We start from the raw sequence: 72,089 nt of genomic DNA on the forward strand, positions 1-72,089 counted from the left end.
CACTTGTTGCTCTTTCAGAGGACCTGGATTCCATTTCTTGCACCTACACAGAAGGTTAGAACCATCTGTAACTCCTGCTTCAGGCCATCTGATGCCCTCTTCTGGCTTCATTGGGTACCCTCCTCAGGCACCAGGCACACAAGTGGTACACATTCACAAATGCAGGTAAAACCCTCCAACATTTAAAATAAATGTAAATCTTTAAAAGAAGAGTGTGCAATAGTACCCTATATGACATACAGTTAAGAATACCACAGGTGGAACCAATGTGTTTATTAACTTTATGACTGAGGGCCAGTATATTTGTCCACAGTGTTAATCCATTATGGGTCAGGGATCATGGTAGAATAGTACATCTCATCTCATGTGGGACAAGAACCACACACAGACACAGACACACATGCACATATACATACAGAGTATGAATATGAATATGCCTGCATTAGTGGGTTTTCTAATTTCTCCTCCTTTACAAAAATACTTGTTTTTACTACTTTTAGTTGTTTGTATGTGTGTCTTTATGAGTGGGATCCTGTGTTCATGCACATGTACCCACAGAGGCTGGAAAAAGGCATCAAACCCTTCTAGAGCTGGATTTACAGGTGGTTGGGAGCTATGTAATGTGGATGCTGAGAACTGAATTCAGGTCCTCTGCAAGAACAATGTGTGCTCTTAACTGCAGAACCTTTCCAGCCCCTAATTTCCCCATTTTCTTCCAGTCATGACCATTGGAAGTGTACCCTCTCAGTCAGGGTGGGTTTTACCCCCTTGCCCCTTAGTTAATTTTCTTTGGAAGTGAGCCTAGAGCCTTACTATGAATTGTGATTTGGTAATGTCTTAGGTATTTTTCAACCCAATTATTTGGACAATCAAAATTAACCATCACAAATCCAAATCCTTCTTAAATTTATACCCAAATGTGTCTCCTTAAATCATAGAATTCTACCTCTGGTTTCCAAATGGGTTGTATCCATTTTGTAAGGAGGAATACAATAAATCCATCTTCAAGTGTCCCTACTGTTTTAAGCAGGTATAACACTGATCAAAATTTCAAACACAAGTCTCCTTTGAGACTAAAGGCAAAATTTTAAGTGTCAGCCTATACTTCTCAGGTGTAATGGCATATGGCAATCATTCCCATTTCAAAATAGAGGGATAGGAGGATGGCAAGGAAAGAAGACAAAACTAGCAGGGACATTATTAAATCCTATACTAACGTATCCAGGATTCAGGGCTTCCTGTGGCATAAGTGCATTTGAGGTGCTAGACTATCACATTACTATAACCTTGCCATTTGCAGTCCACATGGGCTCTTTCTTGGGCTAGCTCTACTTGCTGCCTTTGGATTTCCTTAGTAGATGTTCCATGTTCCTGGCATCACTAATATATGGGGCTCCCATTTTATTTTCAGTTTCATTTGTATAGCTTCAAATTGTGACTTCTTAAGGATAACTTTAGGTCACCTGATCATGGTGCACATTACCTGGCTTCCCAGGCTTTGCTTTGAAGTTTGGGTAGAAAGCCCTGTAATTCCATAGCTCTTGCATTTTGATATCTGAAAAAACACTATTACATGTGCACTTCCAAAGTCTGCCAGGTCTATCAGTGTTTGAGCTCCCTTTGACTATGTGTACATGAACATGCTGAAACAAATCTTGGAGAACCAATTTCTTAGGCAGCTCTGTGCTCATGTCCCAAGAGCACGCAAAAGAGTCAGATACACCCACTTCTATTGTTAGCAGGCCCGCAAGAACAGCAAGCTACACAACCATAACATATATGTAGAGGACCAAGCTTAGACCAGGTCATCATATATATAGACTTCATATCTCTGTAAGCCCCTGTGAGCAAGCCCTGCTTAGTTGATTCTATGGGCTGTTTTCTTGTGTTGTCATTGACCCCTCTGGTTCCTACAATTTATTCTCCTCCTTTTCCATGGGGTTCCCCAAGTTCCACCTAATGCTTGGCTGCGGATTTCTGAATCAGCTCCCATCATTTGCTGGATGAAGCCTCTCTGATGACAATTGGGCTAGGCCCTGATCTATGAGTATAGTAGATTATAATTAGGAATCATTTTATTGACTTTTTTTGGCCAGTTGTGTTTAGTTCTCTTCTAGATCTTTGGACTATCCAGCCTCTAGTTCCTGGCCCTCCAGACAGTATGTCAGGAGTGGGCTACCTCTTGTGGCATGGTTCTCAAGTTGGACTAGTCATTGGCTGGCCACTCCTACAAGTTCTGCGCCACCTTTACCTCAGCACATTTCGCAGGAAGGGCAAATTATAGGTTGAAGGTTTTGTGGCTGAGTTGATGTTCCACTCCCACCACTGAAAGCCTTGCCTGGTTACAGATGATGGTGGATTCAGGCTCCATATTCCCCACTACTATGAGTCTTCACTAGTGTCACCCCCATAGATTCCAGGGAGTTTCCACTGCACTAGTTTCCATATGGCCCACCAAATGCCCTCCAATTCCAGTCACACCCTCTCCCTCCATCCATTCCCTCATATTAGTTTTAAGTTCAGCTTTCCACAAAGATTCTGGAAGAAGAAAATAGAGATATGTTCTTCACAAGAATTTAACATACACAGTATTTGTTCAAAATCCCAGTAGAATCATTATTTCTATCTAAAACCTCATGAAGCGGTGCTTACTACTCACATTCCTATCAATATTCGAGTCTTCTGAATTCACATTTGAACTGTCCATTGAGATCCTATAAAACCTAAGCTTTCTCTAGCCCCTTCCTTTATCTAATCTCTTCTTCCTACAAACCAGTTCCAAAGTCTTAGCTACCACATACTCAAGTTTAGTTGCAACAGTAGTCTCCTTCTCTGGCACCAATATTTTTATATCAATTATCCCTATCATCACTATGACCAAAATATCTGACAGAAACAACTCAAGAGAGAAAATGTTACTGATTCATGGTTTCAGAGGGTCACTCCATCATGTCAAGGAGGGCATGGTGGAACATAGAAACTCACATTATGTTTGCTGGGAAGCACAGGGAAAGAATTCCTGATGTTGAGGTCTCTCTTTTCTCCTATATTTTATTTTTGCTTAGGCCCACAGTTTGCCATCTCTGGTTCCTCATAGTGTTCTGTTTTTATTCAGTCTTGACATGCTGCACTTTATTGTCTTGTCATTTCTTCACTCAGCTGCTCAACCTTGGTCTTGCAGCTACTGTTGCTACTATTCCCACTACAACAATGTGGCTGCTGCTGTGTTCACTTGCTATCACTCCACTGCCACTTCCAGCCTTTGCTTAGCCTGCTCCACTAATCATATAGACCCAAAGTAGGCAAGAAAAGACCAAAGGGTGACAAAGGAGGATGTCTCCCTCTCATTCTTCATTTTCCCTCTTTTATTCCATCTGCTTCTCTAGCCTATACAACGGTTCCACTCACTTCAGCGGGAGCATTCCCTCTTAATTATGTGTAGAGTCCTAAGTGTTGGGGATGTTAGGAATGTAGATCAGCTGCTGAACCACAGGTGGAGCCAGCAAGTGGGAGCAGGTTGGTGGTCGGCTCATGTGAACTGCAAAGGGCATGGCAGTAGCGGTAGAGTTGCCTTCAACCTCTGGGATCCATATCATATGATAGTGTGTCCTAGATACTGGGCATGGAGCTGCAATGTTTTCTGTGTTGTCTTTTGAAACTGCTTCTCTCCCCTTCCTCTTTTGTTAATGATTTCATTCCTCCCTTTTGTCATGAGAATGTTTATTTTGTAGCATTGTATCTTGGAAATATGCAGCATGCTCTTTTATTATTTTCTAGGCACTAAAACTACACTTTGAGTCTCAGAGGACACTTTGGTTTTGAATTTTTCAACAATGTTAGAATGATTAAGACCATAGGGACTCTTAGAAATGGATTTAATGCATGTTTATCATGAGGTAAACATGGTACTTTTAGAGACTAAGGGTGGATTGTTATGAGGTTTTTTTTAGAGATTTCTTTTATTATTATTATTATTATTATTATTATTATTATTATTATTATTATTATGTGTGTGTGTGTGTCTGTGTGTGTGTGTGTGTGTGTGCAGTGCTCATGGAGGCCAGAAGAGGAAGGACATCAGATCACTCAGATTTGAAGTTACAAGTGAGCTGCCTGATATGGGTACTGGGTCCTCTGGAAGAACAGCCTGTTCTCTTTACTGAGCTCTCTGGCTCCTGGAATGTTATGGCTTAAGATTTGTTTGGTCTTCATATTGACAGATAGAAGCCATGCTGTTTTTACAGATAAACTTGAGGCAAAATCTGTTTTTAAAAAATTGTTTGGATTGGTCATAAATTTTACAACAGGTAGTTTCCCATGATTATTCTTAATTGTCAACTTGACTGGATTCAGAAATACTTAGCACACCAGTAAAGCACACCTCATGGTGTGGGTATGGGGGCATTTCCAAACTAAAGGGGGAAAGTCTGCTCTGAAAATGGATAGTACTATCCCATAGGCTGAGGGGCTCTAATACAATAAAGGGGAAAAGGAAGAAAGCCCAGCAATGCAGGCATTCTGTGTCCCTTCCAACAAACAACATAAGGTGGGGAATCCTTTTCTGGTTTTCCACGCACTTCTGCTGTTACAATGCTCTGCCCAAGCACATGGTGCTGGGTAACTATAGACTGATAATGCTGAAACTGTGAATTAAAATACATATTTACACTGGTAAATTTTTCTGGGGTGTTTTGTAAAAGCAATAGGAAGTCTAACACATGAGCAACTATTTAGGTCTTATTCTGATAAATACTATTGATATTCCAATGTTATTCTATGTTTTGTGTTTGTAATTTTTATAGTATTTACTAACACTCTGTGAAGAAAGTTGAAAAACTAAGCATGTATTTCAACTGCCACATGACTTCCATAGTGGCTCTACAAGTTTGCACTACAATCATCATTGAATAATTGTTTTCCCTTTCCCATATCCTTGCCAGCATGAGCTGTTATTTGTTTTATTGAATTTGGCTGTTCTGACCGGTATAAGATGAAATCTCAAAGGACATTTAATTCACACTTCTCTGGTGGCTAAGGGTGTTGATTGTTTCTTAGTCATTTGTATTTTAACTTTTGAGCTCCCTATGCTTAGTTCTTTACCCCATTTTAATTGTATTGTTTATTTTCTTGATGTTAAGGCTTTTTTTTAGCTCTATATGTTTTAGATAGTAAGCCTCTACTGCATGTGTGATTGCTAAAATTTTTTCCCATTCTGTAGGCTGCTGCTTTGTTCAAATGACAGTGTCCTTGGTTTTTAGCTTCATGAGGTTCCATTTATTAATTTTTGGTCTTAGTACCTCTGCTATCATTGTCCTGATCAGAGAGTTTTTTCCTCTACCAATGAGTTTAAAACAATACCCCGCATTTTCATCTGTCAGATTTAGTATTTCTGGTTTTATGTTGAGGTCTTTGAGTCATTTGGATTGAATTTTGTACAGGGTGATAACAATGGATCTATTTTGATTCTTTTACATGTAGGTGTCCAGTTTAATCAGCACCATTTGTTTAAGATGCTGTCTTTTTTTCCAGAGTGTATTTCTGGCTTCTTTATAAAAAATCAGGTGTCTGTAAGTGGGTGGATTTATGTCTTTGTCTTCAGTTTCATTGATAAACATGCCTGTTTTATGCCATACTATGAGGTTTTTGCTTGTTTGTCTGTTTGTTTGTTTTACTATAGCTCTGTAGTTCAACTTGACATCATGGGTGGTAGTAACTCCAGCAGTTCTTTTATTATTCAGAACAGTTTTTTGTTATTTATTATATTTGTGTTTTAATTTTACACATTGGCCATGGGTTCCCCTGTCCTCCCCCCTCCCGTCCCCAGTCCCCATCCCCACCTTCCCCCCCACTCCTTCCCCTCCATTCCCATCTCCTCCAGGGCCAAGACTCCCCTGGGATTCATTTAAACCTGGTGGATTCAGTACAGGCAGGTCCTGTCCCCTCCTTCCAGGCTGAGCAAAGTGTCCCTGTGTAAGCCCAAGGTTCCAAACAGTCAGCTCATGCACTAAGGACAGGTGTAGGTCCCTCAGCCTGGATGCCTCCCAAACAGTCCAAGCTATTCAATTGTCTCACTTATCCAGAGGGCCTGCTCCTGCTGGGGCTCCACAGCCTTTGGTTCATAATTCATGTGCTTCCATTCATTTGGCTGTTTGTCCCTGTGCTTTTCCAATCTTGATCTCAACAATTCACGCTCTTACACTCCCTCCTTTTTCTTGACAATTGGACTCCTGGAGCTCCACCTGGGGCCTGGCCGAGGATCTCTGCATCCACTTTCATCAGTTATTGGATGAGAGTTCCAGCATGATCGTTAGGGTGTTTGGCCATCTGATCACCAGACTAGGTCAGATCAGGCTTTCTCTCAACCATTGCCAGCAGTCTACAGAGGATATATCATTGTGGATTTCTGGGGACCTCTCCAGCACTCTGCCTATTCCTGTTCTCATGTGGTCATCATTTATCATGGTCTGTTATTCCTTGTTCTACCTTTCTGTTCTTGATCCCTCAAACCTTGCCCTTTATTACTCCCACTGTCATCCAGGTTGTTCATGTAGATCTCATCCATTTCTCTGTTATTGGGTGATCCCTGGGTCTTTCCTAGGGTCCCGTTTTCTAGGTAGCCTCCCTGGAGTTGTGAGTAGCAGTCTAGTCGTCTTTGTTTTACATCTAGTATCCTACTATGAGTGAGTACATACCATTTTGTCCTTCTGAGTCTGAGTTACCTCACTCAGGATGATTTTTTTCTAGATCCATCCATTTGCCTGCAAACCTCATGATGTCATTGTTTTTCTCTGTTGAGTAGTACTTCATTGTGTATATGTACCATATACTCTTTATCCATTCTTCAGTTGAAGGGCATCTAGGTTGTTTCCAGGTTCTGGCTACTACAAACAATGCTGATATGAACATATCTGAGCAAATGCCCTTGTGGTATGATTGAGCATTCCTTGGGTATATGCCCAAGAGTGCTGCTACAGCTGGGTCTTGGAGGAGATGGATTCCCAATTTTCTAAGGAAGCGCCATATTGATTTCCAAAGTGGCTGTATAAAGTTGCATTCCCACCAGCAGTGGAGGAAAGTTTCCCTTGCTCCACATCCTCTCCATCATAAGCTGTCTTCTGTGTTTTTGATCTTAGCCATTCTGACAGGTGTAAGGTGGTATCTCAGAGTCATTTTGATTTGCATTTCCCAGATAATTAGGGTTGTTGAGCAATTCCTTAAATGTTTTTCAGCCATTTGAACTTCCTCTGCTGATAATTCTCTGTTTAGTTCTACAGCCCATTTCTTAATTGGACTGTTGGGCATTTTGATGTCTAATTTCTTGAGTTCTTTATATATTCTGGATATCAGCCCTCTGTCAGATGTGGGGTTGGTGAAGACCTTTTCCCATTGTGTAGGCTATTGCTTTGTCTTGTTGACCATGTCCTTTGCTCTACAAAAGCTTCTCAGTTTCAACAGGTCCCATTGATTGATTGTGTCTCTCAGTGTCTGTGCTACTGGTATTATATTTAGGAAGTGATCTCTGGTGCCAATGCATTCAAGACAACTTCCTACTTTCTCTTCTATCAGGTTCAGAGTAACTGGATTTATGTTGAGGTCTTTGATCCACTTGGATTTAAGTTTTGTGCATGGTGACAGATATGGATCTATTTGCAGCCTTCTACACGTTGACAACCAGTTATGCCAGCACCATTTGTTGAAGATGCTTTCTTTTTTCTATTGTACATTTTTGGCTTCTTTGTCAAAAATTATATGTTCATAGGTGTGCAGGTTAATGTCAGGGTCTTCAATTCAATTCCATTGGTCCACATGTCAGTTTTTATGCGAGTACCAAACTGTTTTTTATTACAGTAGCTCTATAGTAGAGCTTGAGGTCGGGGATTGTGATGCCTCCAGAGGTTGTTTTATTGTACAGGATTCTTTTTGGCTATCCTGGGTTTTTTGTTTTTCCACATGAAGTTGAGTATTATTCTTTACAGATCTGTGAAGAATTCTGTTGGTAATTTGATGGGGATTGCGCTGAATCCGTAGATTGCTTTTGCTAAGATCGCCATTTTTACTATGTTAATCCTGCCTGTCCATGAGCTTGGGAGATCTTTCCATTTTCTGACATCTTCTTCAATTTCTTTTTTCAGGGACTTAAAGTTCTTGTCATATAGGTCCTTCACATGCTTAGGTAGAGTAATCCCAAGGTATTTTATATCATTTGTGGCTATTGTAAAGGGTGATGTATCTCTGATTTCCTTCTCAGCCTGTTTGTCTATTGTATATAAGAGGGCTACTGATTTTTTTGAGTTGATCTTGTATCCTGCTATGTTGCTGAAGGTTTTTATTAGCTGTATCAGTTCCTTGGTTGAATTTTTGGGGTCACTCATGTATACTATCATGTCATCTGCAAATAGGGAAAGTTTGACTTCTTCCTTTCCAATTTGTATCCCCTTAATCTCCTTATGTTTTCTTATAGCTCTGGCTAGAAGTTGAAGTACTATATTGAATAAGTATGGGGAGAGAGGACAGCCTTGCCTTGTTCCTGATTTTAGTGGTATTGCTTTGAGTTTCTCTCCATTTAATTTGATGTTGGCTGTTGGCTTGCTGTAGATTGCCTTCATTATGTTTAGGTATGTTTCCTGTATTCCTGATCGCTCCAAGACCTTTATCATAAAAGAGTGTTGGATTTTGCCAAATGCCTTTTCTGCATCTAGTGAGATGATCATGTGGTTTTTTTCTTTGAGTTTGTTTATATGGTGTATTTCATTGATGGACTTTCATATGTTGAACCACCCTTGCATCCCTGGGATGAAGCCTACTTGATCATGGTGGATAATTGTTTTGATGTGTTCTTGGAGTCTGTTTGCCAGTGTTTTATTGAGTATTTTTGCATCAATGTTCATGAGGGAGATTAGTATGTAGTTCTCTTTCTTTGTTGCTTCTTTGTTTGGATTAGGAATCAGGGCAATTGTAGCCTCATAGAAGGAGTTTGGTAATGTACCTTCTGCTTCTATTGTGTTGAACAATTTAAAGAGTATTGGTATTAAGTCTTCTTTGAAGACCTGGTAGAATTCTGCCCTGAAACCATCTGGTCCTGGCCTTTTTTTGGTTGGGAGACTTTTAATGACTGATTCTATTTCCTTAGGGGTTGTTGGACTATTTAGATGGTTTATCTGGTCTTGATTTAACTTAGGTATGTGGTAACTATCCAGAAAATTATCCATTTCTTTTAGATTTTCCAGTTTTGTGGAGTAGAGGTTTTTGAAGTATGACCTGATGATTCTCTGGATTTCCTCATTGTCTGTTGTTATGTCCCCCTTTTCATTTCTGATTTTGTTAATTTGGATGCTCTCTCTCTGTCTTTTGGTTAGTTTGGATAAGGGCTTGTCTATCTTGTTGATCTTCTCAAAGAACCAACTCTTTGTTACATTGATTCTTTGTATTGTTCTCTTTATTTCTATTTTTTTCTATTTTCCTGTTCAGGTCTTGGACTGATTCCCTAGTCTGTTTTGTTGCCTTTTCATGATTTTCTTTCAAGGGCTCATTGTTTTCTTCTGCTTTATTTGTCCTTTCCTCTAGTTTTTTTTTTTTATAGCGTTCTTCCCATTTTTTGTTTGTCTGTTCCTCCACTTCATTTTTTTATTTCTTCTGTATAAGACTCTATCCTCTTCATGATGTTACTTATAAGGTTGTTTTCTTCTGCTTCTTCCATTCTGTGATGTTCAGGTTTAGCTGTTGGAGAAGGGCTAGGTTCTGGTGATGCTGTATTGTTCTTTATTTTGTTATATGTACTTCTGTCTTGACGTCTGCCCATCTCCTTGTGGGTTCGTTCTTGATCTTATCAGTGTACTTGGTCAGACAGTGCTGACAGATTTAGGGAGCCTCTCTCTGGTCCAGATGGAAGCTCTGGGCCGGATGGGAGCTCTGGTCCAGATGAGAGTGTTTGCCGGATAGGAGCTGGGTGCTGGACTCTGAGTCTCAGGAAGTCCCTGGGGTCTCCTTATCTTGTCCAAATGGGAGCTCCTCTTGTGCAGATGGGAGTTCCGGGGCAGGATGGAAGCTCTGGTCCAGATGGGAGTTCTGGGGCAGGATGGAAGTTGGGGGCTGTTTTCTAAGTCTCAGGAAGTGGCTGGGGTCTCTGGCATATGGGTGTGGGGGCAGGGTCCGTGGAGGTTGTAGGGTTCACCAGAGGGTCTTGGAGAGGGGGAACCTTCCCAGTGGGGATGTGGGGGTCCTGCCCTATGGCCAGAGCCTGGGGTCCAGTTGGGCAGGTCTTCCCCGGAGTGGCTGGTGCCCAGGGCTGGGACCCACGCGCAGGCGTCTCTGGGTGTGACCCAAGGCATTCACCTCTGGTCCAGGTGGGAGTTCCAGGGTAGGAAGGAAGCTGGGGGTTGGTCTCTGAGTCTCAGGAAGTGGCTGGGGTCTTGGGCAAATGGGTGTGGGGGCAGTGTGTGGAGACTGTAGGGTCTGCCTGCAGCCTTCCTGAAGGGCCCTCCAAATGGCTGGAAACTGGGGCCAAGTTGAGCAGATACTCCAGGGATGGCTGGTGCCCAGGGGTGGGACCCAGGGGCCGTTGCCTCTCTGACTATAACCCCAGGCACTCACCTCTGGTCCAGATGGGAGTTCTGGGGCAGATGGGAGCTGAGTATCAGGAAGTGGCTGAGGTCTCTGGCAGATGGGTGTGGGGGCAGGGTGTGGAGGTTGTAGCGTTCACTGGAGGGTCTTGGAGAGGGGGACCTTCCTGGTGGGGATTGCGGGGGGGGGGGGTCCTGCCCTATGGCCTGAAACTGGGGCCAAGTCGGGCAGGTCCTCCAGAGATGGCTGGTGCCCAGGGGTGGGACCCAGGGGCGGTTGCATTTCTGACTATAACCCTAGGCACTCACCTCTGCTCCAGATGGGAGTTCTGGGGCAGATGGGAGCTGGGGGCTGGTCTCTGAGTCTCAGGAAGTGGCTAGGGTCTCAGGCAGATGGGTGTGGGGGTAGGGCGTGGAGACTGCAGGGTCTGCATGCAATCTTGGAAAAGGGGAGCCTTCCTGCAGGGCCCTCTGAATGGCCAGAAACTGGGGCCAAGTTGGGCAGGTCCTCCCAGGATGGTGCCCAGGGGTGGGACCCAGGGGCAGTTGCCTCTCTGACTATAACCCCAGGCACTCACCTCTGCTCCAGATGGGAGTTCTGGGGTGGATGGGAGCTGGGGGCTGGTCTCTGAGTCTCAGGAAGTGGCTGGAGTCTCGAGCAGATGGGTGTGGTGGCAGGGCGGGTTCACTGGAGGGTCTTGGAGAGAGGGAACCTTCCTGATGGAGATGGGAGGTCCTGCCCTATGCCAGAATTGTTTTAACTACCTTGTCTTTTTGATATGTGTATGTTTCCATATGAAGTTGAAGATTGTTTTTTTTTTCCAATTTCTGTGAAGAACTGTTTTTGAATTTTGATAGAAATTGCTTTGAATCTATGGATTGCTTTTAGTAGGATAGCCATTTTCACCTTATTAATCCTCCTGGTCCATGAGCATAGGAGATCATTCCAACTTCTGGTGTCATCTTTATCGTCTTTCTTTAATAACTTTAAGGGGTTTTTTTTGTTTTCTTTTGTTTTGTTTTGTTTTTCCCTGGAGCTGAGGACTGAACCTAGGGCCTTGTGCTTGCTAGGCAAGCACTCTATCACTGAGCTAAATCCCCAACCCTTAAGTTTTTAATTATACAAGTCTTTCACTTGCTTTGCTAGAGTTATTCTAAGCCCTATCTTAAGGTATTGTGAAAGGTGCTGTTTCCCTTCTCAGTTCATTTTAAATTTGTGTATAAGAAGGCTACTGATTTTTGTGTGTTAATTTTGTAATCCTGCTACTTTGCTGAAAAAGTTCATTATATGTCGAAGTTTCTTGGTGGAATTTTATGGTCTTTTATGTGTAAAATCATATCATCTGCAAATAAAGATACTTTGACTTCTTCTTTTCTTATTTGTATCCTCTTGATCTCATTTAGTTGTCTTATTGCTCTAGCTGAGACTTCAAGTACTGTGGTGATTTGAGTAAGAATGGCCCCTTAGGCTCATATATTTGAATACTTGGTCACTAGGGAGTGGCACTACTTGATGAGGATTGGGAGATTTGGCCTTGTTTGGAGGAAGTGTTCAAAGGGGGTGGGTTTTGAGTTTCAAAAGCCCAAAGCCCATGCCAAATCCAGAGTGTCTCTCTCTTTTCCTGCTGCCTAAGGATTCAGATGTAGAACTCTTGGCTCCTTCTCCAGCACCTGTCTGTCTGAATCCTGCCATGATGATAATGAACTAAACCTCTGAAACTGTAAGCAAGTCCAATTAAATGCTTTCTTTTCTGAGAGTTGTTGTGTTCCTTGTGTCTCTTCAGAGCAATAGAATAGAGACTAAGACAAGTACTATATTAAATATATATGGAGAGAGTGGACAACCTTGTCTTGTTCCTGATTTTAGTTGGATTACTTTGATTTTTCTCTCCATTTAGGTTGATATTAGCTGTGGACTTCCTATAAATTGCCTATATTATGTTTAGATATGTTCCTTATGGATATCCCAGTCTTTCCAGGACTTTTATCATGAAGAGGTGCTGTAGTTTTGTTCAAAGAACATTTCTGCATTTAATGAGATAATCATGTGGTTTTTGTCCTTCCCATAAGTTGAACTGTTGTTGCATCTCAGGGATGAAGCATACTTGATTATGCTGGATGATCATTTTGATGTGTTTTGGTATTTTGCAAGTTTTGTATTGAGAAATTTTTACATCTATGTTCATAAAGGAAATTGATATGTAATTTCCTTTCTTTGTCAGGCCTTTGTGTGGTTTTAGTAATCAGGGTAATAGTGGCTTCATAAAAAAGAAGGAAATTTTAGGAAATATTCCTTCTGTTTCATTTTGCAAATAATATGAGGAGTATTGGCATTAGTTCTTCTTTGAAGCCCTGGTAGAATTTTGTGTTAAATTCATCTAGCCCTGGGCTTTTTTGGTTGGGAGACTTTTTTAGTTAATGCTTCTATTTGACTAGGGGTTGTGGATCTATTTAACTTGCTTATCTGATCTTATTTAACTTTGATAGATTATATCATCCAGTTTGGTGGAATACAGATTTTTAAAGTACATCGTTATAATTCTCTGAATTTCCTCAGAGTCTGTTATTATGTGCTCCTTTTCATCTCTAATTTTATTAATTGGATCACTCCTTTGTGATTTATAGTTAATTTGGCGAAGGGTTTATGAATCTGTTTTTCTCCAAGAACTAACTCTTTGTTTCATTGATTCTTTGTACTATTTTTCTTTCATTGGTTTCAGCCCTCAGTTTGATTATTTCGTCCTGGATATTCTGTGTGGGTATTATTTCTCCTTGTTGTTCTAGTGCTTTCAAGTGCTCATTAAGTTACTAACATGAAATCTTTCTAGTTGTTTTAGGGAGGCACTTACTGCTATGCACTTGCCTCTTATAACTGTCTTCACCGTGTTTCATAGCTTTGGGTATGTTGTGTTTTCATTTTCTCTCGATTCTCAAAAGTTTTTAATTTCCTTCTTGAATTCTGTCTTGACCTAATTTTCATTGAGTAGTTAGTTGCTCAGTTTCCTTGAGTGTGTATACTTTCTGCTGTTTCTGTTGTTGATATCCAGCTTTAATCAATGGTGGTTAGATTGGATGCAAGTTGTTATTTCAGTTTTCTTATATCTGTTGAGACTGGCTTTGTGTACTAATATGTGTTCAGTTTTAGAGAAAGTTCCATGAGATGCACGAGTATATTCTTTCATGTTTGGGTGAAATGTTCTGTAGATGTCTGTTAGGTCCATTTAACTTATGGTGTTATTTAATGCCAGCATTTCTCTGTTCAGTGTTTGTCTTGATGGCCTGTGTATTAGCCAGGTATTGAAGTCAACCACTATCAGTGTTGACCACTATCCTCTTGGTGAATTTTTCCTTTAATGCGTTTGTAGTATCCTTTCCTATCTGATTAGTATTGGTTTAAAGTCTGTTTTGTCAGATTTTAAAAATGTCCATACCTGCTTGCTTCTTGTATCTATTTTCTTGGAATACCTTTTCCCATCCTTTTATCCTGAGTTGATGTGTATTACTGATGGTGAGGTGTGTTTCTTAGATACAGCAGAAAGATGGATCCAGTTTTCTAATCCAGTATGCTAGTTTGTGTCCTTTTATTGGGAAATTGAAACCATTAATATCAAGAGTTATTAATAATCAGTGCTTTTATTTATTCCTCTTATTTTACTATTGGGATGCGTGTATTTTCCCCCATTTTTTCATTTATTTTCTGGACTTATTTATTTCTTGGGATTTTTTTTGTATAGTTAACTTCTTCAGACTGAAATTTTCCACCTAATGCCTTCTTGAGAGGGGCATTGCTAGATAGAATTTGCTTAAATTTCTTATCTTGGAATATTTTTCTTTCTCCATTGATTATGGTTGATAGTTTTGCTGGAGGCAGTAGTATGGGCTGATATCTGTGTTCTCTTAGTCCAGGCCTTCTGGATTTCAGGGCCTCCAATAAAAATCCAGGTGTCACTTTAATGAGCTTGCCTGTATATGTTACTTGATATTTTTCCTTTGAAGCTTTTAATATCCTTTCTTTGTTCTGTGCCTTTATTATTTTCATTATTATGTGTTATGGAGACTATCTTCACTGGTCCTGTCTGTTTGGTGTTCAGTATACTTCTTATATCTTGGTAGGAATCTCTGTTTTTATATTGGGGACATTTTCTTCTGTGATTTTTTTGAAAATATTTTTTCTACCTTTGACCTGGATTTCTTCTCCTCACTCTATACCCATTATACATAGGTTTGGTCTTTTCCCAGTATTCAAGATTTTCTGGATGTTTTGTGCTTGGATTCCTTTAAAATTAATATTTTCTTTGAGTGAGGTATCCATTTCTTCTACTTTGTCTTCAAGACCTGAAACTTTTTATTCCATGTCTTGTAATCTATTGGTGAGTCTTACCTCTGATGTTTCATTAATATCCTTTCATTTTTTAGTTTTATTTCAATTTGGGTTTGTTTAGCGATTCTATTTCTTTGTTAAATTCTATTTTCATGCTTTGAAGTGTTTTGATTTTTTTTTAAATCTAACCTATGGTTTCACATTCTTCATTAAGACGTTTCCAAATAGTCCCTGCTTGCTTCTGGACAAGACAGATTGTCTAGGCTCTTCATGTTTGTGTTATTGTGCTGGAGTCTAGACATCTGGATTTATTCTGTTTAAGGCATTTCTTGGTGTATCTAGTCTTGTCTTTGTTGGGTGGGTGTTCTGTTCTTTGATTGCTGTTGCCCATTATGTGTCCTTGGCAACTATGGTGGCTATGGTCTCCTTTATAGAGAGTGTTTCTGTGGGTTGTAAGGTGACGCAAAGGAATGGAGATGGGCTAGAAGAGAAGTCTGAGAGGGACAATGGGAAAGATCTCAGAGACCCTGAGGCAGGACCAAGAGGTGGATCTCCAGGGAGTGGATGTAGAGTAGAAAAAAAGGCTCCTACAGGCAGGCTGTAGTTTTATAAGGTGTTTTTGCTGGGGTAAAATGTCCATAAGATTTTTCAGAATGCCCTATTATTTGAACATTGTAGCACGAATCTTAAAAGGTCTTATTAATAAAAACAAATCTGGAGCCAAGTATTGGGGTGAATTCTGGAAGATCAGAGAAGCAGAACAAGCCACAGCCACCTCACCTTGCCAATTCTTCAGCTGATTCTGTTTCCTCAGACTGGAAGCTTCTGAGTTCTCATCCAGAATGAATCTCAGCTGAACTGTTTGTTGCTCAAAAGCCTAAAAGCTTAACCAACCTAGTTCCTGGTCCTCACGCCTTATCTACCTTTCTGCTTTCTGCCATCACTTCCTGGGATTAAAAGCATGAGTCATCATGCCTGGCTGTTTCCAGTGTGGCCTTGAACTCATAGAGATCCAGATGGATCTCTCCCTCTGGAATGCTAGGATTAAAGGTGCTTGTGTCACCATTTTCTGGCCTCTGTATCCAGTGGCTGTTCTGTTCTCTGATCCCAGATAAGTTTATTAGGATGCACAATATTTTGGGGGAACACAATATCACCACGAACATGAGTCCATAATTACTTCTAAATTAAAAGCTTAATTTAAAATTAAATAAATAAGCAGCACTTTCAAAAATGGGTTCCTTATAAATATCATTTACACAAGGCCAAATAATGTGATTAGACACAAAAAAATGTATAGTTATAAGTCAGTCAAGGGGTGCTGTTGGGAGGATATTTCTTGTAGCAAAATAAAATAGATTTTCTTTTTCCTTGTTTGAGAAATTCGTACATGCATATAATGTGTTTTGATCAGATCCATCCTTTTTTCTGCCCTTGCAATTCCCTTCCCTACAGCCTCTATTATTTCCTCTCAATTTCATGTACTCTTTGTTTTAGATCCACTGAGTCTGCGAATTATTAAAAGTATGTGTATGTGTGTAGCCCCATATAACTGGAGCACTGCTTGCATTTCAGGTAGTATATCACTTCAAAAAAAAAAAAAGGCTCTCCCTCACTTGACAGTCAGCAGCTGCCTATAGTTCCTTAGCTAGGTGTGGGATTTTGTCTGGCTTGAATTTGTGTAAGTCTTGTGCACAAAGTCACAGCTGCAGTGAGTTTATCTGTAAAACTGCCCTATCCTATCCAGAAATGGCTTCACTCTAGTCACCTACTTCCTTTGGCTTTTTTTTTTTTTTTTACAATTTTTTACCTTGCATAATGATGATTCCTATATCTTTGGAGGAGAGGGTTTAATCTAGATGTTCCATTTAGTGCTCAAATGTATTTTCCACAACTCTACATTTTTAGATTTTCCATTTATGTATTTTGTCCATTCTGTGCTGACTTTTGTACTCGGTGAGAGATAAGGTTGTAGTCTTCGTCTTTTGTACATACATATCGAGTTTTTCCATTAGTATTTGTTGAAGTGGCTGGCTTATCCCCAACATACATTTCCCTTTCTTGTCTCAAGATTTATAAGGCTATAGTTTTATAGGTTTACTTCTGGACCCTCTATTCTATTCAATTTTTTTCTACATTTGTTTTTGTATTGGTACCATACTGAATTTTGTTACTATGACATTGTAGTATAGTTTGAAGCCAGAAATTGGAAACTGCTAGAAGAAAACACAAGGAAAACATCTTAAGATACTGTATAGATGATAATATTCTAAGTTGGACTCTAGTAACTCAGGAAATAAGAACAATGATTGATGAGTGAGATTGCATTCAATTCAAAAGTTTCTACAGAGTAAATAACTGAGTGAAGAAATAGCCTATAGAATGGGAGAAAACTATTGCCAGCTATTTGTTAGACAAGGGATGATATCTAGAATAAAAATAATATAATCAATAAAATGGTCGAATAGCCTCTCCCTGTCCCTCCCCCTTCCCCAAGCTCTCTCTCTCCAACAGTGTCTTTCCATGAGTCCAGGACTGCCTTATCTCATGACTCTCTTGTCTCAGATTTCTTAGAACTGGTACTACAAGTATATACTACAACTCCCAGACAGATATTTCCAATATTAAAAAAAATCCATACACATGAAAAAATACCAATGTCTTTATTCATCAGGGGGATGCAAATTAAAGCTGCTTTCAGGTTCTCTCTCATGAGATTCAGAATGGCTACCAAGAAAACAAACAAAAATGCTTAGGAGGGTAGAGGGGACAAAGAACCCATACACACTGTGGCAAGTAACAGAATAGAAGTGAATGCAGCTACTATGGAAATCAATTTGGAGATTCCTCCAAAGGTTAAAGCTAGTACCATCATAGATCCAGCTATACTACTCCTGAGTGTATAACTAAAGCTTACAGTAGATATACCCGCCTGCCTACGTTCATTGCAGTACTAGTTATAAATATGTACCTCACATGAGGCAATGGATAAAGAATATGTGTCATATGCATGCAATGGAAATCATTTCAATAAACAAGCAAATGAACTTAACAAACAGTTCAAAGGAAGAAACACAAATGTCCAATAAATACTTGGAAAGACTATTCAGCATTCATAGGCACTAAGGAAATGTAAACTAAACTGCTCTGATGTTAAATCTCAGCCCTGTCATAATGGCTATCATTAAGAAAACAAATGACAGCAAATGTGATGAGAAGGAGAGGAAAAGGAAGCTGTTAGACACTACGGGCAGAAATACAAATTGTTCCTCAATATGGAAATTACTAAAAAGGTAAAAAAAAAAAAACCTAAAAATAGAATCACCACATGATTCACCTTTACTGCTCTTGGGCATATCTGTGAAGAATTTCAAGTTGGCATACCATAGAGATGCTTACATATCCATATTTATTGAGTCACTGTTCACTATAGCCAAGATAGAGATGGGTGAACAGATGAACAGATAAAGAAAATGTGCTATACATACACAATGGAATTTTATTCATCTGTAAAAAAAGAGTGAAATTATGATGTTTGCGAGAGAATGAATGGAACTAGAGATCATTATGTTAAGCAAAGTAAACCATGATCAGAGACATAAACATATCATGTTGCTTCTCATATGTAGAATCTATCTATCCATGTGTCTATGTATCTATCTTTAATATATAATATGTATTATGTATTTAATTTATTATTAAATTATATATTTCATACATATGAAATGAAAATACAAATGGGACTATGGCAGAGGAGAAAGAGGTCTTAAGGAAAGAGAGGGAGGGTGGGACAAGAAAAGTCACAATATATGTGGCATGACAGCAGGAGGGATTTGGGGAGGTCAGAAGGAGACCAGCAAGAGATGGGAGTGGTATGACAGAGGAGTAAATGAAAACAAAGGAGAACAGTATATATGTATCAAATGTCATAGCAAAATCCATTAGTTTGAATGCTAACGAAAAAGAGATAGATTTAGTATCACAGAAAATTTTCATAAGTCAAAGAGCTCGTTGCTGGATCGTAGTCAAAAGGATTGTTATTTTCATCTAATTCTACAGCTAAAACCTGGGGTCTTTTAGCCAGTTAAGTGAGTTAAACAAGGTCATTTCTGTAAATCTTAGAAATATGAATAACAGACCACAGCTACATTGAAAAGCCTTAGCAATTTCTTTTGAAGTCTAGATATTTGTGATGCCATAGAGTTTACAAATTGTACCAATAAGTAAATGTCAAACTGTTTTCAATTTTTCAAGACAAATTGTTTTCAAGATATGCACTTGTAACAAAGGGCATATCTGTGTGTTATCTGTGACTTTCTTCTTCATATTCTCTCTGATGCACATTTAAATGGATAATTAAAGTTAGATTTACTAATTTCTGAAATTCCCAATGCAACAATTATTAATAGAAAGCGGAGTAGCTTCCAAGTGTCTTGATCTTTTTGACAGCTAAACAACAGAATGGACAACCCAATTGTCTATTTTTCCCATACTTGGACTTGAGTCTTAATTTTTATAAATACTAACTGACTCAAAGCTAATCATATTTAACAATTATGTCCTACAAGTTTTTAATGTTCTGATATTGACTAATCTCTCCTACCAGGCTAACAAAATGATGTATCCTACCCTTTATACAAAGAAGAGGAGGGTTTCATATATCTAGTTGGTGATAAATGCATAAATCCCTCTGAAAGGATACATGAGAAAAATAATGCCACTATAATGATAATGTTTAAAATTTAAATTTAAATTATTAGTGAAATATGAAAAATAGTACATATTTATAAAAATAGTGTGTTTTGTGCTACATTAGACCACTGTGTGCTTTCATAGCATATTGGTTGTTTTTCTTATGTACTTAAAAAAAAAACAAACCTCAAACCAATTCTGCTAATTAAGCTCTCCTTGGCCAGGAGCTCACTTGGATCTCTGACAGTTCCTAGTTAAAGCCCAGTTTGTGGTTTTTGACGGCAAACCAAGACCCTCTTGTCTGCTTCAGGAAAACTGGCTGGTTTTCATCCCTGGCATTATTCTGTGGGTATCCTCATCCCAACAAGTCACCAATTGTCTTTACCATGACTTATAGTTGTGCCAGATTTTTTTTTTTGGGGTCACTTTTGCTTGAGACAGTAATACCAGTGATAAAATTTTTCTTAATTTGGCTTTAGTTTATGACAAATGATCTTGAGAATAGGAATAGGTTGTATAGTGAAATGATCATATGGGGCAAAAGCAAGTAAATCAAAATGTCTGGATGAATATGTGTATGTGTTTTGGTATATGTTTTAATTTTTCTGTTTATTTCTTGTTAATTAGTCTATATAGAAGCTAAAGGTAACATAGAAAAATAATATTTTAGGAAATCAAATGTCTAATGTGTCCTTTTAAAGAAATAATGGTACTTGATATGGATTGAATTTAGCATTTCTTGCAATTTTGTTCACTAACATGTCTAGAAACAGGAAATGAGGCTGAGTCAAAGATGTCCAGTATTGGTATTAGTAAATCTATCTCATTTCCCTATTCCTATCTCCTTATCAGAAAAGAAATGGTCTAAATATTTTACATTTGTTTCATACAGAATTAGAAGACTTTTCATAGTATTTTGATTTTGAAGATGTATTACCCAAAGTAGCTGCTTGTTATACCCTTACCTCTTATAGAACCTCAAACAAAGATGGAAAGGACATGACAAACCTTGTAAACCTTAGAATTATTCCTCTTTCTCTGTGTATGGTCTCTAGTAGTGGCCCTGAACTAAAACTTTCAGTCTGTGACCTTGAGAAACCCAGGAGGTCATCCTCTCTACCACTGTCCAAAACAGGGTATCAAATATTCACCCTCACAGGTACCTGTCTTCATAATTAAGGCAGATGGGGACTAAAGCAAAAGCAATTCAAAATGGGGTGGGGACACACGAAAGCAATAATTTTGAATGTTTGACATTTGTTTTGAAACTACCTTACTACCCTATACCCTTTACCATCTGTCTGTTATCCCTCCCAACACCCACCTCTGTCTTCCCACAGGGCTCCATTGTCTGCAGTTCCTGTTTCTCAGGGGCGGAGCTGTGGGAGGCAGCCATGGGTGCCATAATAGGCACCTGCGGCCAGCACAATGGGCTGTGGGTGCTTGTGGGAGAGACAGATTGATGTATTGTGCATGGGGGAGGAGGGCTGTCACTTGAATCCATGTGAACCCAGGCTTTAGGGGCAAGGGAGATTGACAGCTTTTGTAGGTTGCATTTCTTTTTCAAAGCTTGGCTTTAATAGACAGTAAGTTTGGGGCCCCAGGCTTTCACTCCCATAATTCTAACAGGGCAATCACGAGCATTCAGCATTTCTTTTTACCCCCCTTGTTCCGCATTAAATGATTTCAGTAAAGGAATGTGCAGCATTAATTAGAATTTGTTAGCAGATACCAAGGGGAAAAGTTTCTTCACAACAACTATAGGAGGTGTCATTTGTACAAAGACTTTTTTGTTTTCTTTCCCCATTACATTATCACTGCAATATGTAAGGTAGTGATTCTTTTCATTTAAATTAAGTGGAAAGCTACTAAATCTTGTTTTATTCTCCAAAAAGAATAAGGTCCTTAACACTTATCTTTTAACTTCTTTCATTTCCTAAGGTTGATGTTTACTTTTGCTTTCAGTCCAACCCATTTACTGGTCTGTGAGGTTGTGTATCCAGTTTTGTGTACCATTTAGCTCTTACAATTGCAGGCAACCTGACTGTACTGATATATAAGGATTGTTTCCAGGTAAAAATAGCCACAAAAAAATATTGGAAATCATTGATATACCAGTCCCCTTTCAGTAATGGTACATTGAGAAGTGCCAAAAATTAGAGTCTGTTAGGTTTGTATCCTAATGTTTCCAGTTGCTATTTAACCTTATATGGAAGGATGGGGCAGTGGCCAAGGAATGTTTTTTCCCATAGAAAACTCATTCCTTAGCTATGTGAATTTTTTAAACATCAGTATCACACACACATAGATAGCATCATTTTCTTACAGTTAGTTAAAATGAGCTCTTTGTTTTGTATCAGTTTTTTTTTTTATTCTCTGACATTTCAGGTTATCTGGATAAAATCTGATCTCAGATATATATGTCCTGTGAGCATGCTCTTTGGTATGTGAGAAACTGATAAAACATTAACATTTTTGATGTGACTCTTCTAACACCTCCCCCATATAAAACCATTTTTCCCCCAAAGGAAGGAGTTGAAAGCTAATTGAATTAGAATTTTTCATTTGTTTTATTTAAATGTGTAAGGATCAACAGTGAAAAATATTGATTAGTTGTATCCTTAATTCCCAGAGAGAACATATTCCCACACAGTTACCTAATTCTGTCTATAATAATAATTTGGTGCAATGGTTTTAAAAATAGTGGGGTGATAATAATTAGGGTGTGTGACAGAAATTTCAGTGCTGGATTCAACATTTCACCATGCAGGGCATGAAAATTGCCAAATGGGGGCTAGTCAGTTCTAAGTACTAATTAACTAATTAATCAGGTGCTGAAACCAAGTGAATGGAGGATACCAGCCAGACAACTCAAGCCCAAGGAGAGGGCTGCAGTCTTTAAAAGACACTGCACTCTTTCTTCTTGGTGTTTAACCCAATCAGAAATGGGGAGGGGGGTGTTATGGTCAAAGCTTTTCACTTAGACAAAATAAAATAAAAGCATGTGCCTCTGATAATAGCTGTAAGGCACCCTGAGTAGGGCTGTGGCCGATTCTTCAGCCAAGAAGTGTTCTTAGGTCTGGTGGGGGCTGGAGGTAAAGAGAATTCTGCCTTCCTGGGGCTTACTTCTATAATACATAGATAATTTTTTTAACATAAGAGAATGAGAAACATGTCTCTTTGGGGGAACTGATCTTAGGTCTTTTGCCTCATCCTTCGTTTATGTAAATGAGAAGAGTCCAATTACACATATGGAAAAAAGGTTTAATGAATCGTGAAAAGCCCGGTTTGCAGAGAAAGGGCACAATCTCTCCTCCTTTTTTCCACCCTCCTCGTCTGCCCCTCCCCCTTGTCTTTTACATTTAATTTAGAAACATGTATTTCTTTTAAGGGTGATGATAAAGCCTAATGATTTGATCATTTTATTTTACATACTAATTTTAATACTTCAGAATTATCAAATATTTCTTAGAAAATTGAAATTGATATCTGTAAGGCTTTCTGGATACTTGACAAATACTCTAAAGCAGAAACTACAAAATTATGACTTTCTTTCCCTAAATTTGAAAAAAATTGACTACCTGTCAGTTCTTCCACTTTTTGATGTTACTCTTGGCTCAGTTTTAATTTCTTTTGTTTGTTCTGGAATTGTCTGTAGTGAAAACGGATTGCAACATTATATGGAAATTTATATTGAATGCAAAGAAAAGACAATAGTTTCCCATACCTTTGTAGCTTAATTTGGTATTGCATTTTAACTAGCTCAAATTTTAGGGGTTTGGAAATTAGGCAGTTCTTATTTTACTTTCTTTCCAAAAGGAATATGAATTTTGCGCTACAGTAGAAAATTCTGTTTAAGCTTTCTATTTTTCTTCTCCGTTTCTTAATGTTGGGTATTGAGTAGTTAAAAGTGGACCACACAGAACCCCTCCTCCTCCCCAAATTTTTAATGATGTAAACTTTTATTAGAAGACTAAGGAAATCAGTGCCATGTCTGGTCATCATTCTTAGAATTTGGTTAAGTATGCAATAGCCCCAAAGAAGTATTGTGCAAGGACAGCAGGGGGCTTCTCAATCAGTTCAAGTGCTTCGCACAGACCTTTAAGGTACTCTAACAGACACCTGGTCCAAGCACCTCACTGGGCACTTGAGGAAACCGAGGCCGAGGAGGGGGTACTTTTCTAGTGTGACCTTTTTCTCCCTCTACAAAATACAGTCTGATTCATGCCACACATGTTTTTTCCAACTGTGGAAGACATTGCCAAAGTCCACATCACCTCTCTAGTCCACGGATGTGACTCTCAGCCTCCCTGGATGTGATAGACACCATGAAGTTGCCCTATAATCACCTATGGCAACACGGGATGTAAAATTTCATCAGCTCATTTGGATGAAGCCGACAAGTCGTCCCCCACCAAAAAAAAAAAAAATGTGTGCAAAGGGAGCCCCCGCATTAGGCGAGTTCGGCGTGGAGGCAGCGCTGCAGCGGGCCACCTCTGAGCCTTCAGTGCGGCAGGCGCGGCGCTAGCGAGTGCTGGGGCGGAGCGGCCAGCCCAGGCCTGTACCGGGGAGGCTGTGAGGCCGTGGCGCAGGGAGCAGCCGGCCGGGGCAAGCCGCGAGCCCGGAAGCGGGGAGCGCAGCGGCGCCTGCGGCGGCGGCGGGGTTATCTCCCAGGCTGCAGAGGCTGCAAGCACCGCGTCGCCGTCGCCCGGGGGCCGGGCCGGCGGGGCGGGGCGGGGCGGGGCGTGGACCAGGGCCCCGGGCGGCGCTCGCTGGAGCACTTGGCCTCTGGGCCCCCGCCGCCCGCGCGCCCGCCCAGCGGCGCCCGCGAAGGCGGCGGTGGCCGCGGAAGGCAGAGGGCGGCCCCCGAGCCTGAGGTGAGCTGCGGTGGAGGTGGAGGTGGAGGTGGAGGTGAAGGAGCAGCAGCCACAGTCAGCAGCTGAGACTGTAGTGGAGGAAGGCGCGGGGCCTGGAGGAAGAGAAGGATGGAGGAGCAGCAGAAGGACTGTGAGGCCGAGGTCGCTGAGCCCTGGTTTTCTAAGTGGGAGCGCCAGTGCCTTGCCGAGGCAGAGCAGGAAGAGCAGCTGTCCCCCGAGCTGCAGGAGGAGGCGGCTGCTGATGCGGCTGGGCTCAAGATCGAGCGGCAGAGGCTCTGGCACCTCTTCCAGATCTCAGCCACTGCGGTGGCCCAGCTCTACAAAGATTCCGGGTGCCAACAGCCAGGACTCTCTATGTGGGACCCCTTCCAGAATGCGGCCATGGCCGTGACCAGCCTCTACAAAGAGAGCGGGGATGCCTACCAGCGAAGTTTTGAGCTGGGCGTCCAGGTTGGCTACCAGCGTCGCGTTAGAGATGTGTTGGAGTGGGTGAAGAAGGGTAGGAGCATCATTCGCCGGGAAGACCTCATAAGCTTCCTCTGTGGCAAAGTACCCCCAACCCCACCCCCGCCACGCACCTCCAGGACGTCCCCTAGGCCGCCTGCAGCTGCCTCCAGTCAGGCTGCTGCCACTGAGTCCAGCGCAACTGTGGACGTCGACCTGCAGCCCTTCCACGAGGCCATCGCCCTCCATGGCCTCAATGGCGCCATGGCAAGCATCAGCATGCGATCTGGCGCTCCTGGCTCCCCATCTCAAGATGGAGGTATTGCCAGCAGTGGGCGTCGGAAAAGTAGCTTCCTTGAAGATGATCCGAACCCCTTGGGCTCAGAAGAACTGGCTCTCCGCCTGGAGTGTGGGGGAATCCGCAAGCGTACCTCGGCTCAGTTTGGTGATGCCACCACAGACTCTCCATCCCACAAGCGCAACCGAATGGTCTAAACTGCCTCCTTGGTTGGCCATCATCCACCACTTTATTGCTTGACAGTCAACTTGACCATCAACATGCTTGTTGAAACCATGCCTGAGACTGCTGATCTTCCTTCTCTTAAGTTAAAGATTTCTATAATTTACCATAAAGAAATTTTAAAAGTATTCCAGAAGAGGCCTCCTATGACTCTGACTTTCAAAAAAAAGTAATTCTATTGCAGAACATCAAATATCACATAGTTAGCAAGATCATTTAAACTTTAAAGCAAAACGTATCCAGTGAGGGCGGGAGCCTGGTTTATCTTATTCAAGTTGTATTTCTTAGCACCTAGTACAATTGTTGGTGCTCAATAAATGTTTGTTGAATGAATAAATGTGACCTTACTTTAAATTCTTAAAGGGGAAATATATAGATGTTTATTTGATGGTGGAATAATTTTATCCTTTCTTGTTTAGGTTGTTTGCTTTGACAGTCATTTCTAATTCATTTACCAAATGTTTTTTTGGGTTTGGTGTGATTTTTCAAGACAGGGTTTCTCTGTGTAGCCCTGGCTGTCCTGGAACTTGCTCTGTAGCCCAGGCTGGCCTCGACCTCACAGAGATCTGCCTGGCTCTGCCTCCCAAGTGCTGGGATTAAAGGTGTGCACCATCACTGCCTGGAATAGTGTACCAAAATGTAAGATTAGACATATTTATGAAATCTGGAGTCATCTGTTTTACCCCACTCTACCATGCACTCAATTTCTAGAAAGAAACTGGAATTAATATATTTTGGCCTGTTATTTGCTTTGAAACTCGGTTGATTTTGTTGATGGTGGTGTAAGTAGATGCTGTAATGACTGGATTAGTAATAAGTGATGGATGGGTTAAGTCAGTGCTCACTTTAAGAAAAGGAAAACAAGTAAGATAGTGTCCTTGGTAGCCTTTTGCTATAACAAGTTTCTTTCTCTGAGGTTATATGTTAGTGGGTTCTGTTTCAGAGTGGCAGACTAACTAGAAGAAACTGGGTTTTCTTGAAGGGGATACTATGGCATAACTAACGGAATATATGCTATGTACTGAAAGGAACAACGGTAGAAGGCCAGCTCCACAAAATAACTGGATGATTTGGGGCAAGTCAGTATTCACTGAACTTAGTTTTTCTTCTGTAAATGTAACTATGTATCTGCTAGAGTCATTTCAGATAACACATGAAGTTCATATTTCTAGTGACAACAGCAATGCTTAGCTCACTGGGTGTTTTCCCTCTACAAATACAAGTCAGTCAAATGTTGAAGTTCATAATATTTTAGCAAAATAGGAATTAGCAAATAAAAACCTGGTATTCTACTTGAGCTAAAAATTACTTCATGTAATTAAAACTTCCCTAAATGTCATAGTCTGTGTATTACTTGTAAATATGTTGAGCTCATGACTTAGGATCAACACTCTCAATAAATACTAGGGCATCCTTAGAGTTTCTGAAATTTCCTGGGAAACCCACTTTGCAATCGGGGTAATGTCCTACAGGAATTTGGAGAGGGAGATAAGTACAGAAAGAATATGGAAGTAAAGGTCCTAGGATACCTAAAAGGCTAAAGTGTTTTTTTTTAAATAAGAGTAGGGTGCTGAGGAAGTACAGCTGGTGGGGTGGAGGTGGTGGAAGTGAGGTTATGGAAGGAGTGGAAGGACACAGAAAAGCCCACATCTCCAGAGTCTTCCAAAGTCCATGCATAAACATTACAGGTTTGTTAAAGGCACTCTGCCTCTAATTTTACATCAGAGTTGTTCTTGCTTCATTAACATGACTGTGGAGAAAATGTGTAGTTGACCAATATGTTAAAAGAATATGAGATTATAAGTGAATTCCCAGTTAGAAAAGAAAGAATTTGGTGTTGCATTCAATAAACACCAAGGCTCTGTCTTAGGACTTGAGAAGAGATATCAACCATAAAACAGTCCTTATCCTCAAAGAGTTCACACTGCCTTGGAAGATAAAATATGTAGCCAAGCAGGGACTTTTAGCTGTGGGCAAAGCACTGGAGAGCTGTGTAGAACTCAAAAGAGGTTTTCCTTGCTGATAGTGTCACAGCTTCTGGTAAAGGTGGCATTTAAACTGGGTCCAGAAAAGTGAGTAGCAGGGGAACCATCTTTGGAAGATTATCTAGTATCATTTGAGTAGGAAACAATATAATGGTTAGGAGGGCTAGGGCCAAAGTTTAGAGGGTCTCAAATGACTCCCCACAGATTGCTCTCTGGGTCCAAAGGTGATACCTCCATCCAAATAGGACTTTGGGAAGATTGGCTTTGGCAAGAGTCCTGCTGTCCGGAAACAAGACACTGGAGCGGGGGCAGGTGAACATCTCACAGGGTGTTCTTCTCTGGGGCCGGTGCCTTCTGGTTAACCCAGGGTGTGGTGATGGACACTCAGATAAGAATTTCTTTAGGAAGCCTTTGTTCATACCACCCTTTTAAGCCACAAACCATACGAGATACAAAGCACATCAGGTAAGTTCTGTGGTTCTTCTTCAAGCCTGAGAATGCGTTCAGTTTCAGCTGCAGCCTCTTTCTGAATATTTGCTGTTTTTCTTTCTCTTTGTTTCTACTACTTGAGGGCACTCTTCTGGTGGAATAATCTGGGGCATTCTGGGCATAAATTTAACCAAGAAACAACTGTGATTTTAACAGGAGAGTGTTGGAATAAGGTATGCCATTATGAAAGTAGGCATTTTGTTTGTCTTGTTTCCTTCCATAATCCCCAATGACCAGCCAGTGTCTAATCATTGTGGACATATAATGCATATATTTTAAGAGGGCAGGTGGATAGAGCCGTCAGCTAGATTCAGGTATGGCCATAGGCCTTTCCCTGTTCCATATACTTAGGATCCCAGAAAGGTACTTGATGATTCCTAGATGATTACCCCTGAATGGTATTACCTTCATTTCCCATAAAAGAGAGAGGTATCTTGTGAATTTGACAATTTCAGAGCCACCCTCCAGCTGACTTAAAAATCTCAGTGAGGGAGTCCCCAAAACTACCTATCTGTAAGTATAAGGCATGAAGTCTGAATGTGGTCCTGATTCTGAGATATGTGATTGATTCAAGGAGTTCATTTTAAATTGATCATTGGAGAATTTCCTGTGTGGGTCTAAAGAGAATCTACCTATTTATAGATAGTATCTTTCTCATCTTGTATTGTATTTTGTATATTTTCTTTCTTAAGTTCAAGTAAAAATTTAATGTGTGAACCATGTGTAGTGGCACATGCCTTTAATCCCAGCACTCAGGAGGCAGAGACAGGTGGATCTCTGTGAGTTTAAGTTTGAGGCCAGCCTGCTCTACACTCCAGACCACTTAGGACTACATTGTAAGACTGTCTCACAAAACAACAACCCTTAACATGTGAAATTTCCCAGTTTTTCTCTGTATAGGAGCCTGAGAAAGACTTGTTTCTTAACCTCTAGCTTAATGTTTTATCCACTAAACAACTGCTTTCTAATAAAATGTACAAATCAACAGATAGATTGCTCTGGCTCTTATGAAATAGCAGAGCAGGGACAGTAGTGAAGGATTGTTTACTTGGTATCCCAGGCTTTTGTTTGGCAGACTATACAGGCATATATATTTGGTCTTCCAATGACAATGTGTGGTGGAATTTTCACAAATGATAAGATCCCATCCATGTCAGGATCAACTATTCATTTCACAACTGGGTAGTTGATCTCATCTAGAGGCCCACAATTACTACAAATTCTGTTGCTCCCTTCACTGTGCCTGCCTTAGTTACTTTGTGTATGAGCTTTTAAATCCATATGTTGATGGTGGCATGCAGATGATGAGCTTGCATTATGAAGTCATGGCTTCTAGCTTGGCACTATGTTGTATTTATTTAGGGGATACTGTTTGATGTTTTTCACTCATGGAGCATGTCACCACCTTGTCACTTCTGTGACAATGTAGCTACCAACCAAGACGGACAACTTGAAGTTTCCTATCTACTCTATTTTTTTAATCATCACTGCATCTGGGCCCTTTTACCTGCTCTGGAATGCTCCCATCCCTGTCTACCCAACTGATCCTTGTCCTAGAGGGTCAGCCCACTCCAAGCTTTAACTTTTTCTTGGATACCTTTTTTGCCCTTCCATGTCAGGATAAAATGTTCTCTCTCCCCAAAGTCCTCACTTTGGGGGGGTAATCATTATAATTGTCAGTTTGCAGTTTTATGTGCTGCATTGGACTGTAAATTGTTCACTCTCATTCCAAGGTGCTCAGTTTCCAGGGAAGTATGAGAGAATCTTTATGATTTCATATGTAGGTTGAAAACAAATTCAGTATTATGCTATAATTTTATGTTTTTAATGAAAAAGGTTTGCCATAAACTTTTATTAGAGAAAAGAAAGCTCAAAACATACTTTCAGAGGAATAGTTTTATTCTGTGGAACACTAAATATGGCTCTCCAAAGAACAAGAACAAATAATTTACTGACCTTCTTTCTAATTTGACATAAGATTACCATGTGTTGGGCACTGATGCAAGAACAGGGTACCTACATTAAGCCTCAGCTTTCTCTGTAACTAGCTGACCTTGAGTAAGCCCTTTGTTTGTTTGGTTGGTTTTTTGTTGTTTGCTATATGAAATAGTCACTGGTTGTGCTAGGTCATCTTTTAGGTACCCCTAAGCTCTGCACTCTAACCTATGATGTCATTAGGTAGGCAGTGGTATATAACCAGTTGAACTTTACAAGCTTTTTGCAGTAAGGATTGCCAAAGTGGAATTATTCCAAACTAAAAAGTTGCCTAGGCAACTGTGGTATGTCTACTTATGGGATGGGAACATGTGTATGTAGCACAGCCCTCTATTTTGCTCCATTTTCCATGGTAGGTCAAGAATAAGGAGAAAAATCACAGGCATGTCCAACTTTTAGACACTGTTACATAACATTGTTACCTATAAAACACAATCTAGTTGCTAAAAATAATCTTACAATGTTTTAAGAAAGTTTATGATTTTCTGCTGGGCCAAATATCTACCTTGGGGTGCATACTGCCCTCAGGCACAGGTTAGACATAGCTGCTGAGGATAGTACAGCCAAATGACCTATGGTTTGGGCATTTTCTTTTCCAAAAATGCTATGTCAGAGTATATTTTTTAGCCAGATAGATTTCTTTATTCAGTGCACTACAGGGAGAATTAGAGGGTTGGCAGTTCCACAGGCTCCAACTCTGGGAAGAACTAGAATGAAAACCACCCTGATACAAAAGCTACATTTTTCATTTAAGGAGCTTTGAGATGAATCCAAAGTCTTCTTCAGTAGCTACTAGGCAGGGCTTTCTGCAGACGGCTGCAGATTCCTCAGAATGCAGTGGGGTTGCTGCTCTCCTCCTATCATAGCCTAATTAGAAGCAAATTGGCTGTCCAGCTCAGAAGAATAATCCTCCTGCTGCTTCCAAAGCCCTCACCTCCAAATCCTGGCTGCAGAAAATTTTAAAAGGTCTTATTTTTTAAATAAAGATTATTTTTGAACATTGCATAGTGTTTTTGCATGGTGCTGGGAATAGAATCCAGGGCCTCTCATATGATAGGCAAGTGCACTTGTAGCCCTTTTTTAAAAATTCAGCCTCTTGGTTAATGTCATACTTTCTGTATTTATGCTTTGTAATACCCTGCTATGAAATCCCACATATGGCATGTGTTATGTGTATTATGTCTTACATTTTCCCTCCTACATGGGCTGCAAATTTTCTCATTCTTCTTGAAATCCCTGGCTTTCTTGACACCTGAACCCAATTTTGTATTTAAGTGTGACTATCTTAAATTGGAAGCTTATAGGAACATTGAGGGACATGTTAAATTGTTAAGAAAATCATGTGCCAAACCACATGGGAGCCTCTTAAATACAACTTTGGTGGTCATGACCCTGACCAGAGGGGAAAGTCTGTGATGTCACCTCTTCCCAAGACCCAGTTTCACGGATAGTATGTCTGAATGGAATTGTCTGAGGGAGATTGTTCCTTGTGAGAAGTTCACATGATGGAGTTTGAAGAGATTGTTTTACTCTGAGCCCAGCAGGACAGAGTGGTTTGGAATGCAGCATTCAGTGTGTCCTGTTTGGCTGAAAGCTCTCACAGAGAACAAGTACTTAGCAAACAGCATGAACAAGGATTTGAACTAGAGAATGGGAAGGGCCTTGACAACACTGTAATAGTGGCTTCTGTCATCAGAAATTGTTTAATGCTACACAAGGAGGTGATAAAGAAGACTAAGAAAAGACAAAGAAATAGATTTGGGTATATATTCAAAACAATCTAACGGAAGAGCATTTCAGTATGGGTAAAGTTTAGCAGACGTTCCTGAGTCAGTGTGACTATGTCCACTTTGCACTATGTGATAGAATGTTTGCCTCTTTTAAGGCAATAGTCCATAGACAAAATCTGTGGCTACAGGATGTCCACAAAAGTTACTGAAAATAGATCAATTAGTCAACTATTTAGTCTGTTTTTTGCAATGCTAAATACCTGGGTTGAATGTTTTTCTTTTTATAATTACCCAAGTAACTAAACAGAGTTTGTGATACTACTTTTAATTTTCATGCTTTAAGCAGAATTAAATACCGTTTAAGAGGGCTATTCTTTCACTATTTACATTCTGTTTGTTTTTAGTTGTTTGCTTTATTGTTTATATAGTCATAACATGGTACCATTTTCAATATGGAAATTTCCATACAAATATGTTTTTTTTTTTGTACAATGGGCATATTCCTTCACTCCCCATCCTCCCTTTTCTCATCCTCCCATTAGTGCCCTCTGTTCACCTAGACAGCTTTGATCCTACTTTCATGTCATGTGTACAGATTATTTTATGTAGCTATATAAAATCTAGGAACTGAAAATTAGACAAAATATACATTTATCTTTCTGAGACTGACTTACTTTATTTAGTATGGTCATGTCCAGTTGCATCTATTTTCCTTCAAATAATATAACTTCAGTCTTTTTACGTCTGAAAAAGATTCTGTCGTGTGTGTGCGTGTGTGTGTGTGTGTGTGTGTGTGTGTGTGTATGTGTGTGTGTGTATCACTTCTTTTCTATCCACGCCTGTACTTTAGATCCCTGGATTGGTTACACAACTTAACTATGGTGAACCATGCTGCAGTACACATGGATGTATATGTGTCTCTGTGACATTTGACTTGAAGCCCTTTGCATAAATACTCAGGTGTGATATAGCTGGGCCATATGATAATCTACTTTTAGCATTTTGAGGAGCCCCCATACTTATTTCCACAATGGCTGGACTAATATACATTCCCACAAGCAGAATATAAGGATTCCCTTCTGTCAACATTATCACCAGCTCTTATTATTACTTATTTTCTTCATGACTTTCATTCTGACTGTGGTATGATGGGATCTCAATATAGTTTTAATTTGTATTTCTCAGATGACTAGTGAGGTTGAACATTTTTTAAATATTTATTTATTTTCAAATGTGTGTGTGTGTGTGTGTGTGTATGTGTGTGTGTGTGTGTGTGTGTGTGTGTGTGTGTGTGTGTGTTTATAGCTGCACATGTAAAAGCAAGTGTCCTCAGAAGTCAGAGGCATTGGATCCCCTTGGAGTTGGAGTTATAGGCAGTTGTGAGCTGCCTGCTGTGGGTGCTGAGACCTAAACTTGTGTCCTCTACAAGGATAGTACATGCTCATAACCACTGACTATCTCTCCAACTCCTCATTTTGAACTTTTTAAATGTTTATTAGACATTTGCACTTCTTTTGAGAAGTATATTTTCATTTAATTAACGTACTTATTGATAGGATTGATTCTTATTGTTTAGTTTTTGCTTTCTTTGTATAATTTATCCTTTGCCAGTTGTATATCTTTCACTTTGTAGGCTATATGTTCATGTGATTAACTGCTTCCTTTTTTTTTTCTTTTGGTTTTTTGAGACAGGGTTTCTCTGTGTAGCTTTGCGCCTTTCCTAGAACTCACTTGGTAGCCCAGGCTGGCCTCTAACTCACAAAGATCCACCTGGCTCTGCCTCCTGAGTGCTGGGATTAAAGGCATGTGCCACCACGGCTCGGCCGCATTTTAATTTCATTAGTCTTGTTAATTGTTGGTTTTATTCCATGAGTATCCGAAGTTTTATTTAGTGTTCTGGCTACCTTTTCCTCTATTTCAAAGTTTCAGGTCATATATTAAGATAATATTTATCCATTTGTAGTTTAATGTCAGGTATCTTTCCTAACTGCTCTCTAATTTATTCTTTATAATTTAATTTAATTTTAATTAATATCTTCCATGGGTTCCACTGTCCTGCCCCTGCCTTCACCCCAGCCCACCCCCTATTCCCATCTCCTCCAGGGCAAAGACTCTCCTGGGGATTCAGCTCAACCTTGTAGATTCAGTCCAGGCAGGTCCAGTCCCCTCCTCCCAGGCTGAGCAAAATGTCCCTGCATAAGCCCCAGGTTCCAAACAGTCAGCTCATGTAGTAAGGGCAGGTCCTGGTCCCACTGCCTGGGTGCCTCCCAAACAGTTCAAGCTAATCAACTGTCTCACTTATCCAGAGGGCCTGATCCAGTTGGTGGCTCCTCAGCTTTTGGTTCATAGTTCATGTGTTTCTATTAGTTTGGCTATTTGTCCCTGTGCTTTTTCCTATCTTGGTCTCAACGGTTTTCGCTCATATAATCCCTCCTCTTTCTTGCCAATTGGACTCCTAAAGCTCCACCTGGGGCCTGGCCGAGGATCTCTGCATCCACTTCCATCAGTTATTGGATGAGAGTTCTAGCACGACAGTTAGGGTGTTTGGCCATCCAATCACCAGACTAGGTCAGTTCGGGCTTTCTCTCAACCATTGCCAGTAGTCTACAGTGGAGGTATCTTTGTGGATTTCTGGGGACCTCTCTAGCACTTTGCTTCTTCCTATTCTTATGTGGTCTTCATTTATCATGGTCTGTTATTCCTTGTTCTCCCTTTCTGTTCTTGATCCAGCTGGGATCTCCTGCTCCCCTAAGCTCTCTTTCCCTTGAACCTTGTCCTTCTTAACCCCCCCACCCCCGTGCATCACGTCCGGTTTGCTCATGTAGATCTCATCCATTTCTGTCACTGGATGATCCCTGTGTCTTTTTTAGGGTTCTGTTTTCTAGGTAGCCTCCCTGGAGTTGTGAGTAGCAGTCTAGTCATCTTTGTTTTATATCTAGTATCCTCCTATGAGTGATTAAATACCATGATTGTCTTTCTGAGTCTTGGTTACCTCACTCAGGATGATTTTTTTTCTAGATCCATCCATTTGCCTGCAAACCTCATGATGTTATTGTTTTTCTCTGCTAAGTAGTACTCCATTGTGTATGTGTGCCACATTTTCTTTATCCATTCTTCAGTTGAAGGGCATCTAGGTTGTTTCCAGGTTCTGACTATTATAAACAATGCTGCTATGAACACAGCTGAGCAAATGCCCTTGTGGTATGATTGAGCATTCCTTGGGTATATGCCCAAAAGTGGTATAGCTGGGTCTTGGGGGAGATGGATTTCCAATTTTCTAAGAAAGTGCCATATTGATTTTCAAAGTGGCTGTACAAACTTGCATTCCCACCGGCAGTGGAGGAGAGTTCCCCTTGCTCCACATCCTCTCCAGCATAAGCTGCCTTTAGTGTTTTTGATCTTAGCCATTCTGACGGGTGTAAGGTGGTATCTCAGAGTCATTTTGATTTGCATTTCCTGGATAAGTAGGGATGTTGAGCAATTCCTTAAATGTCTTTCAGCCATTTGAGATTCTTCTGTTGAGAATTCTCTGTTTAGATATGTAGCCCATTTTTTAATTGGATTGTTTGGTATTTTGATGTCTAATTTATTTTTATTTTAGTAATAAAATTAGATACCATTTATTAAGACACGCAGAAGGGTTGAAGTAGCCTAGAGAGCTAGGAAAACAGGCTGAAAGGTGCTCATGACCTGTATAGATCATGTGCATAGCACTTACCTTCTCTTGCATTTGTATATTGTAAGCTTTTTTTCATGCATGCTCTATTTGTTGCATGACACCCAACCCCCTTTTTTTTTTTTTGAGATGAGGTTTTTGACTGAACCCAAAGCTCACCAATTCAGCTAGACTGGCTGTGCAGGAACCTTTCTGCCTCTGCCTCAGGAGTGCTGAAATTATAACTTCATGCCACTGTGTCCTGCAAGGGCAAATTTTATTATGCCAATTTCAGATGACAGCAGTGCCTTCTGTATGGAACCCAACATCTTCCTGGAAGATAAAACTAACCACTGTAAGTGAGTGTGGGATGTGAAGTTCTTTTGTGCTGCTGCTCTAGGATCATGCTACAGCAATGTTTTAGCTTCAGGAGAAACAAATGCAAGAAGGTATTTACCATAGTAATTCCCTAGTGCATAGCTAAGTCTACCATGAAGTAACTAGTTTGCTAGTAATGGTGGAATTATTGTGATACAAAGGACAGATATGGGCAGGTGAGTTGGGTAAATTAGTAAAGGCACTTGCCACCAAGCCATCTGTGTTCACTGTCCAGGACCCACATGGTGGAAGGAGAGAACTAACTCATACAAGATGTCCTCTGACCTCCACGTGCACACTGTGGCATGCATGTGACACCCCTGTGAATATATGTAAAAAGAATAAAAATTAAACAAAAAGTGACAAGAGCAGCACAACATCCAGTCACAAGTTTTAGAGTTGTGTATGAACACACATTACTTACACTGACTCTAGTTTAAAAAGAAATGAAATTTAATCAGGCAACTTATTCCCAATTCAGTTCAAATGAACAATTAGTGCTGCAGTTTCTCAAGTTCTTTCACAGGGATGGCTCATTCAGTTTGGTTTGACTGACTTGTATCTTCTTTCCTTCCCCCATTCCAAAAAAAATTTTTTTTCAGTTCTAAGGATAGAACCTAGGGTCTTGGGCATGGGAGGCAAGAGCTGTACCACTGAGTGACATCCCCAGCCCTTTGATTCTCATAGAATCTTTCTTTGGCAGTATTACAAGTAAAGAAACTTGGGCCCAGAAAAATATTCAGTAGTTGAGCCTTATTCAGATGGGAACAATCCCAAGACTCCTAGGATATCTGAGACTAGAGGCAGCACTTAACTCCACATATAACTCTCTCTACATATAATTCCTATATGTACATACCTATGACAATTTACCTTTTACTTTTATCAGTTGTATGTTTCCATTGCCGTTGCCATTCTGATACCTGTGATGGTTACTAAGTGATTTAATGACTATCATATAGAGTGTGGATACTAAGAAAGTAGGGATGATTTATGTCAGAAAAGTATATAACCTAAAACAAACTGTTGTGGATTTTCCACTTACTACTTTCTGATAGGTTCACTGTGGATAAGGGTGACTACTATACTGAGTTGCCTGTGGCCATTGCCCAGGGAATGAGAGATTTCCTGGCTTGTTTCCTTGTCTTGCCTCTGCCATTTTCGCTTCTTCCAAGTCGTATCAAGTGCTAAGAAAGAAAGATACCTAGGCTAGCTCTTTGTTAAGAAATTTAATGAAAATCAAAGCACTAATTGTGGAGAGGAATTATTAACATTGTGAAAAAATTCTGTTAGTTTAAAAACCTCTGGCAAACAATCTTATACTCAACAGAAAGATAACAGTTATTATGTGAAATAAAGTACACATAACTCCACAGAGCAGGCCATTACTTGAAGTTGTGAAGAGTAATTTCGTCACAATATTCAGTTTTCTATTTCTAAAAATGTGTTCTAACCCCAAGCCTTTGAAATCAGTGCAGAATTGCAAATCTAGTAGTTCTTCTTTACTTTTCTTTTCCTATCAAAACACGTTTCATACTCATGTTTCATAGAATGGACTGTATTTTATTATCAGATCTATAAAATGAAAAGCATCTTTTTTCCTTTGGGAAATTTTTGTTGTTTCCTTGTTTTGGTGAGACCCCTTCAAACTGTTTTCCTGCCGGTAATGTTCTGATGAATCATCAGCATTAACAATGGTGTGGAAGGATCAGATGTGACATAACATACAACCAATTAACCAAAATCCCCTAGAGACAGCAAAACCTACTAGCATGGGTCAAACTTCCATATTCTATATCTTATTATCATTCGAATATATATCTAGATGAGGCAAATAAGCAATTTTAGTGGGAGAGAAATGAAAGTTCACGTGCATGAACTATTGACCTATAACATAGCAAGAAATATTATTCACATTCATTCAGAACACTGTGTTAAGGTATGGGTTTCATTGACAAATGAAGACTAATAAATAATAAAGTTATGGAAGGAAATACATTCTCAAATGTTCTATGATTGAATTTCTTTAAATCAAGTGTGGTTAAGCTATGAAGACCCCTATGTTCTTTATATTTACAGACAGGGTCTCACTATGTGGCTCTGGCTAGCCTGGAACTTGCCCTGTAGACTACAATGACCTTGAATACACAAAGATCCACCTACTTCTGCCTCCTGGATGCTGGTACTAAAGGTGGGTACCACCACACCTAGCCAGGAGCCCTACTCTATTTATTTTATATCCTGGCTTCAGTTTCCCCTCTGTCCTCTTCTCTGAGTCCCTCCTCACCCCCCTCTATCCTCACCTTAAAATTTACTCCTCATCTCTGTTCAGGAAAAGGTAGGTCTCCCATGGATAGCACCAAAACATGGCATATCTAGTTATAGTAAGACTAAGCACCTCCCCATGTGTCAAGGCTGGGTAAGGTATGAAGAGTAGGGTCCTAAACACTAGAAAAAGAGTCAGAGACAGTCCCTGGGAGAAACCTACTCTTAATTCAATTCAAATCAAGCATTATGAAATGATAGCAGGTAGAGTGCCCCTAGGAGGTTTCTTTTGACATAAAATTAACGTTCATGAGCAGCATCCATTTTCCATACTTGGAATTCCTGAAACAGTTTTAACTCAAATTACAGCTCATTTTTTTATCCACAAAAAAAAAGAAAGCAGCATGCTTAATACAGAGAGGCTGTAAATTTAAGTTAGACTAAGTCCATTCATATGCACTGAGACAAGATGATTCACCTACATCTCAAGCCTTATATTGGTGATCAAATAAATTTCACATAAATGGAAACTTACAGACTGTGCAAAAGAAAGAACAAAGGACCAGGAGTCAGGAGACCTGCACTCTAAATCTTGGTCTAGCCTGGAATAATTCTGTGACTTGCCTACCCTGGACTTGCGTTTCTTTAGATATAAACTGAGAGGTAAGTTTGAACTCAGAAAGCCCCTTTTTATCTCTAAATTCTATCTGTTCTTTTCTTCCACTCTACTAGTATGTTGTGATACTTTTTTTTAAGATTTATTTTATTTATTATGTATACAACATTCTGCCTCCATGTAACCTTGCATGCCAGAAGAGGGCACCAGATCTCATTATAGATGGTTGTGAGCCACCATGTGGGTGCCAGGAATTGAACTCAGGACCTCTGGAAGAACAGTCTGTGCTCTTAACCTCTGAAACATCTCCCCAGCCCCAATACTTTTAAATATTCTTTTAAAAACAGATTTATCTGCCATACACATACGAGTGTTTTGCCAGCATGTATACCACAAGCATGCCTGGTGCCCACTGATGCTAGAAGAGGGCACCAGATCCCTTGGAACTGGACTTACGGATGTGTGATTGTTTGTTAGGTTCATAGTTGGGGTAGAAATTCTACTTTGAGCAATCTTGCTCTAGTAACTGAATTGCCATAAAAAGACTAATGAAGACTAATAGATAGCTAATAAAATTATGGGAAGAAATAAGTTGGTGAAATATTTTCAAAGAGAAAACCCAGCCATGAAAGGGTAGCATTTCCTACTTAGTTTTACCCCTCAGATGCCCTTACACTCTAATTCTTGTATGCAAATCTGGGCATGGGGCAGTGAGGAGACCAAGATGTACTACTGATCAGGACATTCAATTTGTATTGGAATGTCCCATGCAAACAGCACATCAGAAATCATGAAGTGGCATTTGGCTTAAACTCCTGGAAGGCATGCCAGTCTACAAAGAATACAAATGGTAAATGTTGAGATGAGAACAGTCCACCATTCTTTTCCTAATGCAACTTTATGTTGAGTCTAAAGATATTGGGAGAACACGACTTTAACCATTTTACTAAAGTCACTTACCCCATCTGTGGTTATGTGACCTCACAATAGTCAGAAGGCATAAAGCTTAGAAACAGACCTTCCAACTCTCACATTCTGTTTCATCTAAATTATTTTGCTTTTAGTTTTTAATTTTTATTTCATATGTATGGTTTTTTTCTGCACTTATAGCTGTGAACCACAAGAATGCCTAGTGCCCACAAATATCAGAATAAGGTATTTATCCCCTGGATCTGGCTGGAGTTACAGATGGCTGTGAGCCCTCATATGGGTGCTGAGAATTAAACCTGGGTCCTCTGAAAGAGCGGCCAGTGCTCTTAACCACTGGGCCATATCTCTAGCTCCTGGATCATTTTAAAGGAGAGAGTGTGTATTTTGTGTCTCATAGAAAAAGGAGAGTTGAAGAGGGCTCTGAAAGACAGACTTCACAGCCTTTCCAATTTTGTTCAATGGTTGACTGGTCCTTGCCCCTTTCCTCATGGGTTAAAAGGTTAATAATGGTGATAAATACCTGTGTCTGTCTGTTACCATGTGTCTGTGGCATAGTGGATTAGGAAACCAGAAAAGTAAGATAAGTGTAAGTTTTCTTTTATTTTTACTTTCTTTTTTATTTATTCTTTGTGTCTTTCACGTCATGCCTCCGGATTCCAACTACTTCCCTCCCCAGCAGAATAAACAAAACAAAATTGAAGGGAAAAAGGAGAAAGAAAAAAATCTCATCATAGAACTTGCAGTGTGACACAGTGAGTCATGTAGTAAACCCCTTTATCCATACATTTGTACATGCAGGCATTCATTGCAAAAAATCATTGATCTGGTTTGAGACCCCTGGTCTCTGCTATACCATTAACGCTGGACCATCACTGGGACTCTCCCTGAACATCCTGTTGCTGCCTTGGGTCATGAAGGTCCTGCAGCCTTGGGTCCACAGAACTGAGACCCTACCCTTCTACTCGAATGCTCCAGCAGATCACAGATGGGGTGGATATTGGGGTGGCCCAACATATAACCCTGGTTCTGGGCCTGGGTAGCTGCTGGGTTAGTCAGTCTGCCAACTCTCCCCTGTCTTCACCACCAGGGTGAGCTCTCCAGCATTGCCCTGGCTAGTTCACCCCTTGCAGTGATGAGGAAGGGGTGGGGCCAATTCCCCCTCTTTCACATCCTCGGTGTCAGTTCTCCTACACCTACACCTTCAGGGCCAGCTCTACTGTGTTGCCCAGGCAAGGTGTGGGGGCCACTCTCCTGAGTGTAGCTGGTGAGGGACTGGGCCAACTCTCCCACCTGCCTCAAGTGTTGATGGGATGGTGGGGGTGGGGGGGGAAAATAAGGGGGTGGGAGGGAGAGGGAGGGGGTATCTCTCCCCTGCCCATGCTGCCACATGACAGATGAGTATCAGGGACTGCTCTCCTGTATTCACAACTTCCAGGCTAGCTCACCCACACCTCTGCCAACAGGCTCATTTCTACTGTGCTGCCAGGCAAGGTGCAAGGTCTACTTTCCTGAGTGCTCTAGCTGCTAAGGGAGAGGGTCAGTTTACTAGTCTGTCACAGGCTGTAAGGGGCGAGGTGTAAGGGGGTGTATCTCTCCCTCACCCAAATCACCACATGATAAATGAGTAGTGGGGACAGTTTCCCCATGCTCACAACTTCGGGGCTGGCTCACCCCCACCTCTACCAATAGGTTTGGCTCTATTGTGCTGCCAAGGTGAGGTGCAGGGCCTGTTTTCCAAAGGGTTGCAGCTGGTGGGGCAGGAACAGCTTTCCTGCTCTTGTAACCTCAGAGCCAACTCTCCCACCAGCCTCAGGCATTGATAGGCAGGAGGGGGGCATCCCCCCACCATGCTGCCACAAGACAGATGAGTAATGGGGACAGCTCTCCCCTACTCACAACTTCAGGGATGACTCACCCACACCTCCACCAATAGGGTTGGCTCTATTGTGTGGCCCAGGAGAGGTGCAGAGCCTGCTCTCCCAAGGATCAAGTACAAGTTTGTTTTTACTGCTGGTTCCTTAACTGTTTTACATTTTGTCTTCTAGGCCCTACTGTCATCTTACAAACCTCATACAAAGTTCATCATTTGGAGAAAGGGTGTCAGTAACAGAAGGACAAGTTGAACACTATTAAGGATCTTGTGAGTTTAGAACTTATCATTTTGTTCTACAGGAAGAGAAATTGAGGAATAGAGAGGATTGATGGTTAATTTTGTTTGTCAGCTGGACTGGGTTAAGAAAAAGCTAGAGCACTGATGAGGTATATTCTTGGATGTGTCTGTGAGGGATTTTTCAGAGTGGGTTAACTGAAAGGGGAAAACATTGATCTGTATATGGGAGATACCATGTCACAGAGAGGAGTCAAGACTGAATAAGAATGGGAAAATGAGAAATCCTTTGCTTTACTCCTTCCAATCTGTCAAGATGTAAGAAATCAGCCTCACCTTCCTGCAGCCACACTTAGAAGCAACTTCTGATGCCATGCCTTCCTGGCTATAAAATAATGTATTCTCAAACCCTGGGGCCACATAAATCCTTCCTCCCATGAGGTGCTTGTTGCCAGGAATTTGATCATAGCAACAGAATTAACTAATACAAGAGGTTAACTATACTACTTAATGTCAAATAGCTAGTAGCAGCAGAGATTGAAATCCACAAAGTCATCTCTTTAGTCCATTCTTTTCACCTCTGTGTTCAGGAGATGCCAAGTTGTCTCATATAATTCTTATGTTTTACTATTATTAAGATTTTTCATCAAGACATGTGCTAGTGAAAATTAGCTAGTACCTTTAATATCCCAAACTGTAGCAGCTTTTGTGAATATATTGTTGTTGAGCAGACCTCAAATCCTTCTGAGTCCTGATAACTTGACATCGCCCCAGATCCCTAAATGAAACATTTCCTAACCATGGGTTTACTGTGATCAAATTTATTTTTTTCCCTTTCTAAGCTGAAATTATGTTTTCTGATCTCTATCCTCTGTATTTTTCCATGTTCTTATGCTATGTATGATGTTAAGTATGCTAGTTTACTCAATCAAATAGCACATTGAATGAGAAAAGCTGTGTATGCCAGTAATAGTGGTTGCTTATTGATCATTTACTATGTGCCAAGTCTGAGAAAAAAAGGGCTTTGATATTGTTTCTTTATTTTTTCCTTCAGCCTATGAGGTGAGTTCTGTTATTATTGCCATTTCATATGTAAAACAACATGACTTCTTGTGCCTTTGGGACCTGCTGGCTGTGGTAGTCTTTCTTCCTAGCTGTTGAAGAGCATGTCCTTGTTTATTGGCAATGCTATATTAGATTCTGTCTTGCACAAGTAACATTCTTACCTATTAAGATGTTGTGAGATGCCAGTTATTGGACATACTTTTCTAAATTATTATTAAAATGTTTCTAGAAAAAAATGAAAAATCCTGAGGGCTCACATAAGCTTAGACCAACTCAAAGTTAGACTTTTAAGTACATGTAAGAGTCAGGAGTTTTACTTGGGCTATATCTGATCCAAAGTCTAGGGTGTAGACGATACTTTACATTGCCTTTACCATTTCCCTGGCATTTCTTCCTCTCAGTACTACATTCATAGTTAGTATTGATTCTATAGTTGTGTATCCAAGTCATTTTAATATGATGCACCATCCTCTTATAATTGCACAAACTGTTTGGAATACAAGAGTACATTTGCTTTGCCCATAACTGGCCATCCTGTACAATGGCTTTTCATAAGTGCCAACTTTTCTTAGACACGTTATAGAAAGAGGGTGTGAGAGGATTTACATAGGCTAGAGGGATTAGGGCATATCACAAATCATATTCTTGTGGGTTTGTTTAATGAGGAACTTGGGTCTTCTATTGGGATGGTCCTGAAAGAAAGGAAATGGAATATTGTGACTAAAGTATAAGAAGCATCAGTTTAGCAGGTGAAGATATCTTTATAGCTTTTGACTACTTCATATCTTCACAATATTATTATATGTACTTTTTTCTTGTTTTTAAAAGATAAATGATTGCTGTTCTGGAATTAATTCAGTTTAGATAATATTAGCATGATGGATGTTGCTAAAATATCTATATAGAAGATTAACTAAACCAGATCTTAAAGCTCATTTGACTTTATTAATCTTTATAACCTAAGTGACACCCCCAATCAGGAGGATCTTCTATGCCTCAGGGTCTGACTCTAATTGCCAGTTAATAAAAATGCCAGGGTATCCTTAATCAGCCAATTAACTGACCTAACAATTATAATAGGGAAGGAAGGTGGGAGGGGCGGAGACTGGGAACAGCAAGTCCATCAAGGTGCAGTGTAAATTCTTTAAGGGGTTAACAGTAGACACTCTTTAAAGTGAAGTGATTTTGTTCTACCTTGACTACTTTCCCATTCCTTTCTCCTCTCTCCCTCCCCTGACATTTAGAATTGTTGGAATCCCTAATTGGCTGATTAGCAAATTTCAAGAAAGCAAAAGAAGATAGAGGAGGGAGAGCGGGGGAGGGAGAGCGACAGGGAGAGAAAGGAGGTTAAGATGTGAAGATTTAAAGAAACCTGGTTATTTACTTTCTGAAAGGACATATATCCAGAAATAGTTCTCTGTAGCTAAGAGTTTATATGAAATTAAAGCACCTTTTCCTTTTTGTACTGGAACAGTTAGTTTCCTAGTTTATGAAACCCACATTAGCATACAAATTAAATTATGATATGAAAAGTCTGATATTAAAGAAGCTAGCTAATTTTCACTAGAACATGTCTTCATGAAAAAACCCTCAATAATAAGTGAAACAGAAGCTGTCTTTACTGAAAGCATACTTTTGATAGAGTCAGATTTTTCTTTGCTTAATGAAAATTGTAATATACTAACAGTATTTAAAAAGCATGCATATAGATAAGATTCCTTCAGTTATTATTTGCCATTTTTAAATAGTATGAGAAGTTGGTTATTTTAAAATAATCAAAATATTTTAAAAGCATAGAATTTGGGATGGAGGTGGACCTTAGTGGTAGACCAGTTGCTCAGCATGTTGGAGGACTAGATTCAGCCCTCTCCATATTTGCCACCAGAGAATGGGGGTCGAGATAGAATAAATTGTCAAAAACTCTCTGTGTTCTAAAGAACTCTCAGTTGCTGGGATTTTCTTTTACAAATGCAAGCATGTACACACAAGCACACACACACACACAATGCTGTTAGAGAAGTGAGAAGTTCAGTTTTACCAACCCAAATCTCAGAGTTCTAAGTTTTCTTTAGAGATTATAAATTACACAATGCTCTTGTAGCCTTATTACTACTCATTTGGACTTTTGTCACAAGTTTATGAAATATCACCTACTTCTCCTTTCTTGATGAAAAGAAGAATCAGAAACTTACATGGGAAAGGATACTTGTCTAGGGTCAAATAGGCAATTTTCAGGCTGAGCTTGGAGCAGGTCTCTGGATTCCCAGTTTTGTGTTCCTTTCTTCCTTGCAGTCTTCCCACTATATAAATGACATCAAAGGCCAGAGGACAAATGCCAAGTACCATATTCTGTTAGAGACTGTTGGAATGCAAAAGCTGTATACTCCAAGCCTGGTTGCATTCATTTTTAAATCATTCTTCATTGGCCAACTCAGAAGGCATATGTCTTAGTTTTATTTTTATGAGCCCCATCTTTCTTTCATGAATGTATTATTAACATGTCTTTTTTCTGATCTGAGACATTCTCAGGGGAATAATGGTGTCCTGAATTTGGAAATGGAAATGACTATAGATCTATTGCTTTTAAATCTGATGGCTGCTCTTTTAGTTCTCCAAGATTTCTGCTTCAAAGAATTGTTTCAAATTAGATCTATTGCTGTTATAAACACCTGAGCCCTAGCCAGTATATGCACCTTGGTTTTTGTTGGTCTCATTTTGGAAGGATTAGATATTTCCTTTTGCTCTCCTTTTTGCTTTGTTTTGTTTTCAATCCACATGCTTTAAAATTTGTGTGTGTAGAAAATTGTTAGTTTTCTTACTAGAGATGGTTTGTCTTGAATGCAGAGGGTTCATCACAAATTGCTTGTAAATCAGGATCTGATTAGGAAGTAATATATTCATCTGTAACTTCTGCATAAAAGTTATTCAAGTATTGTGACAAAATAAGTGTTGTTTACTTTATACATTTTGTGCAAATTCTAAAGATTTCATCTAACTTCAAGGCTCTCATGGAATCTCAGGGATTGTGGCTTGCCCACTGAGAGTATAAAGGCTGACTAAATTAAGTTGATTTGCCTGTGAAAGAAATGCTTCCATTATTCATGTCAGAAGCCTGTCACATCAAATTGAGGGAGTGGAGAAAACCCTTTTTTATCAACATTTAGAACCAAGAAAAACCAACCATTGAGGGCCTGAATTTCAATTGGGGAAAAAGTCAAGCTGAAAGCAGAGTTCAAAAAGAGGGGGTGGGTGGGTATTTGTCTAATGTTGAAAATCAGCAGAGGAGATTGATTTAACTTTGGCTGAAACTTTTTTTATATAGACAGACAGAATGAAACTTCTTAAAGCAGCAAGTAGTACATACAATCTTGGTGTCTTTCATGTGTAAAGTTGTCAAAAGTAGTTAAGCTAATTCAAATTTAAATCTCCTTGAATTCCTATTCTTGGACTCTTAATTTGTTTATTTTAAAGGATTTAGGAATGCATTTCTTGGAGGTTACTTTTCAAACATTGATGAATGTATTTTGTTTTTCAGAGTTTAAGATTATAGGTTTTATTGTGGGATTACTCCTTGTATTAATAAGAGAAGGGAGAAGGGAGACAGGCTGCTCAAGTACCAGCTCCATGTTTATATCAGGTATGCAAGCATTTGTCTCAGTGTGATCTATTGTATACAAGCACACACACACATACACACACACACACACACACACACACACACACACACACACACACACACTTAAGAGAATAACATGACTTAGAACTATAAAGGAAAGGTCATTCTCCAAGACAAAACATCCTCATACAGTGCTAGTTTATTTTAGGAAGTTTTTTTTTGTTTGTTTTTGTTTTTTTGTTTTTTGGTTTTTTTTTTTTTGCCAGGATGTTGAATTTTGGTAAATGTTTACTATTGGAAAGGTATTATAACGTTGGAAGTTTTATTTTATTGCAATTTTTGTAAGAAACTTAATGTTTACATTTTTGCAATGTTTAATTTATGTCAGCATAGATATTTTAAATGCTTGTTTGCCTCATTGCAATCTCATGCAATTTAATATAATTATTTGACTAGATTTCTGTCATCGTTATGTAAGTTCAAGCCTTTGGCCTAATTTTTGAAAAAAATCTTTGGGGCAAAACCATCACAAATATAGAATATAACTTTTTTTAGATTTAGATTTCTTAGATATATTTTGTCTAAGGTTTGCTCAGAATAAGTATTCCAAAGAAATGTTAAAGAATAATTTAGGTTGCTTTAAGGAATTTCTGGTCCTTTAAAAAATAAGAACTGAAATTCTGTTAAAGCATAGCAGCAGATATCTCCCATGGTGAGAGCTTCTGCAGCTCCTTCCCCTACAATGAGGAACAGGATATTTCCTCCATAATTGTGTATAGTGGAAAGAACGGTTGGTTTGCACAAAACTACCTGCTTCTCTGAGAGACTTCAGATATGTGCAGGTTGTAGATGGTGGGGGCAAAGAATGAAATAGAGAGACGATTGTACTGTGGAGGGTAGGGGAAGACAAGGATTAATGGTGAGCAGAATTGTATTTTGGTGAATGCTCCTAACAACAGAGCTATGGAGCAAGAGGGTGAAAGAGGGGTGGGAGAAGGGAATGTGGAGGGCTGTGAATGGGTAAACTAGAGCTCTATGTCAAGGCAGGGAGTGAATAGCTAATTTATGTATATTTACAAAAGTACAAGCAAACAAAATAACAAAAACAACATACCAGTTTGACCAGTGCTATTTTTAGACCATGAACCCACTAGAGGTCATTCCTTTTGTTTATTACTCCCATCTCTATTTTCTGGCTGTTTGTATCCAACTATGAGAATATGGACTAATGTCTGGTGAAACAATTCATATAGGCAAACAACACAGCAGAGGGTGGCAATTGTGATTTCAAGGTTTTCATTTTCTTTCATATGAGATGTTATCATTTAGAGACATTTTGCAAGTTCTGGTAATATTATTTTGAGTATTTATATCTGACACAGGTCTTGCTCTGCTCTGCAGTTTTGCCCTGTAACTCTGGGCTGATGAGTGCCTCTGGCTTCAGATGCCTCAATGGTGGGGAGTGGAGCACTGTAGGTGATCACACTAACTCTTATAATGGTGTAATTATTATCATAGGAAAACTTATCCCTAGCATCTGTAATGAGGCAATGAAATTTGACCCCAAAATGCCTGTGTATACAGTGGACTACAATCTACCTTGCTGTTCTAGGAAACTGGAACTTAACTAAAAACAACAGAACCTCAGCCAATTATAGCAACCAAACTCTCAGCCAATCTCATACTGCAATACTAACTTATGTCCAAATAAGGCAAACACCCAGCTGTACCAATCCAGTAGTTTGTTCATTAATACAGCTCACTAAGTTTGAGTTGGGGCCCTTTGAAGTTTTTTTTGCTCAGAATGTTGTCTGTATTTAAAATTCTTTCTTTTCTCTTTTCTTTTTTTCCTTAGGGTAGGGAACAAACCCAGGTCTTTTGTGGTAGACAAGAATAGTACAAGGAATTTTTATGGCTTAAATAGACTTTGTTAAATTTAAACAGTTTCATTAAAAACAAAAGCAAGCATTCTTTCTTTTTTTTTTAAAAAAAAAGATTTATTTATTATGTATACAGTGTTCTGCCTGCATGTGTCCTTGCAGGCCAGAAGAGGGCACCAGATCTCATTACAGATGGTTGTGAGACACCATGTGGTTGCTGGGAATTGAACTCAGGATCTCTGGAAGAACAACCACTGCTCTTAACTGCTGATCCATCTCTCCAGCCCAGCATTACTTTTATAAATGGTGAGATTAAGACCCAGAAAGAGTGACGTCCTAACTACAAAAGACATTGGTGGAACAATAACTCCAACATTCCCCTGTCTTCTCCAGCATCCATGCTATTAATCTTTGTGCTTTGCAAATTGAAATGTAAAATATTAAAACCATAAAAATATCAGAAAAGTTATAGAAGAGTGAGTTGGGGGGGATGTAGCTCAGTTGCTAAGTGTTTACCTAGTATTCATGAAATCCCTGTTTGATTCCCAGCGCTGTATAAACTGGACACAGTGGCATGCATCTGTAATATCAGCCCTAAGGTAGTAGAGGCTTGGGAAGAGGGAATCTTAATTGAGGAATTGCCTTCATCAGATTGACTTGTGAGCAAGTCTTTGATTGCTAATTCAAGTAAGAGGGCCCAGTCCACTGTGAATGGCTCCCTCCTTAGATAGGTGGGCCTTGGCTGTATAGGACAGGTATTTAAGAAAGCCAGAAGGCAGCATTCTTCCACGGTCTTTGCTTCAGTTCTTGCCTCCAGGTTCCTGCCTTGGGTTCTTGCTTTGGCTTCCTGTTAGCCAAGTAAATCCCTTCCTCCCCATATTGCTTTTTGACCACTGCAAGGATAAGCAAACTAGAACAAGGCTTTACTAATATCTTACTTTGTGCTACACATTTTATATATTTATTTTCCTTTATTTAAATTAATTTCTGCACTATATATTATTTCAGCTTCACATTTTGTTTTGTTTGTTTTTTTTAATTTAGCATTTTAAGCTAAATGTCCACTTATTTTGGGTGTTCTTTGGGTAATGACTAGAATTAAAACATTTAAATTTTTATTTTTAATTAGTGTAGTCTGAGAGGTTTTGTTTAACAAGGATAATCAGTCATTTGCAATTGTCCCCATTTTATCTCCTGTTTATTCCTCCCATCTCCATTGTTATCCTCTTTTTACTCTTTCTTTTTTGTTTTTTGTTTTGTTTTGTTTTGAGACAGGGTTTCTTTGTGTAGCCTTGGCTGTCCTGGAAATAGCTCTGTAGACCAAGCTGGCCTCAATTCATACTTACGGTGCTGAGTGTTAAGCATGCTAGGATGCCCTCAGTCCTCTGCCACCAAGCTATATCCCAAATCTTATGCATTTATTCACTTACTTATCTTTGAGACTAAGTCTATGGCCAGGCTGGTCTCAAATTCCAGCTGAAGTAGTTATCCTGCATCTACCTTCTAAGTTCTGGGATTACAGGTATGTGTTACTATGCTTAATGAATGTGGTGCTGGTGATTGAACCCAGGGCTCATACATGCTAGGCAAGTACTCTACCAACTGAGCTTTATTTCCAGGTCTCTTGCCATAATTATTATATTTTCAGTTTATCTCTTCTTTTGTCTCACAGTTATCGATAAATTATTTTGAAAGATGAGCTCTAGGTTATTATTACACTTTCTTTTTTAAAAAGATATTTTTATTTTATGTATATGAGTATTTGCATGTATGTATGAATGTGTATCATGTATATGCCTGATGCCCATGGAGGCCAGAAAAGGAGGTCATATCTTAGGAGGTTCTATCTCCTGAAACTCAGAGTTACAGATGGCTATGAATCACTATGTGTGAGTGCTGTGAACAGAACCCAGACTGTGCAAGAGCAACAAACACTCTTATCCTCTGAGCCATCTCTCTAGCCACCTACTTCTTATTATGATTTCTTTCTTATTTCATGAAATATTTCTTGAGGCCAGTGCGATGGCACAGTGGATAAAGGCATTTGCTGTCAAGTACAGTGACGAGAGTTTGATTTCCCAGAAGAACTGACTCATCAGTTGTCATCTGACCTCCATATGCACTGCTTCCCCTCCCAAACAAATAAAACTATAAAAAAAAAATTTTTTTTTGAGAAATGTTTCTTGATTGAGGCAAATTTTCTTAACACATAGTAACAAGTGTTTTGTGTTTAACTAAAAGGCTACTTGTTTTATTGCTTATCATTCTTTTTGCTTTATTTTTACTCTTACATGTTTATTCAGATTTAATATCAGGTTGGTAGAATATATCAGTGTATATTTTTAACATATTGGCAAACATTTGGGTAGTAAGTTTGCCAATTTTGCTTTATCTCTTTTGATATTTAAAAATAAACTACATATATAATGATATTTAATTTTATATGCATTGTTAACAAAATGGAAATTTTTTTGTACATGACTACAAAAATACCACTGAGTTTTAGCTGTTGAGAATGAGACCGTCATGAACATTCCCATTACAACTTTTTGTGTGAACATGTGCTTTCAGTTCTGTTGGATATATACTTAGGAGTGGCATTTTGGGGTCATCTAGTAGTTCTGTGTTTAACCCTTTGGCATCTCGCCAGACTGTTTGCCAAAGTGACTGCTCTATTTCCCAGTTTCACCAGCAGTGAGTGAGTGCTGCAACTTCTTAACATGCTCCGCCACACTTGCAGTTGTTGCCCTTTTATTAAATTCATTCTAGTGGCTGCAAAGTATCACTATGGTTTTGATTTGTATTTTGTTGATGGATAATGGTGTTTAGCATCTTTTAGTTTGATTTGTTTTGTAATGTTTTATTTTTGAGAAAGGTCTGACTTGGAATTCACTTTGAATCTGAGGTTGGACTTGAACTCATGATCTTCCTGATTATGACCACAGGTATATCTCTAATACTTTTAATGTGTTTGTTGTTCATTTGTGTATCTTTTATGGAAGAATGGTTGCTTAGATTCTTTGTCAATTAAAAATTGTATCTCCATTACTGAGTTCTAATCATTCTTTTCTAGATCAGATATCTGATTTGCAAATGTTTTTCACATTCTCTGGGTTTCTCTTAGTTTTCTTATTGTTTTCTTTTTTCTTTTATTGTTTATCATATTGGTGTTCAGCTAAACAAGTTATTCCCTAATCCAAGACCATGAAGACTTGCACTTAGTTTTTCTTCGAAGAGTTTTATGGTTTGGGCTTTTATACTTAGATCTTTGACCAATTGTGCTAATTTCTATATATGCTGTCTGGAAGGGACTGCATTTCCTTGCATATCCAGTTCTCACAGCACCATTTACTGAAGGGATTTTGCTTTCACTTGAACTGCCTTGGAACCCTTAGAACTCAGTTAACCCAAAAGCCCCTTGACTAGACCTAGGGATGTTACGCACTGATAGAACATTTGTCTCCTGTGCATGAGGTTCTGTGTTTCTTCTCCAATATTCTTTTACAAAATGTCATTTGACTATAGATGGAATGGTTTGATTTTGGACTCAGTCAGTTCCATTAATCTATATGCTTGTCCTATGCCAGCATCCATCATGTACGTCAGGTTTCTGAAATTAGGAAGTGTGGCTCCACAACTTCTTTCCTCTTCAAGATTGTTGTGGTTGTACTGGATTCCTTGCATTCCCATATTAATTTTAGGGCCAGTTTGCAATTTTTGGAAAAAGCCACCTGGAACTTGATGGAGATTGTATTGAATCTATAGATCAATATAGGGGAATATGGACATTTAAAGAGTATTAGATCTTAGCTATGTGTAATGGTGCATGCCTTTGATCCCGGCACTGGGGAGACAGAAGCAAGTGAATCTCTTTATATAGCCTGGCCTACAAAGAGACTTGTAGGGCAGCCAGGGCTGCATAGAGACCCTGTCTCAAAAAATGGATCTTTTTATTTATTTAAGTCTCTTTTGTTAAAATATATTAAAAATTAACAACATTTTATAGATTTCAATCTATAGCTCTTCTATAGCTTTTGTTGAATATATTTTTAATTTTTTACTCTAGAATTTTCTTAATTTTATTGCTAGATTGTTCACTGAACTTGCATAGAAATTCAGTTTTGGGGTTTGGTGTTACCTGGGATAAAATCCAGCATCTTGTACATGCTAGACAAGCAATCAACCACTGAGCTACAGCACCAACCCCAAATGACTTTTATTATTGATCTATTCCTTGTAAGATTTCTAAACTCACTCATTAGCTCTAGTGGTTTTTTGATGGATTTTAATATTTTTTTCCTACCTATCAATAAAGATTATTTTAACCTCTTTCCTTCTGATTGGGATGCCTTACCCATGATTTTTAACCCTATTTTCCCATCTATAATGTCAAATAGAACTGATAAGTGCTGATTATCTTGTCTTTTATCTGATCATAGAAGGACAGCATTCCTTCTTTTACCAGTTAAGGGTACTGTTACTGGGGGTACTTCCCCTTCATTTAAAATTCTGTCCTAGTTAAGCACAGTAATCTTCCTTTTTTCCTAGCTCTGCAAGTGTAGACCACAGGGAATGGGAAACACTTTCACTGTATGACTCTCTCATGATGAGACTGAAGCGGTGGGACAAGGATCAAATACTCAGGAGATGTTGAGCACCCCTGAAAGGATTCCCCTCATATCACCCAAATGCATAAAAAGAATAGCCCAGAAATGAGGTATTCTGAGCATTTATTTTCAAAGAAATAAAAGTATCATTTCCTCCCCTAATCTAAGCTTTAAAGATATTCTTAGTTTTTATGACCATTACACTGATTAGCAAATTTCAAAATTTGAAAAAAAGGGGGGCGGGGAGAAGGAAGGTAACTGTTATACACCCACCCCACCTTCTAAGTCTTCCTAGGAAGCTTTTCAAGAACGACCTACAGCTGGACTGGGAATGTTACTCAGTAATTACAGCACTTGCCTGAGGTCCTATGTTCAGTCTCCAGAAGAGCCTCCCACATATACACACTTCTGAATAGAAGTCTTCAGTTAACTGTTAAACATCCTCATCAATTAAGAGATTATTTCCATATCTGATTGGATGAGTTCAAAATATCCAGTTCGTTCTAATCATCAGGTAGAAGAACAGTCCCAAGGAGAAAAGAGCAGATAAACATGTAAATGATCTCACAAATCTTGCATAAAAACTCTGTCTGGAATGACTGAGTATTTTTTTCTTTTCATTTTTCTTTATTAAGAAATTTTCTACTCATTCTACATACCACCCACAGATGCTCCCTCCTCCCTCCTCCTACGCTCCAGCCCTCCCTCCTAAGCCACCCCACATCCCCACATCCCCCAAATCAAGGTCTCCCATGGGGGATTAACAGAGCCCGGCACACTGAGCCCAGGCAGGTCCAAGCCCCTTCCCACTGCACCAAGGCTGCACAGGGCTTCACACCACAGGTACCAGGCTCCCAAAAGCCTGCCCATGCACCAGGGACAGATTCTGATCCCCCTGCCTGGGTGCCCCCCAAACAGTTTGAGCCAAACAAACATCTTCCATATCCAGATGACCTAGTCCAGTCCCATGGGGGCTCCACAGCCACTAGTCCACAGTTCACGAGCTTCCACTAGTGTGGCTGGTCATCTCTGCATGTCTTCCCATCATGATCTTGACATCCCCTGCCTGCAGGGGATGCCTCCTCTCTAATCGATTGGATTCAGCCTGGAACCTGGCCATGGATCTCTGCATCTGCCTCTATCAGTCACTGGACAAAGGCTCTGTGATGATGGTTAGGGTATTCACTAGACTGGTCACCAGAGTAGACCAGTCCAGGCACCCTCTGGACCACTGCCAGCACTCCAAGGTGGGGGTCATCCTTGTGGATTTCTGAGAGCCTCCCCAGCACCCTGCCTCTTCCTATTCCCATGATGTCCTCATCTATCATGGTAACTTCCTCCCTGCCCTCCCACTCTGTCCCTGTTCTAGCTCGACCCTCCCATTTCCCTATGTTCTCATCTCCCACTCCTCACCCTCCACCACTCCCACACTCCCCTTCAGCTCATGTAGATCTCATCCATTTCTTCTTTACTGGGCCACCTGAATGTCCCTCCTAGAGTCTTTCCTTGCTAGGTAGCCTCTCTGGAGCTGTGGGTTGCAGTCTGGTCGTCCCTTCCCTCATATCTAGTATCCACTTATGAGTGAGTACATACTATGTTTGTCCTTCTGAGTCTGGGTTACCTCACTCAGGATATTTTCTAGTTCCATCCATTTGCCTGCAAACCTCATGATGTCATTGTTTTTCTCTGCTGAGTAATACTCCGTTGTGTACATGTACCACATTTTCTTTATCCATTCTTCAGTTGAGGGGCATCTAGGTTGTTTCCAGGTTCTGGCTATTACAAACAAAGCTGATATGAACATAGTTGAGGAATAACTTAATATTAACATAAAAAGTTTTCCATGCATTAATGAGCGCATTAGAGCAACACAACGGTCAGTGGTAACCTAAGTGTAATCTCTTCTGTAATGTTTCTAATAAGTACTAGAGCATAAGAGTAAGAATGGAAAACATAGGCAAGTCAGGAAGTGTTTTGTTGGACGTGACAAAGATTTTAAGTCCTTGTAGATACCACAGTCACTTATCTATTCTTCTCCCACATGACATTAATTTCCTTCTTTATACTGGCTCTATTTACTAGGAGATTATAATCTTAGAATCCAGGTCAAGGATCAACAGTGCTAGAAAGTGGTCCCTGTCATTTACCTCCCTTGTGGTGTGCTTTGAAGCCCCAGTAATTATAGGAAGCATAACAGAGTCCCAGGTTCTGGCTTCTGAAGTTCACCTCTATGCTTGCTTCAAGGCCTTGCATCTCACTGGGTACTCCCCAACAGGTTTGTTGAGGCAGGCTTGTTCCTGGGAGACATGGCTCTTCACTAGTGACTTTTAAAAAGTCCCCAGTGGCTTCTCAATGTTTTCCTAGGCTTCATGACAATATAAGGTGTTACCCAACCCTTTCTCTTCCTCTCCATCATCGACATCAATCTTGCAGTATGATGTAGTGACTCTCCTAGCTTTTGTCTGGGTCTATTATTTCCTCTCAGAGTGGCATTTCCTCTATTAAAATCGCTATCTCCTTAACCCTTTCTTGGCATTGACTTTCCAGAAAGTCTGAAATAAGACAACATTCTTCTCTCTGATTGCCTCAATTCCCAGTCTTTAGCCATACTTTTTCCCCTCTCATTTACATCTTCCACATTCATATATACTATGGGTTCTTAGAAGGCACATTGTGGTGTATGTTCCTCCCTGTGGTGCTTAGCATGAATTAAATGCATAATCCATGTTTATTGAGTGAATGATGAGTTCATGAAGACAGAGAAGTTAGTGTCCACTAGATATGAAAGAAGGGAAGAGTTTTCAAATCCAGACCCTGACATTATAGTAGTCTTGTGTCTTGGAAAAAATGTGAATGGAAATTCCCAGAAAAAAGAAGCATATTTGTGTTAAATATTCTGTATACTAATTTGCAGATTAGAACTTTGTGATTTGTGGAGTGCTGGAATGTTACAAATTCAGAGGCAAGTTATCTTGAGCAATATGTTTAGCTGCTTTACTAGCCATTCATTGCTCACCTCCATGTCTGACCTAATGTCCTTTCAACTATCAGATAAAACCTTTTGGAATATATTAACAGATCACTAGCTTCCACCAACTCCAAAGCTAAGAATGTTATCTATCAGATAGCATCTGAAACAGATAGCAAAGACTTCCCTATTTTGCCTTAGCCTGCCTAACTGACCACAAGAGTATTTGGAAAATACTTTTGTTTATGAGGATTTTTTGTTCTGATACTATAAAAACATAACAGAAACCATTTTCATATTATTTGGGGCTACTTAAATCTATATTCCTAGGCTATGGCCAATCATATTTGGCTCAAGAATTAACTGTCTCTTAGTCCCTTTGATTTGAGAGCTGTCTCTTATGCCAACATTGTTTGACCTCAATGTGCCTCTTTTCTGGTCTGTGAGGTAGGAATATTGATAATTGTTAGATTTAACTATATGAAATAAACAATATTTAACCTTTTTGAGCATCCAAATTAGCAATTTCATGTGGTTTAACCTAACATATGTATGTATATATGTGTGTGTGTATATGTTTGTTTGAGAATGGAAATGGAAGGGTATATAATTTTGTTTTTGTTTTTGTTTTGTTTTTTGAGACAGGGTTTCCCTGTGTAGTTTTGCGCCTTTCCTGGAACTCACTTTGTAGACCAGGCTGGCCTCAAACTCACAGAGATCCTCCTGCCTCTGCCTCCTGAGTGCTGGGATTACAGGCGTGTGCCACCACTGCCCAGCTGGGTTTATAATTTTAAAAACAGTAGAAATAGGCCTTATTAAAGGTCAATAGTTGTGATAGTTACCATTATTATTGTTAGCTCTTAGGTGGTATAAATGTTCTATTTCAATGAACTGTCACGCAGTTCTATAGGGAGAAGTGTGGATTTGAATCACCCCTCATCCTCTAGGGTTATACAGTAGTGGGATATAATGCTCTTCATCTCACAGACATTTTTAAAAATTATTTTTATGTGTATGTGTATATGTGTATGCCTGAGTGCCTACAGAAGTCAGAAGAATACATAGAAAGGATCCCTTGGAACTGAAGTTATAGACAGCTGAGAGCCACCATGTGGATGGTGGGAACCAAACTGAGGTCCTCTGCAAGAGCAGCAAGTACTCTTAATCACTGAGTCATTTCTCCAGTCTCTCATATACTTTCTTAAAGGAAAAATATTATTCCCAATGAAGTGAATATTATTTTATTTTATTGTTTGGAGATAGAGTTTAGAACACATACATAGTTTCACAATTTTAACTGTTTTAAAATAAATGATTCTGTGATTTTTTTAGCCTATTCATGGTGTTACACAACTATCGCAAGTATATACACTTAAGAATGCTTTCACACACATACCCCAAGAACCTCCATTCCTATCCTCTTCATTTTTCTTTGTACTTAGTCTCCTGCACTCAACTTCCCATGGACTTTCCAGTCTGAGCATTTCATATAAGTGAAATCACACCACATATAGCCTTATGTATTGAGCTTTTGTCATTTGGCATCCTTGTTTCAAGGTTCACACATCTTGTAGAGTGTATCATTACATTATTTTCACAGCTGAAAGGAATTTATTTCACAGGTGGATCACGGTTTGATTACTTGTCAGTTGATGGAGATTTGGATTCCTTCCACTTTGGGATGTTATAAATAGTGCAGATACAAGCTTTTGTGTACATCTTTCCCTATGAACACATGCTTTCAGTTTTCTTGTATATATACCTAGGAATAGAATTGATGGTTCATATGGCAACTTTTTGTTTAACTTAGAAGAAGTGCCAACCTTTATCCAAAGGAGCCATAGCATGTAACATTCCATTAACAATGTATAAGGGCTCCAGATTTTTCACACCCTTGACAGTACTTGTTTTCAGCTTCCAATTGTTTGAAAAGCTTACTTTTTACATTGTTATTTTTTAATACCATTATCTAGGCTAGCCTTGAAATAACAGGCATAAAGTTACTCTTTTTTTTTCAGCCTGTTCTCACTGCCCCAACTGCATGCATCCTCCCCCACCTCTCCCTCTCTCTCCCTCTCTCTCTCTCTCTCTCTCTCTCCCCCTCTCTCTCTCTCTCTCCCTCTCCCTCTCTCTCTCTCTCCCTCTCTCTCTCTCTCCCTCTCTCTCTCCCTCTCTCTCCCTCTCTCTCCCTCTCCCTCTCTCTCTCTCTCCCTCTCTCTCTCCCTCTCTCTCCCTCTCCCTCTCTCTCTCTCTCTCTCTCTTCCTCTCCCCCTCTCTCTCTCTCTCCCTCTCTCTCTCTCTCCCTCTCTCTCTCTCTTCCTCTCCCTCTCTCTCTGCTTCCTTTCTTCCCTCTTTTCCTCTTCCACTCTTCCACTTTCACATCCTAAGGACTGTTTCGGGATTTGTATTACTTAGAAACTCAGGGCTTTGTAGACACTAGGCAAGTATTCTACCACTAGGCTATTGCTTCAACCTGACCACAATTTTTTGTAAAGAGTACTATTATAAATTAGCATATAAAGGAATGGATTTCATTCTTGTGTTCTCATATATAATTTACTTTGTTCTGATTCATCTTCTCTTCCACTGCCTTCCCACACTCCCATATTTTAATTATAAGATTCTTAATGGACATAAATTTGCATTTCCTTTGGTTTTGAGTGATATTTCCATATTAACTAAGGATGGTTAGCACATTGTCATGCATTTATTGGGCTATTGTGAATCTATTTTTGGAGAAAGGTTCATTCAAATATTTTCCCCATATATTTCCTTTTATTGTTGAAGCATGTTGCTTATAATCTATGTGCTAGTTTTCTAAAATAAAAAATACTATTATACAAATATTTTCTAGGAGATAGTCTTTTTATTTGTTTTGTTTTGTTTTGTTTTTCAAGACAGGGTTTCTCTGTGTAGCCTTTCCTGGAACTCACTCTGTAGCCGAGGCTGGCCTTGAACTCACAGAGATATGCCTGCCTCTGCCTCCCAAGTGCTTGATATCCTTGTATGCACACAAATTTTTATTTTGGTGAAGTCTACTGCATATAGTTTTTCTTTATTGATTGTTTTTTAAATTGTGTTCTTTCCTTTTTGAAACAGTATCCTTATGTAATCCTAGGTGTCCTTGAACTCACTATGTAGCACAGGCTGGCCCTAGAATTAAAATCTTCTTGCTTCTACCTGTAGGGTTATATAACCATTTCTAGCTTTATTGACCTTGTTGCATGCTTTATGTGTCATTCATATATATAATATATATAATAAATAAGGTCATGAAGACTTATGCCTATGTTTTATAGAATGAGATCTTTTTTGTGTGTTCGCTAGGTATATTTTTTAAAATTTTTTTCTTTATTGTTATGTGTTTTAAATTTTATACATCAGCCATGTGTTCCCCTGTCCCCCCGCCTCCCGCCCTAAATCCGACCTTCCCCCAGCCCCTCCCCTCCATTCCCATGTCCTCCAGGATCAAGAAACCCCTGGGGATTCATTTAAACCTGGTGGGTTCAGTATAGGCAGGTCCTGTCCCCTCCTTCCAGACTGAGCAAAGTGTCCCTGTGTAAGCCCAAGGTTTCAAACAGCCAGCTCATGCACTAAGGACAGGTCCTGGTCCCACAGTCTGGGTGCCTCCCAAACAGATCAAGCTATTCAATGGTCTCACTTATCCAGAGGGCCTGATCCAGCTGGGGGCTCCACAGCCTTTGGTTCATAATTCATGTGCTTCCATTCGTTTGGCTATTTGTCCCTGTGCTTTTTGCAATCTTGGATTCAACAATTCACGCTCTTGCAGACCTTCCTCTTTCTCAACAGTTGGACACCTGGAGCTCCATCTGGGGCCTGGCTGAGGATCTCTGCATCCACTTCCATCAGTTATTGGATGAGAGTACCAAGACAACTGTTAGGGTGTTTAGTCATCTGATCACCAGACTAGGTCAGATCAGGCTTTCTCTCAACCATTGCCAGCAGACTACAGAGGATATATCATTGTGGATTTCTGGGGAGCTCTCGAGCACTCTGCCTATTCCTGTTCTCACGTGGTCTTCATTTATCATGATCTGTTATTCCTCATTCTCCCTTTCTGTTCTAGATCCAGCTGGGGTCTCCTGCTCCCCTAAGCTTTCTTTCCCTCAAATCTTGCCCTTCATTACTCCCAATGTCATCCAGGTTGTTCATGTAGATCTCATCCATTTCTCTGTCATTGGGTGATCCTTGGGTCTTTCCTAGGGTCCTGTTTTCTAGGTAGCCTCCCTGGAATTGTGTAGCAGTCTAGTCATCTTTGTTTTACATCTAGTATCCTCCTATGAGTGAGTACATACCATGTTTGTCCTTCTGAGTCTGGGTTACCTCACTCAGGATGATTTTTTTCTAGTTCCATCCAGTTGCCTGCAAACCTCATGATGTCATTGTTTTTCTCTGCTGAGTAGTACTCCATTGTGTATATGTACCATATTTTCTTTATCCATTCTTCAATTGAAGGGCATCTAGATTATTTCCAGGTTCTGGCTATTACAAAAAAAAAGCTGATACAAACATAGCTGAGCAAATGCCCTTGTGGTATGATTGAGCATTCCTTGGGTATATGCCCAAGAGTGCTATAGCTGGGTCTTGGGGGAGATGGATTCCCAGTTTTCTAAGGAAGCACCATATTGATTTCCAAAGTGGCTGTACAAGCTTGCATTCCCACCAGCAGTGGAGGAGAGTTCCCCTTGCTCCACATCCTCTCCAGCATAAGCTGTCTTCTGTGCTTTTGATCTTAAGCCATTCTGACAGGTGTAAGGTGGTATCTCAGAGTTGTTTTGATTTGCATTTACCAGATAATTAGGGATGTTGAGCAATTCCTTAAATGTCTTTCAGCCATTTGAACTTCCTCTGTGGAGAATTCTCTGTTTAGTTCTACAGCCCATTTCTTAATTGGACTGTTGGGCATTTTGATGTCTAATTTCTTGAGTTCTTTATATATTCTGGATATCAGCCCTCTGTCAGATGTGGGGTTGGTGAAGACGTTTTCCCATTCTGTAGGCTGTCACTTTGTCTTGTTGACCATGTCCTTTGTTCTACAAAAGCTTCGCAGTTTCAACAGGTCCCATTGATTGATTGTTTCTCTCAGTGTCTGTGCTACTGGTGTTATATTTAGGAAGTGATCTCCAGTGCCAATGTGTTCAAGAGTATTTCCTACTTTCTCTTCTATCAGGTTCAGAGTAGCTGGATTTATGTTGAGGTCTTTGATCCACTTGGACTTAAGTTTTGTGCATGGTGACAGATATGGATCTATTTGCAGCCTTCTACACATTGACATCCAGTTATGCCAGCACCATTTGTTGAAGATGCTTTCTTTTTTCCATTGTACATTTTTGGCTTCTCTGTCAAAAATTATATGTTCATAGGTGTGCAGGTTAATGTCAGGATCTTCAATTTGATTCCATTGGTCCACATGTCAGTTTTTATGCCAGTACCAAGCTGTTTTTATTACAGTAGCTCTATAGTAGAGCTTGAGGTCGGGGATTGTGATGCCTCCAGAGGTTGTTTTATTGTACAGGATTCTTTTGGCTATCCTGGGTTTTTTGTTTTTCCATATGAAGTTGAGTATTATTCTTTCCAGATCTGTGAAGAATTCTGTTGGTAATTTGATGGGAATTGCGTTGAATCCGTAGATTGCTTTTGGTAAGATCGCCATTTTTACTATGTTAATCCTGCCTGTCCATGAGCATGGGAGATCTTTCCATTTTCTGACATCTTCAATTTCTTTTTTCAGGGACTTAAAGTTCTTGTCATATAGGTCCTTCACATGCTTAGTTAGCGTAACCCTAAGGTATTTTATATAATTTGTGGCTATTAAAAAGGGTGATTTATCTCTGATTTCCTTCTCAGCCTGTGTGTCTACTGTATATAGAAGGGCTACTGATTTTTTTGAGTTGATCTTGTATCCTGCAATGTTGCTGAAGGTTTTTATTAGCTGTATCAGTTCCTTGGTTGAATTTTTGGGGTCACTCATGTATAGTAACATGTCATCTGATAATAGGGAGAGCTTGACTTCTTCCTTTCCAATTTGTATCCCCTTAATCTCCTTATGTTTTCTTATAGCTCTGGCTAGAAGTTGAAGTACTATATTGAATAAGTATGGGGAGAGGGGACAGCCTTGCCTTGTTCCTGATTTTAGTGGTATTGCTTTGAGTTTCTCTCCATTTAATTTGATGTTGGCTGTTGGCTTGCTGTACATTGCCTTTATTATGTTTAGGTATGTTCCCTATATTCCTGATCGGTTGGATTTTGTCAAATGCCTTTTCTGCATCTAGTGAGATGATCATGTGTTTTTTTTCTTTGAGTTGGTTTATATGGTGTATTACATTGACGGACTTTCATATGTTGAACCACCCTTGCATCCCTGGGATGAAGCCCACTTGATCATGGTGGATAATTGTTTTGATGTGTTCTTGGAGTCTGTTTGCCAGAATTTTATTGAGTATTTTTGCATCAATGTTCATGAGGTAGATCGGTCTGTAGTTCTCTTTCTTTGTTGCATCTTTGTTTGGTTTAGGAATCAGAGTAATTGTAGCCTCATAGAAGGAGTTTGGTAATATACTTTCTGCTTCTATTGTGTGGAACAATTTAAAGAGTATTGGTATTAAGTCTTCTTTGAAGATCTGGTAGAATTCTGCAGTGAAACCATCAGGTCCAGGGCTCTTTTTGGTTAGGAGACTTTTAATGACTTATTCTATTTCCTTAGGGGTTATTGGACTATTTAAATGGTTTATCTGGTCTTGATTTAACTTAGGTATGTGGTACCTATCCAGAAAATTATCCATTTCTTTTAGATTTTCCAGTTTTGTGGAGTAGAGGTTTTTGAAGTATGACCTGATGATTCTCTGGATTTCCTCATTGTCTGTTGTTATGTCCCCCTTTTCATTTCTGATTTTGTTAATTTGGATGTTCCCTTTCTGTCTTTTGGTTAGTTTAGATAAGGGCTTGTCTATCTTGTTGATCTTCTCAAAGAACCAACTCTTTGTTTCATTAATCCTTTGTATTGTTCTCTTTATTTCTATTGTATTGATTTCAGCTCTCAATTTGATAATTTCCTGGCATCTGTTCCTCCTGGGAGACTTTGCTTCTTCCTGTTCCAGGGCTTTCAGGTGTGCTGTCAAGTCACTAGCGTAAGATTTCTCCAGCTTCTTTATGTGGGCATTCAGCGCTATGAATTTCCCTTTTAGCACTGCTTTCATAGTATCCCATAAGTTTGGGTATGTGGTGTATTCATTTTCATTGATCTCTAGGAAGTCTTTAATTTCTTTCTTTATGTCTTCCTTAACCCATTGGTGATTCAGTTGAGCATTATTCAGTTTCCATGAGATTGTAGGATTTCTGTAGTTTTTTCTGTTGTTGAAATCTAACTTTAAACCATGGTGGTCTGATAGAACACAGGAGGTTATTCCAATTGTTTTGTATCTGTTGAGATTTGCTTTGTGGCCAAGTATGTGGTTGATTTTAGAGAAGGTTCCATGGGGTGCTGAGAAGAAGGTATATTCTTTTTTGTTTGGGTGGAATGTTCTGTAGATATCGATTAAGTCCATTTGAGCCATAACATCAGTTAAGTCCATTATGTCTCTGTTAAGTTTCAATTTGGCCAATCTGTCCAGAGCTGAAAGTGGGGTGTTGAAGTCTCCCACTATTAATGTGTGGGGTTTTCTATGTGATTTAAGCTTTAGTAATATTTCTTTTACATATGTGGGTGCCCTTGTGTTTGGGGCATAAATGTTCAGAATTGAAACTTCATGTTGGTGTACCTTTCCTGCGATGAGTATGTAATGTCCTTCATCATCTCTTTTGATTGATTTTAGTTTGAAGTCTATTTTGATGGTTATTAGGATGGCTACACCAGCTTGCTTCTTAAGACCATTTGATTGGAAAGTCTTTTCCCAGCCTTTTCCTCTTAGGAGGTGTCTGTCTTTGAATTTGAGGTATGTTTCTTGTATGCAGCAGAAAGATTGGTCCTGTTTTTGTATCCATTCTGATAGTCTGTGTCTTTTTATAGGTGAATTAAGTCCATTGATATTAAGGGATATTAATGACCAGTGATTGTTTGTTCCTGTTGTTATTTTTATTTTTTGGTGGTAGTGTGTGTGTACTTCTCTTCTTTGGGGTTTACTGCTGTGGTGTTATCTATTGCCTGTGTTTTCATGGGTGTATCTGCCCTCCTTAGGTTGGAATTTTCCTTCTAGTGCATTCTGTAGGTCTGGGTTTGTGGATAAGTATTGTTTAAGTCTGGTTTTGTCTTGGAAGGTCTTGTTCACTCCATGTATGATGATTGTAAGTTTTGCTGGGTATATTAGTCTAAGCTGGCATCCATGGTCTCTTAGTGTCTGCATTATATCTGCCCAGGTCCTTCTGGCTTTCAAAGTCTCCATCGAGAAATCGGGTATTATTCTGATGGGTTTGCCTTTATAAGTCACTTGGCCTTTTTCCTTGGCTGCCCTTAATATTCCTTCTTTATTCTGTACGTTTAGTTGTTTAATTATTTTGTGGCGAGGGTACTTTTTGGGGGGTCTAGTCTGTTTGGTGTTCTATAGGCTTCTTGTATCTTCATAGGCATTTCCTTCTTTAAGTTGGGAACGTTTTCTTCTATGATCTTGTTAAATATATTTTCTGTGCCTTTGAGTTGGTATTCTTCTCCTTCCTCTATCCCTATTATTTATAGGTTTGGTCTTTTCATGGTGTCCCAAATGTCTTGGACATTTTGGGTCATGACTTTGTTGGTTTTAGTGTTTTCTTTGACTGATGAATCTATTTCTTCTAATGTATCTTCAACACCAGAGATCCTCTCTTCTATCTCTTGCATTCTGTTGGTTATACTTGCCTCTGAAGTTCCTGTTTGTTTACTCAGATTTTCTATTTCCAACATTCCTTCTGCTAGTGTCTTCTTCATTTTTTCTATTTCCCTCTTCAGGTCTCAGATTGTCTCCCTTGCTTGTTCATGATTTTCATTCAAGGATTTATTGTTTTCTTCTGCTTTAATTGTCCTTTCCTCTAGTTTTTTTTATAGTGTTCTTCCCATTTTTTGTTTGTCTGTTCCTCTACTTTATTATTGATTTCTTCTATTTAAGGCTCTAGCCTCTTCATGATGTTACTTATAAAGTTGTTTTCTTCTTCTTCTTCCATTCCATGATGTTCAGGTCTAGCTTTTGGAGAAGAGCTAGGTTCTGGTGATGCTGTATTGCTCATTATTTTGTTGTATGTTCTTCTGCCTTGACATCTGCCCATGTCCTCTTGTGTTCATTCTTGGTCTCATCAGTGTACTTGGTCCAGAGAAAGTTGACAGATTTAGGGAGCCTCTCTCTGGTCCAGATGGAAGTTCTGGGCCAGATGGGAGTGCTGGTCCAGATGAGAGTGCCGGCTGGATAGGAGCTGGGGGACTGGACTCTGAGACTCCGGAAGTCCCTGGGTCTCCTTATTTTGTCCAGATGGAGCTCCTCTTGTCCAGATGGGAGTTCCTCTGGTCTCTGGTCCAGATGGGAGTTCCAGGGCAGAATGGAAGCTTGGGGCTGTTCTCTGATTCTCAGGAAGTGGCTGGGGTCTCAGGCAGATGGGTGTGGGGGCAGGGTGTGGAGACAGCAGTGTCTGCCTGCAGTCTTGGAAAAGGGGAGACTTCCCGCAGGGTCTGCCGATTGGCAGGAAACTGGGGCCAAGTTGGTCAGGTCCTCCCAGAGTGGCCTGTGCCCAGGGGTGGGACCCAAGGGCAGTTGCCTTTCTGGCTATAACCACAGGCACTCACCTCTGGTCCAGATGGGAGTTCTAGAATAAGCTCTTAACATTTCGGTCTTTGACCTAATTGGGTTAATTTTTAAAGTTATTTTTTGAGATTATATATTATTTCCCCCTTCCCTTTCCTCCTTCCAAACCCTTTCATATACTACTTTTTGCTCTCTTTGAAATTCATGACCTCATTTTTCAATTTTTAATATTTTATTAAAAATTTTTTATTATTGTTATATTTGTGTTTTAATTTTACATATCAGCCATGGGTTCCCCTGTCTTCCACCCTCCCGCCCCCACCCTCACCTTCCCCTCATCCCCACCCCTCTATTCCCATCTCCTCCAGGGCCAAGACTCCCCTGGGGATTCATTTAAACCTGGTGGATTCAGTACAGGTAGGTCCAGTCCCCTCCTTCCAGGCTGAGCAAAGTGTCCCTGTATAAGCCCAATTTTTATACAATATATTTTATGCTGCTCTCTCCTACCTCACCTTCCAGATTTTCTCTGCCTTCTTATCCATCTAACTTAATGTTCTTTCTCGTTCTCAAAACAAAACACAAAACATGAAAATCAAAACAAATAAACCCAAACTTGTAAGACAAAAAGATGCCAAAGCAAAAAGCAAAAAGCTCCCTATCCCTGAACATGATGGTAATTTTGTGTTTGCTAACTACTCCTGGGTGAGGGACCTTCCCTGGATTATGGTTGATATAACCAATGTCCCTTCATTGGAGAACACTGATTTTTCCCTTTCCTAGCAGGTATCAATTACATAAAGCTTCCTGGTTAGGGGTATAAATTTGTGTCCAGTTCTTCTTCTTTTTGCTGGGACCCCATTTAGCTTACAACCGTGAATCTTGCATATGCTGCCACACTCTCTATGAGTTCATATGTGCATCAGTCCTTCTGTGTCTGGAAGATATTGTTTTGTGGAGTCATCAATGACCTCTGGCTCTTTATATCATTACCTCATCTTCTGCATACACCCCTGAACCTTGAGGGGAGGAGATATTTGAATGCATCCTATTAAGAACTGGGTGTTCCAAAGTCTCTTACTCTCTTCACATTGTCCAGCTGTAGATCTCAGTGTTAATTGTCATCTACTGCAAATAGAAGTTTTCCTGATATGGGATGAGTGAGGCACTGATTTATGGGAAGAGCAATACTGTGGTGGTTTGAAAGAAAATGACCCCCAAAGGGAGTGGCACTATTAGGAGATATACCCTTTTTGGAGTAGATGTGGCCTTGTTGGAAGAAGTGTGTCACTGTGAGGGTGGGCTTTGAGGTCTCTTTTGCTCAAGCTTTATGCAGACTATTTCCTGTTACCTTCAAGATGTAGGACTCTCAGCTACTTCTCCATGCCACCACATCCTACCATGATAATAATGGACTTAACTTTTGAAGCCAATTATATGTTTTCCTTTATAAGAGCTGCTGTGGATATGTCTCTTCACAGCAATAGAAACCCAAACTAAGAAAAGTATGTCATTAGGAGCAATTTTAGTGCTCTGTCCCTTCAGCAGAAAAAAATAGTAGTAGGTTTTCCCCTAAGCCCATGACTTATCTCATCTAAGGTTCTTGGCCACTGTATCAGTGTAAGTTATGGATCCTATCTCATGGAATGTGCCTTAAATACAACTCTTCGGTTAACTTGTATATATGGTATGTGCTGGGGATTCAAATTCACTTTTTCACATTTGGATATTGTTATCTAAGCACTCTTTATTGAAAACACAATTTTCCACATTAGTGAACTTATTACCCTTATTGAAGTCAATTGACCATTAAAGTAAAGGTTTATTTTTGGACTCTTTTATTCCACTGATCCTCATGTTCATCTTTATACTATTACCACACAATATTCATTATTATAGTTTTGTAATGAAATTTAAAATCAAGAAATCTAAGTTTTTCAACACTTTTGAGGATTTTTTTTTTTTAGCTATTTGGTACTCCCTGAATTACTATAAGACTACTGTAGTCAGCTTGTCCACTTTTTCAAAAGAGACATCCAGGATGTGTTGGTGACTTGGTTGCTTTGTAGATAATTTGGGGGAATAGTCCTACTGTAGCAATAAGGGTTTTTAATGTGTGAACACAGAGTATGCTTTGCTTTATTTAGGTCTTCTTTCATCTCTTTTAACAAGGTTTTATAGTTTTCAGTGTCTTACACTTTGTCTTGGTTACTTTTCTATCGATATGATGAGACTCTGTGACCAGGGAAGTTTGTAAAAGAAATTATTTAATTGGAAACATGGTTACAGTTTCAGAGGGTAAGTCCATGTCCATCATAGCAAGGAGCATAGCAGCACACAGTCAAGCATGGAGCAGTAGCTGAGAGCTTATGTCTGATCTACAAACAGGGACATGGGGGGTGCTGGGCCTTTTGAAATCTCAAAGCCCATCTTCAGTGACACACCTCCTCCAATAAGGCAATACATCCTAATCCTTCTCAAAGAGTTCAACCAATTGTGGACCAAGCATTCAAACATATGAGCCTATGGGACCATTCTTATTCCAACACCATTGAGTTCTTTTTATTAAATTTACTGCTGATTTTCTCTCTTTTGATGCTATTGTAATTGGAAATATTTTCTTAAATTTATTGTTGCATTGTTTACTGTTATTTTCTATATGTGACAGGATTCCTTCCTTTTAGGGTTGCATAGCTTTCTATTGCTTTCATATACTACATGTTGTTGTTTTTATGGTGCCTCTTATATTGTAGGAAAATGTTATTGTGTTCAGCTGCATCCCCAGTTCCCACATTTTGTTTATCCATTAGTCAATAAATGGGTCTTTGGATTGCTTCTTTCTCTTGCTACTGTGAATAGTGGTGATATGAGCAGAGGTGTGAAAACATCTCTTTGAGAACATGCTTTTAGTGTTCTTGGATATATGCCCTGAAGTGGCAATACTGATTCAGTAGTTCTATTTTTATTTTTTTCAGGTTAAATTATGTTTTGATCTGTAATTCATGTACATGATACTTGCCACTTAAAAATGCACATTCCAGAGGCTTCAAAAATATGTTCACAATGCTGAGCCATTTCAACTTACCTTATTCCTGAGGAGTTCCCTCATCCAAAACAGAAATCCACATCTGTTATCACTCAAACTCTTCTTTCTCCAACTTCTCCACACCAAGTGGATGTTTTATTTCATATAAAAGGAATAATATAATACACATCATATAATATAAAGCATGTCATGTAAATGCTTTATTACATTTAGCTTGATTTTTCCATGATACATGCATACTGTAGCACATATTAGTACCTAATTCTTTTATTGCCAAATAATAGTCTATGGATATTGTGGATGCATAGATTTTATTTTCTATTTGAATCCATGGCTTGACAGATAGTTAGATTGTTTCTACCTTTTGGCCATTGTGAGTAATGAACATATGTTTTCATTTATCCTATGTTATATCCTTAGAAATTGATTGCTAAATTATATGGACACTGTTTAGATTTTAAAGCAGCTGCCAAGTTTTTTCCCAAAGTACAATACTATTTTAACTTTGCCAGCAATGTCTAAGAGTTCCATGTATCTTCATGTACTTTATCAAAGGTTCTATTATCCAACTTTTTATTATACATGAAGTAGCATGTTACAATTTTATCTGTATTTCTATGATAACTCATGATATTAAACACCTTTACAAGTGCTCATTGCATATTCTTCTATTTTCATAGGGGATATGTTTATTCAAACCTTTTTACTAAAATGGAGAAAGATTTAGAACACTGTGGGGAGTTGGAAAGTATAATATGTGTTTAGTAATAGGTGGCTAATGAAATTTAGTGAGGTATGAGGTTTGAGTATGGAAGCTAGAGAAAATTCTAGATGTACAGAATGGAATCAACAGTGATTTCTGTGGTGAGTTGCTCCATGATTGTTTCTCTCAGATAGACTAGAAGCATTAAGGCATTAGGGGCTGGGTCTGTCTTGTTCTTTGTTATACCAGCACCTCCTAGTTTAATATTCAGCAAATCACAAGGTATCAGCAGGAATATACTGAATAAATGAATAACTGAATGAAACAAATTGGTTTCAAGAAAAAAATCTGAAAAGAATGTTCGAGATCAGTGTAATTTAGAAGAAGGATTTTGAAGGAAAAGCATATTATATGTAGTATTATAGAGGTTGGTAGGAGAAACAAGAAGATCCAGTTCCAGGAGGCTGGCCCCCAAATGAACTTCTTAATCAAAATCTACAAGTCAGAAGGAAAGTCAATTGGAGGAGAAATGGACTGTTCAGATGGACTGAACAGGTGAGGGCCTCCCCATGTAGTACACAGGGGAACGGATGACAGGTCTTAGATACAGGCCTTAGAGCTCTTGGTGGGCATGGGTCTCATCTTTTTATACTGGGCAGCTGAAATTCGAACCCAGGAATCCATAAAACCTCAATAAAGATTGAAGCCAGTCTCTAGAGGGTCTTCTTAGAAATAGATGTGCATAGGCCTAGTGGTGTCATGGGAAATGACCTCATGGCCAGGCGGATGGCGGCAGAAAGAGATCAAGCCTCCTCATCTTGGTTTTTCCACTTTGCAGCTGTGGGACCTTGAGAACATCCATAGGTCACTGTGGTCGGGAGGACTGGCTGAGGCAGTGTTTGGGGGCTTACATGGTGCACAGAGATGAAGTGCTGACTCCAGCAGCAGAGCCCGGAGATAAGTGGGCTACAGGACAGAGAGGACAGGTCCACTCTACTAAGCTGGAACAAACATGCCCTAACCCTCCTGTGTTTGTTTAGTCAGATTTTGATCACTTCCACAAAATGCTTGAAATAAACAGCTGAAAGGCATAGATTATTTACTTTGGCTTGTGGTTAGAGGGTTAAGTCCATTTTCTGTCTTAGTTAGGGTTTCTATTTCTGTGATAAAACACTATGGCTAAGACCAGTTTGGGGAGGAAGGGGTTTATTTCATCTTACAGCTTGAAGTCTATCGTTCAGGAAAAGCATGACAGGAACTCAAGGTGGGGCAAGAACTGATGCAGACGTCATGAAGACGTGCTGCTTACTGGCTTGCTCCTCATGGCTTGCCCAGCCTGCTTTCTTATACACACCAGGACAACTTGCCTAGGAGTGGAATCACCCATAATGGGCTGGATTTTGCCATATCAATCACTAATTAAGAAAATGCATTATAGAATTGCTTACAGGTAAATTGTATAGAGGCATTTTCTTAATTGAGAGTCCCTCTTCCCAAATGATTCTAGCTTGTGTAAAGTTGACAGAAAACAAACCAGGACATAGCCCATGGCTGTACTGATACTGAGTCCATGGTAGAGGAAGAACATCATAATGGTAGAAACATGTAATGAAGACTAATTCACCTCATAGCAGACATGAAGAAAAAGAGAAGAGAAGGAGAAGGAGGAGAGCAAGGAAGAGGGTGAGAGGGCAAGGGAAGAAGGAAGGGAAGGAGAGAGAACATAATGAGTGAATGAATGAATGAATGAATGAATGAATATGCTTCTTTTAGTGCTATTATAGAAGTCCTCATTTTCCCCCTTTTATTCAATTCAAGCTACCAGTCTCTTATGTCAGCATGTGAAGCTGCCCTCATGTCAATAAAGACTTCAATACAAATATAAACCATAACAGATACAGTCACTAACTGAAATGAGATGTGAAAAATATCCTTAAGAAATAAAAGACAGCCGGGCAGTGGTACCACATGCCTTTAATCCCAGCACTCAGGAGGCAGAGCCAAGAGGATCTCTGTGAGTTCAAGGCCAGCCTGGGCTACAGAGTGAGTTCCAGGAAAGGCACAAAGCTACACAGAGAGACTCTGTTTCGAAAAACCCCCAAAATAAATAAATAAATAAATAAATAAATAAATAAATAAATAAGTATTTTTTAAAAAAATTTTTAAAAAGAAAGAAAAGGCAGATCTTCTAGGCAAGGTTCCCGGGCTGCCTTCTGTCCTTTTGGCAGTTTCCTCCCAGAACACTATGTCAAAGCCAGATCAGAGGTTTTCTGTGGTCTCAGCAGGATGGAGTGATATATGAGGGATGTCCCCCTCATACAGGAAGAATATTACTCAGAACTACTGCTGTATATTTGCTCCTCTCTCTATAGAGCACATGTCTGACAACATCAACATGACATTGTGATTCCCAGGGTGCAGACGAAAGCTTGAGTTAGCAGGGTCTGCTGAGTATTCCATATAACCTACCCTGTGGTCCATTCCCTGGAATTCTAAGTGGGATTCACCAGCACGATCCTCAAGGGCCTGCAACCATGGATAATCCTGGAAATTGTTCATACACTGAATACTAGTGCCAGGCTTGGGGCTGTCCTCAATGTCTTTACTTAGTCCTTACGGTAGCCCCTTTGCTTCTGTTGCATAAATCCTAAATGGTCTTATAATAAGAACCTGGTGTCAGATATGGGGGTAAAAGCTGAAAGATCAGAGAGACAAAGGAACAAGCCACTAGAGAAACTTCTCACCACTACTGAATCCTCAGGCTGAATAGAAGGTAAGATCTTATCTCCACGAATCCTCAGACTGCAAGCCTCTGAGTCTTTAGCCAAAAGGCGATCTAGTTCCTGTCTCCTCACGCCTTATATGCCTTTCTCCACTCAGTCATTTCCCTTCCTTCCTAGTGCTGGGATTAATGGTGTGTGT

At 39.7% G+C, this 72,089-nt stretch overlaps 1 protein-coding gene and 1 pseudogene across 1 annotated transcript; both read left to right on the top strand.

The window, feature by feature from the left end:
* The first annotated feature begins 24,201 nt into the window (after window positions 1-24,201).
* Window positions 24,202-25,750, top strand: LOC118574145 (UPF0472 protein C16orf72). The gene has a single exon (XM_036174848.1). The coding sequence runs from the start codon at window positions 24,558-24,560 to the stop codon at window positions 25,386-25,388; it is 831 nt and encodes a 276-aa protein (XP_036030741.1). The 5' UTR covers window positions 24,202-24,557; the 3' UTR covers window positions 25,389-25,750.
* A 16,919-nt stretch (window positions 25,751-42,669) lies between these two features.
* Window positions 42,670-42,785, top strand: LOC118574902 (annotated as a pseudogene).
* The last annotated feature ends 29,304 nt before the right edge of the window (window positions 42,786-72,089 follow it).

Source organism: Onychomys torridus, chromosome X (assembly GCF_903995425.1).
Source record: "Onychomys torridus chromosome X, mOncTor1.1, whole genome shotgun sequence".
NCBI lineage: Eukaryota > Metazoa > Chordata > Mammalia > Rodentia > Cricetidae > Onychomys > Onychomys torridus.

Coding starts and splice junctions, on each gene's coding strand:
- LOC118574145 (XM_036174848.1), top strand. CDS start 24,558: ATGGAGGAGCAGCAGAAGGACTGTGAGGCCGAGGTCGCTGAGCCCTGG.